Source organism: Aptenodytes patagonicus, chromosome W (genome assembly GCF_965638725.1).
Source record: "Aptenodytes patagonicus chromosome W, bAptPat1.pri.cur, whole genome shotgun sequence".
In the NCBI taxonomy this organism is placed as follows: domain Eukaryota; kingdom Metazoa; phylum Chordata; class Aves; order Sphenisciformes; family Spheniscidae; genus Aptenodytes; species Aptenodytes patagonicus.
Genome location: NC_134981.1, coordinates 11,217,035 through 11,289,123, shown reverse-complemented (window position 1 = coordinate 11,289,123; position 72,089 = coordinate 11,217,035). Strand labels below are relative to the sequence as shown.

Sequence of the window (72,089 nt, the reverse complement as noted above, 5' to 3'; positions counted from 1 at the left end):
GGGTCTGCCTGTTTCTTCCCTCATCATTCCCTGCAACTGGAAGGATAGAGGAGACCTCTACTTGTGCTCCTGATCCCTTAACCAGTCATCCCAAGGGCCTGAAGTCTCTCTTGATTGCCCTTGGACTTCTTATTGCAACTTCGTCGCTGCCTACATGAAAAAGCAATAATGGATGATAATCCAAGGGCCACACCAGGGTATGAAGTTTCCTCGTCACATCTTTAACCCGGGCCCCAGGGAGGCAGCAGTCTTCCCTAAGAAGTGGGTCCAGTCTGCATATTGGGCCTTCTGTTCCCCTCAGAAGAGAGTCTCCTATGGCAACGACCCGTCTTTTTTTCTTTATGGAAGTGGTTTTGATGCAGGGCGTAGGCTGACTTAACCTTGGCAACACCTCAAATCTAGATGAACCATCGTCCTCGTCATTGTTTGGTTCCACTTGCAGAGCCTCGTACCTATTATGCAAGGGCACGTGGGAAGGTGGGGTAATCATGTTGTTTCATGACTATGGCTGTTCTTGCCAGAATCTGCCATGGCTTAAATGGATAGTAGAAAAAATTGTTGGACATACAACCCAAACTCTCTGGATAAATGAATTCAGCCAAAAACCAAGAATGATTTAGTTCAAAAGCACTTGTTCTAGGACAACCTTAAGCTTAATTAGTTGGGTATATTAATATCTACATTATATGTCACATTTGTGTGATACTAAGACACTAAAAATAAAGGCCAACTAATCCCAGAATGGTTGAGGTTGGAAGGGACTTCTGGAGGTCATCTTGTCCACCTCCCCCTGCTCAAGCACAGCCACCTAGAGCTGGTTGCCCAGCACCATGTCCAAATGGCTTTTGAATATTTCCAAGGAGGGAGACTCCACAAGCTCTCTGAGCAACCTATGTGTGGTGGGTTGACATTGGCTAGCCATCAGGTGCCCACCAAGCTGCTCTATCACTCCCCCTCCTCAACAGGACACACTCTTGAGCTTGGAGGAGGTGATCCTCAAATATTAACCAGCTTTCTTGGGCCTCTCTTCCCTCCAGGGCCTTATCCCACAGGACGCTTCCAAGCAGATCCCTGAAGAGGCCAGAATCAGCTCTCCTGAAGTCCAGGGTTGTGAGCTTGCTTTTTGCCCTCCTCTTTCCCCTCAGGATCCTGAACTCCACCATCTCACGGACACTGCAGCCAAGGCTGCCTTTGACCTTCACATCCCCAGTGAGCCCCTCCTTGTTGGTCAGTAGGAGGTCCAGCAGAGCATCTCTCCTCATTGGCTCCTCTATCACTTGGAGGAGGAAGTTGTCATTGATGCACTCCAGGAACCTCCTGGATTGCTTATGCCCTGCTGTGTTGTCCCTCCAGTAGATATTGGGGTAGTTGAAGTCTCCCGTGAGGACCAGGGCCTGCGAACACAAGGCTGCTCCTACGTGTCTGTAGAGGTCCTGATCCACTTGTTCTTCCTGGTCAGGTGGCCTATAGCAGACACCCACTATAAGGTCAGTTACTAATGTGAAATATAGTGTATTTGCAATGCTAACTTTGCATAATGGAGCCTGATGCTGCAATTTTTTTAATGAAGAGTATATCCTACAGACATTTAGACACATTCCTAAGTAATGCTAGCCAGTTGATTTTATCTGCTTAAGTTTAAGTGCTTTCTATATTGAAGCCTTGAAATGACCCACTGCTCAATTACTGGTTGTCATGGATGGAGTGAGACTGCACTTCACTCATAAGAGAGAAGGAACAATACACTTTATTGATAGAAAACAGTGAGTTAGAGTTCAATGGTAAATGCGACAGTGGTTTAACAAGATTCAATGGCAAGGTACACTTGATTATTTACTGCATAGAGGACAGGGTCAGACAAAACTGTCAGGGAGACCCTCCCGTTGAGCCGTGAGGTTCAGAAAGGACCCCCTTGCTTTCTAAACTCCTTCTCAGAGAGGAGTCTAGGTGCGGCTGGATCTAACCCAGACTTGGTCAACGGTTTATGTCTAAAGGATTATATATGCACAATTAATCCTTAGCTAAGATTTCAAAGTTTAGCATGCTATTAGTCACTTACTGAGGATCTGTTGCGGCAAGGAATCTCTCAACCTCGAGGAGTAACCTTGAGAGGCGTCCCTACTCAAGGGGAGATCCTGTCGTGCAGCCCGCTGCCATGCAGGAGAGCTCAAAGGGCTCTTGGGCTGCTCACTACTTATGGGGTAAGATGATTGACTCATAGTGTCGTGGTTTAACCTCAGTCGGCAACTGAGCACCACGCAGCCGCTCGCTCACTCCCCCCACCCCCGGTGGGATGGGGGAGAGAATTGGAAGAGCACAAGTGAGAAAAACTCGTGGGTTGAGATAAAAAGTTTAATAATTGAAATAAAATGATAATAATAATATGATATTAATAATAATACACAAAGCAAGTGATGCACAGTACAATTGCTCACCACCCGCCGACCGATGCCCAGCCAGTCCCCGAGCAGCGGCCCCCCCCGGCCAGCTTTCCCCCGTTTATGTACTGAGCATGACGTCACATGGTATGGAATGTCCCTTTGGCCAGTTTGGCTGTGCCCCCTCCCAGCTTCTTGTGCACCTCCAGCCTTCTCAGTCAGTAGAGCATGGAAAACTAAAAAGTCCTTGGCTAGTGTAAGCATTACCTAGCAACAACTAAAACATCGGTGCGTTATCAACTTTGTTCTCATCCTAAATCCAAAACACTGTACCAGCTACTAGAAAGGAAATTAACTCTATCCCTGCCGAAACCAGGACATGTAGTCATATTTGCATACCGATAACTGTGGTTAGGTGGGCGCATTGCTCACAATAGCCTTTGGCTATTGTGTTGTTATCTGGCTCCCGAATCCACTTTGAGCTATCACGACCAGCATCCATTACGACCACCCCTGGTAGTTATCGCTTGAGCAGGGTTACGGGAGATAAAGATCAGGTTGGGCAGGGGAGCACACCATCACACTGGTGTGGCCATCAGTTAATATGACTAAATACTTTTATTTCTGAGATTACACGTGTCAAAATTTTGCAATTTTCATTTTTGACTAAAGCATGTGAATTTTATTTTTCTAATTGAATTCAAGTATGAATTTGGAGAATTATGATTATTTTGGTGCATATTTGGCAGAATGACAAATATAAACAATGCAGTGCCCAAATATACTTCACAACTTGGACTTCAGCCTTGGTATTAAATTGTGTAACATGAGCTGAGTTGGACTCAATAGCAGAGACAAGAAATTATCTCCCTCCTTTCCCCACTACCCCCAAACATTTTCATGACATGAGGGAACATTCATGCAATCAGTAGTGACAATATACAATGGAGACCCAGGTATACAGATGCTACCTGAGAAAATCAGACTGCTGCTGCTTGTCAGCATAGATTTGCATTTAATGCCAATGTGAAGGTTTTTTTCATGCTGAAAGAATACAATTAAACACTGATACAGTCCTGATTTGAGATACCATTGGCTAGTTTGTGTCACAGAACTCCTTAATGAAAATCATTTTCCTTCATAGTGAGCCCTAAATGTTATTAATCAAAACCCAGTTGACTATGGATGTGGACACCCTTTGAAATAATATGCTATCAGGATAAATAAGGACACTTCAGTTTCTCAGTGTCAATGGAAAAGTGCTCAAAGCTTTTAGCTGTCTGTTTATGAATTTTAATGAGACCTGGATTTGTCTCAGAAGGAGGCAGCCTTAGTTTTCAAAGTGATTCAGACAAGTCAGTACAATATTAGAAAGCAGTACAAAAGCATGAGCAACAACGTAATAAAACACTTTGACGAAACTATGTTGGGGAGGGGAAAACGGCTTATATAAAATCACCCCCACTATTTCTCCTCCTAAACTACAAATTTGCCAAATTTGGAACTCAGTTTCCAATGTCATTTTCACCTTTTGTGGCTAAATATTTTGTGTTATGGAATGAACTGTTAAACTAGAGGCTGACTGTTATATTTTAGTCTCATACAGAGAACAACTGACACTTCTCAGCCATCAGACAGTGCACCGCGAGAAGGGTGGTGCAGTCTGCCAGTTATCTTCAGGATCTCTGAAGGCAGATCCCTAGAATCCTAAATGGAACAGCAGATGGGAATCCCAGGCTTGTCAGGAGCCTGTGTGAGTTTTCATGTGTTCAAACAAAAATATCTCAGTTCCTCCTTTGCCCTCACTCTCAGGAACATCTAAAACCCCATACTGTTCTGAACAGATAAATTAGGATCAAGTAAACTCAGTGCTGCTGTTCTTCTCATTTTCTTTTAATGTCTTTATCCTCGTTTCCTTCCATCTCCTTGTTTTATTATTATTTTTACATACTGGATTGTTTTCTTCTCCAACCTCATTGTATTTTCTCATATTACTTTTTCATGTGTCTGTCTTAGGTCGCTTTTCCAAAACGACATATTTGTTCTCATTTTCTTTTACCTTTCGTGTTCATTCTGCCACCTCTTTCTTCAAACTGCTTACGTATATTGGGGTCCAACTTTCTTTCAAATTACTTTTAATTCTTCAGCACTTTTTCTTAGCAACATCCCCAAGCTATTCTTTTTTGTCCTTGTTGCATTTCCATCATTGCTCTGGGAGTTGCTACTTTTGCTTGTGATGAAAGAGAGAGGAAACAGTATTCTTAGCATGGCAAAGACATAACAGAGCTTCTGTGCATTTGAAAAAATCAGTTCATTATAGCCAGGGATGGCAGACTTTAAGACAAGTTAAACATTGTCATGGTATCCTTCAAAAATATGTGGTAAGTAGGTGGGGGGAAATTCAGTCCAATCCCAAACTCATCACCAGTTACTGTTATATGAGAGTACATGATATATTGTATTCATTAATCTCAGTTAATCAAATCAGTTCATCATCTGGATATAGAATCAAAGAATCATTAAGGTTGGAAAAGACCTCTAAGATCATCAAGTCCAACCGTCGACCCAACACCACCATGCCCACTAAACCATGTCCCTAAGCGCCTCATCTACTCGTCTTTTAAATACCTCCAGGGACGGCCACTCAACCACTTCCCTGGGCAGCCCGTTCCAATGTTTAACCACTCTTTCAGTAAAGAAATTTTTCCTCACGTCCAATCTAAACCTCCCCTGGCGCAACTTGAGGCCATTTCCTCTCGTCCTATCCCTAGTTACTTGGGAGAAGAGACCGACACCCACCTCGCTACAACCTCCTTTCAGGTAGTTGTAGAGAGCGATGAGGTCTCCCCTCAGCCTCCTCTTCTCCAGGCTAAACAGCCCCAGTTCCCTCAGCCGCTCCTCATAAGACTTGTTCTCCAGACCCCTCACCAGCCTCGTTGCCCTTCTCTGGACACGCTCCAGCACCTCAACGTCCTTCTTGTAGTGAGGGGCCCAAAACTGAACACAGTGTTCGAGGTGCGGCCTCACCAGTGCCGAGTACAGGGGCACGATCACTTCCCTACTCCTGCTGGCCACACTACTTCTGATACAGGCCAGGATGCCATTGGCCTTCTTGGCTGCCTGGGCACACTGCCGGCTCATGTTCAGTCGGCTGTCAACCAACACCCCCAGGTCCTTTTCCGACAGGCAGCTTTCCAGCTACTCTTCCCCAAGCCTGTAGCGCTGCATGGGGTTGTTGTGGCCGAAGTGCAGGACCCGGCACTTGGCCTTGTTGAACCTCATACAGTTGGCCTGGGCCCATCGATCCAGCCTGTCCAGGTCCCTCTGCAGAGCCTTCCTACCCTCGAGCAGATCAACACTCCCGCCCAACTTGGTGTCGTCCGCACACTTACTGAGGGTGTACTCGATCCCCTCATCCAGATCATTGATAAAGATATTGAACAAGACCGGCCCCAAAACTGAGCCCTGGGGAACACCGCTCGTGACCGGCCGCCAACTGGATGTAACTCCATTCACCACCACTCTCTGGGCCCGGCCGTCCAGACAGTTTTTTTTACCCAGCGCAGAGTACACCTGTCTAAGCCGTGAGCCGCCAGCTTCTCTAGGAGAATGCTGTGGGAGACAGTGTCAAAGGCCTTGCTGAAGTCCAGGTAGACCACATCCACAGCCTTTCCCTCATCCACTAGGCAGGTCACCTGGTCATAGAAGGAGATCAGGTTGGTCAAGCAGGACCTGCCTCTCATGAATCCGTGCTGGCTGGGCCTGATCCCCTGGTTGTCCCGCACATGCCTTGTGAGCGCCCTCAAGATGGACCGCTCCATAATCTTCCCCGGCACCGAGGTCAGGTTGACAGGCCTGTAGTTCCCTGGATCCTCCTTCTGGCCCTTCTTGTAGATGGGCATCACATTGGCAAGCCTCCAGTCATCTGGGACCTCCCCCGTTAACCAGGACTGCTGATAAATGATGGAGAGAGGCTTGGCGAGCTCCTCCACCAGCTCCCTCAGCACTCTCAGGTGGATCCCATCCGGCCCCATAGACTTGTGAGCATCCAGGTGGCGTAGCAGGTCATTGACTGCTTCCTCTTGGATTATGGGGGGTTCATCCTGCTCGCCGTCCCTGTCTTCCAGCTCAGGAGGCTGAGTACCCTGAGGATAACTGGTCTGCCTGTTAAAGACTGAGGCAAAGAAGGCATTAAGTACCTCAGCCTTTTCCTCATCCTCGGTGACAATGTTCCCCCTTGCATCCAATAAAGGATGGAGATTGTCCTTGGCTCTCTTCTTGTCATTAATATATTTGTAAAAGCTTTTTTTGTTGTCTCTAATGACAGCGGCCAGATTGCGTTCTAGCTGGGCTTTTGCCTTTCTCATTTCCTCTCTGCACGACCTAACGAGATCCCTGTACTCTTCTTGAGTCGCCTGCCCCTTCTTCCACAAGTGGTAAACTCTCCTTTTTTTCCTGAGTCCCAGCAAGAGCTCCCCGCTCAGCCAGGCCGGTCGTCTTCCCCACCTGTTCTTCTTACGGCACATGGGGACAGCCTGCTCCTGCGCCTTTAAGACTTCCTTCCTGAAGAACGTCCAGCCTTCCTGGACCCCTTTGCCCTTCAGGACTGTCTCCCAAGGGACTCTCTCAACCAGTGTCCTGAACAGGCCAAAGTCCGCCCTCCGGAAGTCCATGGCTGTGGTTTTGCTGCCCCCCCTCCTTACTTCACCGAGAATCGAGAATTCGACCATTTCATGGTCGCTAAGCCCAAGACGGCCTCCGACCACCACATCTCCCACCAGTCCTAAAGGGGAAGGAACATGAATATTTGTTACAGAGGATGCTAATTCACTAGGTACCCATAAATCCAGACTTATAGTATATTAGAAGAAAAAAATGTGTTTAGTCAAGTGATCTATATCTTAATAAAAATACAGTAATTCATATTTCCATCCATCACAAACAAATAATCTTAAAAGTATGCTCTTAGGTACTGGGGAATGGTACTCTTGTCATCATCCCATTTTACTGATGAGGAAAACAAGACTGCAACTTCTTGCAGGAGAAACTCATCATAATTTACATCTGATCTCTGGCTCTGAGAGGAAGGATTCCTGTATGAGCCCTTTTACAGCTACAAGTTGAATTCAGCTTTACTCCTACTTTTGGTATACATGATTCTTTCAGGATCTCACACTGGGAGCAGGACCATTTGAGCTATGGCTCAAATGATCAACTAGCATAAATAAGCATAGCTTCCTTTGTTTAACTAGAACAATGCAAATGCAGGCAATAATAGGATCCTCTTTTTTTTATTTTATGGGAAGCTGAAAATATTAAGCACTTCAGACCTCCATTTCTTAATAAATGTTGTTAGGAAAACTTGGTTAAATGGATAACAACATAAAAAAGGGACATCAGACAGTAAACTTAGCTATATTAGATCTTTACTGGCCTGTAAAGTCTGTCTTTACTGCTTACAGATTTCTTTTCTTTGTTACATCCATTGATGTTTTTTTTTAAGGATTATTTGTTCCTCAATTACATATAGTTAGTCTAGATAAAGTCCTGGTCTGAGTTCAAAAATTCTGTTCTTTGCCTCATCAGTTCTGACCCCATGGACTTTTTTCTCTTAAATTGGAGAGGCTTATGGCCTAAAATTGGAAACACAAAGACCAGACAAACATTGCACTTCACTCTAGATTAGACATTAAACTGTAAGTGTAGCCTCCCTGCAGATGCTTTAGTTTACTGTACATGACTGTGGCAGAACAAAGAAACCAGGAAAAATATTTCCTTTGTCAGAAGATTTGTATCCTGTACTTATGAAAGCCAAACTGTCTATCAAAGGACTCTTTGGTCACCTTTTCAGCATCATGACAAATCCCAAATTAAAAGGGCCCAGCATGAAAGAAAAATGGACAGATTGATATTCTCCATACCTGAATATTCAACATCACCTACGGAAAGGCTGTCACAGTGGTTAGAAAGAGAGGACACCATTAGGTCTTTTGGGGGTTTGTCTCTATCGAGGACAAAAGTGCTGGACAGAACTTTCTACAGCCTGTCTAATTTAAAATGTCACTGAAGCTGTAAACTGCCTTGGATATTCACACCAAAGTCCAGAAAACCCTCCTCTGGACATTTGAAAAGAGGTGCCTGGAGCTTGTGGGATTTATTTAGAGATGATAATCTCTGCCCAATCAAAATTATTTTTTTCAAGCTTTCAAAGGCTTTTTCTAGCTTCCCATATTTTTCCAGTCTTGTGATTCCAAACTACAGTCATCGGTTTTTTTCCCACCCCTTAAAAATTGGTGTGTCAGGCTGCTTCAGTCTCTTTATTCCACACTACAGAGAAATAAATACAATTGTTCCTGCACGAAACATTCATTTTCCCAGTAAGCCACTCCTCCCTCCTGTCCAACACTGCAATATTTAAATCTGGTAAACATGGTGAAGAATCTTAGATTATGTGGTATCCCAAGGCATTAGGGAATTAGCAAGTGCTCTTCTTGTATTTTATAGCAGTGCTAATAAAACACTTAATTGCCAGAAGAGATTTTTCTTCATTGTAATCAGAGGCAATTGAACATTATTTACTGTATGGTCAGCATGAGCCCAAATAATATGAATTATAATTATAAAAGAGCTTTTAGGTGAGTGGGAAATAACAGCCATTTTTTTCCCCCATAAAAAAAACAACAACCAAATCCAGGAACACAGTAAACACAATGCCATTTTAGTGCATTTCTGGGAATACTTAATTAGAGCTATGCAGCACAAGTCAATATTAAAGCTCCATAACAAATTTATCCCTTTTAAAAATTCTCTGTGGTTGAAATCCAAACAAAGGCTGCTAAGTGACAAAGACATAACAGAATTACTGCTGTATGTTAGACTAGTGGCTATAACAAATAATCATGCCATTGTCTATCATCAGTTCCACAGCATTCCCATTATAAACGATTCCTCTTGAACTCCAAAAGAGAAAAACAAAAATAAAAATCTCCCCAAATCTGTTCTTTCTATAGAGAGTTTACTTACTTCCTAAATGGAGTGACAATCAGACATTTAAAAGAGGAGAACATTCCCTATTGCAGAAGAAGAGTGTTTAGAATTAATTTCTCCACTTTTACAAATATGGGACTGACATACTGGATATGAATGGCAAATAAAATACTGAAGTGCACATTAAAACTGTTAGCAAGCAAATTTTCAGAGCTCCATGAGCTTTTCTACCATATAGCTTCCTCACCAGCAATACACTTTCTACAAACATCTTCTTTTTCCTAAACGTCATTCCATTTTGTTTCAGCACAGAAAGACGCTCCAATTCAGCCAGCTTCCCATTGTGCTGGTTTTGGCTGGGGTAGAGTTAATTTTCTTCACAGTAGCTAGTATGGGGCTATGTTTTGGATTTGTGCTGGAAACAGTGTTGATAATACAGGGATGTTTTCGTTATTGCTGAGCAGTGCTTACACAGAGTCAAGGCCTTTTCTGCTCTTCCTACTGCCCCACCAGTGAGTAGGCTGGGGGTGCACAAAAAGTTGGGAGGAGACACAGTTGGGACAGCTGACCCCAACTGACCAAAGGGATATTCCATACCATATGACATGATGCTCAGCAATAAAAGCTGGGGGAAGGTTGGCTGCTGCTCGGGGACTGGCTGGGCATTGGTCGGTTGGTGGTGAGCAATTGTTTTCATTTTCATCACTTGTCTTTCTTGGGTTTTATTTCTCTCTCTTTGTTATTTTCCTTTTCATTACAATTTATTATTATCATCATCATCATCATCATCATCATCATCATCATCATTATTTTAATTTATTTCAATTATTAAACTGTTCTTATCTCAACCCATGAGTTTTCTCACTTTTACCCTTCCAATTCTCTTCCCCCCATCCTGCTGGGGGGGAGGAGTGAGCGAGCGGCTGTGTGGTGCTCAGTTGCCGGCTGGGGTTAAACCACAACAGTCCTTTTTGATGCTCAACATGGGGCTCGAAGGGTTCGAGATAGTAACAGATTTACCAGAGCATATTAGAAGGGATTTATATCTGTTAACAGTTGCGGGTCACGATTTTGATTCATCTGTTCTCGATATTGGTTTATCTGATCTGTGCCATGCTCTTTTATTTGCTGTACACGTTAGAGATTGGTGTTGGCTTTTGCAGTTTGCTGTGCTCTGCAGTGATTAGTGATGTTTTGCCTGGGAGATTTATTATTAAAACACTGGCCTTAAGCTTAATCTTGTATTTGAGCTTTGTACTGAAGCCATTACTGTACTTCGGGTACCACCTCGTGGAGACAGTTAGCAATTATAGTTCTTCCTCTGAGAGGTTTTTTGTGGAGGAAATACAGAATGGCACCTTTGCTATCTTCTTCTGTGATGTTTTCTCCCTCATTACAATAACTTCTCAGTATCTTGAACACCCTTGGGTAGTTAAAATACTTCTATTGGTATTTCTTAGCCTACAGAGCGTGGAAGCAAGGACAGGTAGCCTGGGAGGAATACAGAGAAATTGTCCAAGCAGCCAGGGATCAGGTTAGGAAAGCTAAAGCCCTGATAGAATTAAATCTGGCCAGGGACATCAAGGACAACAAGAAAAGAGTCTATAGGTATGTCAGGGATAAAAGGAAGACGAGGGAAAATGTGGGCCCTCTCTGGAATGAAATGGGAGACCTGGTTACCCGGGACACGGAGAAGGCGGAGGTACTCAATGACTTTTTTGCCTCGGTCTTCACCGGCAAGTGCTCAAGCCTCACCGCCCAAGCCGCAGAAGGCAAAGGCGGGGACTGGGAGAATGAAGAGCCGCCCACTGTGGGAGAAGATCAGGTTCGAGACCATCTAAGGCACCTGAAGGTGCACGAGTCCATGGGACCCGATGAGATCCATCCGCGGGTCCTGAAGGAACTGGCGGAAAGGACCCATGCTGGAGCAGTTTGTGAAGAACTGCAGCCCATGGGAAGGACCCATGTTGGAGAAGGTCGTGAAGGACTGTCTCCCATGGGTGGGACCCCATGCTGGACCAGGGGAAAAGTGTGAGGAGGAAGGAGCAACAGAGCTGAAGAGTTATGAACTGACGGCAACCCCTATTCCCCATCCCCCCTGCACCACTGGGAGTGGGGGCGGGGGGAGGAGGTAGAACAGTCAAGAACGAAGGAGTGAAGTTGAGCCTGGGAAGAAGCAGGGAGGGGGGAAGGGGAAGGTGTTTTTAGTGTTGTCTTTGTTTCTCACTATCCTACTATATTTTTAATTGGCAATAAAATAAATTAATCTTCTCCAAGTCAAGTCTGTTTTGCCCATGATGGTAATTGGTAAGTGATGTCCCTGTCTTTATCTCAACCCACGAGCTTTTTCATCTTATTTTCTTCCTCTGTCCTGTTGTGGAGGGGGAGTGAGAGAGTGGCTGGGTGGGGGTCTGGCAGCCAGTGAAGGTCATCCCACCACACCTATAGATGGGTTTGGTTGTGCAGTAAGGTTAACTCATTAAACAGAAAATCACACTCTCTTTCAGAGTCTTCTAGTCTTCTTTAGCTTTAATTTAGTTCTCATGTCAACTTTTTTTCCTGTTTAGAATAAACTGAAAATTTCAGTCCCATTCCCTAACAGGACTTTTATACAACCAGGGCATCTGTAGGCTTCAAATGTAAGATGTCTTACAATTGTGAGCCCTTAGGAAAGATGTATTTTGAAGTGCTGCTGTTCAAATCTCTTTTTTTATACTATGATAATTGAAAGTCAAGGCAAAAAAGAGACCAAGGTCAGAGACTGAGAGCGAACCAGTTTTAAACTGACTTGTTAATTTGATTTTCACCACTAGTTGGAACTTGAATTTCAATAAAGTGAATCAGCCAAACGTCCCTCTACTATGTTCTGCTCTAAAGGAAAGACAACTTTCACAAGTGGAAGACTTTCAACTTAGAGCTAGATAGACCAGAAATGCCCAACCTTGTGACAGTCAAGATTCACTCCAAAGAACTAGTAATATGGCATCTTTCCCTGAGTTCAGCAAAACCAGCAATAGTACAGTAGAGCATATCAGTTCAGCTTACTGCTGCTTCTCACTTGCATTTCCCAATGGGGCTGTGATCTCCTTGCAGAGATGGTACCACGGCATAAGCAATACAAGAAAAATATTCTAGACAATGATTCTGAATTGAGCTGGATGAATTTCTACCTTCTAATCAACAGCAGCGCACCAAAAAAATTTACACTGGAAAGAGCGGGAACAGTGACTTTCCATTTGTTGACACTGAAATTGTAAGGGACAAGTTGTATCAGGTGAATGTTCATAAGTCCAAGGGGCCTGATGGGATTCATCCCAGAGTACTGAAGGAGCTAGTGGATGTTACAGCAGGACCCATCTTGATCATCTACCAAAGGTCTTGGGAGTCTGGGAAGGTCCCCACTGACTGGAAGCTCATCAGTGTTATTCCAATTTACAAGAAGGGTATGAGGGAAGACCCAGGAAACTACAGACCTGTTAGTCTCACCTCAGTACCTGGAAAATTATGGAGAAGATCATACTGGGTGCTACTGAAAGGCATTTAAAGGACAATGCAATCATCAGGCACAGTCAACATGGGTTCACAAAGGGAAAGGCCTGTTTAACTATTCTGATATCCTTCTATGATAAGGTCACACGCCTAGTGGATGAAGGGAAGGCGGTGGATGTAGTTTTTCCTGGATTTTAGGAAGGCTTTTGATACTGTCCCTCACAGCATCCTTCTGGACAAGTTGTCCAACTGTGAGATGAGCAGGTACACGATGCGCTGGATGATGAACTGGCTGAAGTGCAGGGCTCAAAGGGTTGTAGTGAATGGGGCTACATCTGGCTGGCAACTGGTCACCAGCGGTGTTCCTCAGGGCTCAATTCTAGGGCCAGTTCTGTTCAATATTTTTATCAATGAGCTGGATGCAGGAGTTGAATGCACCATTAGCAAGTTTGCTGATGATACTAAACTGGGAGGTGCTGGTGACTCTCTTGAGGGACAAGAGGCCTTGCAGAGGGATCGAGATAGACTGGAGCATTGGGCAATCATCAATGGCATGAAATTTAACAAGTCCAAATGCCAGGTTCTTCACCTGGGACGGAGTAACGCTGGACACAAGTATAAATTGGGAGAGGAGTGGCTAGAGAGTAGACCCGCAGAAAGGGATCTGGGGGTGCTGGTCAACAGCAGGCTCAATAGGTGTCAGCAGTGTGCCCTGGCAGCCAAGAGGGCAAACCGCATTCTGGGGTGCATTAAACAAAGTACAATCAGCCAGTCAAAAGAGGTGATTATCCCGCTGTATTTAGCGTTGGTGTGGCCTCACCTTGAGTGCAGTTCTGGGCCCCACAATTTCAAAAGGATATTAAGGTACTCGAATGCCTCCAGAGGAGGGCAACAAAGCTGGTGAAAGGGCTGGAAGGCATGTCCTATGAGGAGAGGCTGAGGACACTGCATTTGTCTAGTTTGGAGGGAATGAGAGTAAGGGGCGACCTTATTGCTCTCTACAGCTTCCTGAGGAGGGGAAGTGGAGGGGGAGGTGCTGATCTCTTCTCCCTGGTATCCAGTGACAGGACGCATGGGAATGGCTCAAAGCTGCGTCAGGGGAGGTTCAGACTGGACATTAGGAAACACTTCTTTACCGAGAGGGTGGTCAAACACTGGAACAGGCTTCCTAGAGAGGTGGTCGATGCCCCATGCCTGTCAGTGTTTAAGAGGCATTTGGGCAACGCCCTTAATAGCATGCTTTAACTTTTGGTCATCCCTGAAGTGGTCAGGCAGTTGGACTAGATGATCGTTGTAGGTCCCTTCCAACTGAACTATGCTATGCTATGCTATGCTATGCTATGCTATTTGACTAAGTTCTTCCTTTACAATTTTCTTCATTTGTAAGAAGTTATAATGCAATGTGAAGCATCACCCTACTTCCCAAATCACAAGAAATTCGTTGCCAGTAGCTTGCTGTATTCCATCCCTGAAACTGTGACGCTTAATGCTCAGTGACTTTCCTTGATCCTTTTTCATGGTCTAGGGCTTCATACGTGGCTTTATTTTTAAATAATTAAAAAAGCATTATTTAAAAACCGTTAAAAATATTGATAAGAATTTAACTGTCCTCTTTCATTTTTTAATTTGTTTTGCGGAAAGTGTACTCAGCATTATGTTTGACTGTGTTATACAAAAATGTGGTTCTGTATATTTAATAAAACTTCTAAGACACTGAAATATTGCCCAATTTTGCAAATATGTATTCATTCAATAATCCACTCAACCTCAGTGAGAGTATAAAGGTATGTACATACATGTTTGTACAACAGGAATCTAAAATAATTTAAAGTATGCACAGTTCACTTCAAGCCCAAGTTGAAAAATATTCTGGCTTCATTGGATTTTCTGTGAAAAACTCCTGAAGAATCAGGCCTAGCAGTTCCTCGGAGCAAGGAAAACTGGGGATTTTCTTAGGAAAACATCACACCTTAGTAATTTTGACACTGCATTGTAAAATATAATAGAAAGATGAAATCCTAGCATTAGAGAGAATTGGCATAATTTTAAACTTGCAATGCAAAACTCATCCAAGGAGAAATATTAGATGAAAGTTTATACACAAGAATTTATATTGATAACATCTTGAAAAACAGCAAATGAAAGCAAGACAACTAGATAAATGGGAAATTTACATTATTACCACAATGCTATATTAAGTGCTAGTATAACCCAGTATATTAAACCCACATGAAGAACATGTACTAGATTTGCACAAAATGCCTTCTGGGACTCCAAAAAGCTTCTTCTCACCTCATTATCATGCATCTACCTGCTTTTGGGGGCCAGCCAGAAGCAGAAGTGCTGAAGCAACATGAGATGGCCTGTTGCACTGCACTTCTGTCCTAAAGAGAAGCACTAACAACCCTGTCTGAAAGCCTGTTTTCTTTAACTTCCTCAGATACTCTTGCTGACAGAGCAGATTCCTGATGACAGGGATGAGCACCTTCTTATTGTACGTGCTTTTTCTGAAGGGGGCCAGGTGACATCTCACCAGTGTTTAAAATGACAGCCATACCCCATCTTTCACTGGGACCCTGGGCGGTTGTTAGAATCCACCACTGCCTTCCCTATAGCCAGGCAGAGACGCCATGGTGCCCTTGCTGCACTCAGCGCCCCAGGGCAACCCTGAGGTATCAAACTCATGGAAGAAGGGAGGAAAGACCCCAAAGACAGGGGGCCAGCAGGGAGAGGCTTGTCTGGGTCACAGCCCCGGCCTTGCCTGCAGCCCCCATGACCCTCAGGCTCCTGCTCCAAGGTTGACTGTTTTCAATAAATGCTACCAAATAAAGCAAAATCTTGCTCTTAGCCCTCTCTCTCTCGCTCAGGCACACCCCTGTAGATTTGAACCTCAGGCTGGAGGTGGACTCCTTCCAAAGCTGTCTGACATACCTGCAAGATCCCAATGGTAACAAAAGACACGCACCCCTGGCAAAAAACCCTACCCTCAATCAAAGGAAGCGTCTTCTTGTTCAATACAACATTTTATGTTAACGAGCTTAAAAAATGCATGATCATTGTAAGTATATTGAAGTATTGAAGTTCTAGCATGTCCGGCACAGCAGCACTCAGCGGTGGCATGACTTCATTCAGGCCACGATAGTCTACTGTTAGTCTCCACTCTCCATGTGACTTTCGCACTGGCCATATGGGACTGTTAAAGGGTGAGCGAGTCTTGCTGATCACACCTTGGCTCTCCAGTCGACGCATCGGCTTATGGATGGGAATCAGGGAGTCTCGGTTGGTGCGATATTGCCGCCGGTGCACCATGGTGGTAGCGATTGGCACCTGTTGTTCTTCCACCTTCAGCAACCCCACAATAGAAGGGTCCTCCGAGACACCGGGCAAGATGGACAGCTGTTTAATTTCTTCCGTCTCCAAGGCAGCTCTACCAAAAGCCCACCGGTACCCTTTTGGGTCCTTGAAATACCCTCTCCTGAGGTAGTCTATGCCAAGGATGCATGGAGCATCTGGGCCAGTCACAATGGGGTGCTTCTGCCACCCATTCCCAGTTAAACTCACTTCGGCTTCCAATACAGTTAGCTGTTGGGATCCCCCCATCACCCCAGAAATACAGATGGGTTCTGCCCCTATATAGCTTGATGGCATTAGGGTACACTGTGCACCGGTGTCTACTGGAGCCTTATACTCCTGTGGGTCTGATGGGCCAGGCCACCGAATCCACACAGTCCAGTAAACCCGGTTGTCCCTTTCCTCCCTCTGGCCGGAGGCAGGGCCCCTCTAGTCCTTGTCATAGTATTCATTACTCACTTCTTGTAAATGCAAATCAAAAGTCCCTTTATTAAGATTGGAAGTAAAATCATCCCTTCTACTCTGTCTGGGGAATTGCTCACAGGAAACTGGGCAGCAATTTTCCTGGAAGAACCCCCTTTTGTGATTGTTTTCCCTTGCAACTCACGTACCCGTGCCTCTAGGGCAGAGGTAGGTTTTCCATCCCACTTCCTCATGTCTTCTCCGTGGTCACGCAGATAAAACCACAGGGTGTCCTGTGGTGTGTATCCACTATACCCTCTTTCTTGAGCAGAGGGACGCTGACTCCTAATGGCTGAGATATTGGTCCATACAGGTGGGGAGTAGGACATGTCCTCTTTGAGTTGCTGGACCTCCCGGGACAGTTTCTCTGCAGCTGAGACACAGGCCCGTAGGGAGGAAGAGAGACTTTCTTCGTATTGCTGGAGTTGGCCAGCCAATTCATCCACCGTTGGTCCCTCTCCATCTTTCCAGGTCATCACTGCCAATGAATTGGCATATGACGATGGTGCACTCCCTACAAACTTCTGCCACATGGGTCGTGTGCATTTGACTTCATCTGGATCTTTGGATAACTGCTCATTGTTCAGGACACCATAAATCACCTCCAGCACAGCTAATTCCCTCAGGTACTGGATACCCCTCTCCATGGTGGTCCACTTGCCTGGGTGACATATAACATCTTCCTTGAAGGGATACCTTTCCTTTCACACTTGACAGGAGTCGCCTCCAAAGGCTGAGGACTCATGTCCCTTTTCCAATTGCTTTGTCAATGCCCCCTTCCCTGGAAAGGGATCCCAGCTGCTTGGCTTCCCTACCCTCTAATTCCAGGCTACTGGCTCCATTATCCCAGCATTGGAGCAGCCAGGTGACAACATGCTTGCCTGGACGCTGGCTGAAATCTTTTCGTATATCTCGCAGCTCACTCAGGGATAGGGATTGGGTGGTTACCATCTCATGGGTTCTGCCTCTTCCTGCTCCTGTTCTCGTGATGGCCCTGGTTCATCTTCATCCCTTACTAAATGAATTGATATTCTTGTGTATTTCTTCTTGTGTATAGGGGCAACTGATACTGGCACAGGTTGGTTCTCTGGTTCAGCCGCAGTGCATGTCGACCGGGTTTGAGTAGCTGCAGTGCCTGTCGTCAGGGTTGGAGTAGCCACAGTGCCTGTTGCCAGGGTTTGAGTAGCCACAGTGCCTGTTGCGGGGGTTTGAGTAACCACAGTGCGTGTCGCCGAGGCTGGAGTAGCCACAGTGCCTGTCGCAGGGGCTGGAGTAGCCGCAGTGCCTGTCACGGGGGTTGATCTCTGGATGGTATTCTTAAATAATTGTTTAACCTTAAACAAGACCTGAACCACGTTCAGGAGACAGAGCAATAGGACCATGGTGGTTTGAACATCCCAAGGATATCCAAAATTCTCAAGAGCTCTTGTAACTCACCTGAAGGAGAAAGGGAAGGTGAAGGAGCGGGGGAAAGTGTGTCCCCCCATCTCCCCCACAGATTGGTTCTCCAAGGAGAAAAGGTAAAAGGTGTAATTATTAATAGTTCCCGAAAAGTGGCTCCTGAGGTATGGAGATGATGGCAGTGCTGAGTACAAATACAGAAGTACAAATTCAAAAAATAGTCTCACGACCAAAAATTTTATCACATCATAAACCAGTAGTGTTACACAGTTCAGCAAAACGATATCCTTGATCCAGCTCCCAGAGGTGAAAGACAGCACAACAGGGAACATATACAGCAAGTAAGGTGTTACATAACACAACTTTGAGAGCAAGCACGACAGATTTGAGAGTAAATTAATCAACACTGTCACCAGTGACTATTAAACCAATATGATGAATGCTTATAACAAATTTGCCTTAACACACTCTGGTCAGATCTGTCATTATCTCAACCCTTCGTGCCCCACATTGGGCACCAAAAGGAGTGTTGTGGATTAACCCGGCAGGCAGCTAAACACCACACAGCCGTTTGCTCACTCCCCACACACACAGTGGGATGGGGGAGAGAATCGGAAAAGAAAAAGTAAAATTCATGGGTTGAGATAAAGACAGTTTACTAGGACAGAAAAGGAAGGGAAAATAATAATAATGATAATAATAATAATGATAAAAGAATATACAAAATAAGTGATGCACAATGCAATTGCTCACCACCCACCGACTGATGCCCAGCCAGTTCCCGAGCAGCGGTCACACCTCCCCCGGCTAAGCCCCACCAGTTTATATACTGAGCATGATGTCACATGGTATGGAATATCCCTTTGGCCAGTTTGGGTCAGCTGTCCTGGCTGTGCCCCCTCCCAGCTTCTCGCTGGCAGGGCATGGGAAGCTGAAAAGTCCTTGACTAGTGTAAGCACTACTTAGCAACAACTAAAACATCAGTGTGTTATCAACATTGTTCTCATCCTAAATCCAAAACACAGCCCTGTACCAGCTACTAGGAAGAAAATTAACTCTATCCCAGCCAAAACCAGGACACAGGGCTTCATCACACCTGACGGTTACTTGGGAAGTCAAATGCCGTAACTCTGAACATCCCCCTTTCCTCCTTCTTTCCCCCAGCTTTTATTGCTGAGCATGACGTCATGTTATGGAATATCCCTTTGGTCAGTTGGGGTCAGTTGTCCTGCCTGTGTCCCCTCCCAACTTCTTGTGCACCTCCAGCCTGCTCACTGTGGGGGCAACATGAGAAACAGAGAAGGCCTTGATGCTGTGTAAGCACTGCTCAGCAATAAGTAGAACATCCCCATGTTATCGACACTGTTTTCATCACAAATCCAAAACACAGGGCCTGGAGCAAAGAGTTTCCTGAGAAGGGACTGGAGCAAAGAGTGGCCTTAGCCAGGGTTGGAGCAAGGAGAGAAGCCCAAGAGGAGGCTAAAGGAAGGAGAGATGCCCAAAAAGGGGCTAGAGCAAAGGGTTGCCTGAGCAGGGGCTGGAGCAAAGAGGCACCGAAGTAGGGACAGGAGCAAAGACCAGCTCAAGTAGGTTCTTGAGCAAAGACCTTCCTGAGCACAGGCTGGAGGACAGTCACCTGAAGAGGAGCTAGAGTAAAGAGCCGCCTGAGGAGGGTCTGCAGCAAGGAGAGATGCTCAAGCAGGGCTAGAGGAAGGAGAGATGTCCAAGCAGGAGTTGCAGCAAAGGTTTATCAAAGAACTGGCTTGAGAAAGGAGAGATGCAAGAGCAGGGTATAGAACAAGGAGAGATGCCCTACAAGGGGCTGGAGCAAGGAGGGACGCCAGAGCAGAGGCTGGAGAATAGAGTCTCTCAAGAAGGGACTGGAGCAAAGAGTCACCTTAGCAGGAGCTGGAACGAGATGCCCAGGGAGGGGCCGGAGCTAAGAGCTGCCTGAGCAGGGCCTGGAGCAGAGTAGCCTGAGTAGGGATTGCAGCAGTCACCTGAGCTGGAGCTGGAGAAAGGAGAGATTACAGCAATGTGAGACACCCAAGCGGTGGTTAGAACAAGGAAAGACATCCGAGCAGGGGCTGGAACAAGGAGTTGCCTGAATGGTGGCCCATGAAAAGAGTGAGCCGAGAAGGAGCTGGAGCAAAGCATTACCCAATCAGGAGTTGGAGCTAAAAGCTGCCTGAGTGGGGTCTGGGGTAAAGAGTCATCCAAGCAGTGGCTGGAGCAAAAAGTTGTCCAAGAGGGGGCTGAAGCAAAGAGCCACCCATGCAGTAGCTAAAGCAGAGTAACCCAAGCAGGGTCTGGAGCAATAAGAGTCGCCTAAGACAGGACTGGAGCAAAGAGTAGCCTGAGTAGGGACTAGAGCAGAGATGCCCAAGAAGGGGCTAGAGGAAAGAGCCTCCCAAGCAGGGTCTGGAGCAAAGACTCACCCAAGCAGGAGTTTCAGCAAAAAGCTGCCTAAAGGGAAGCTTGAGCAAAGAGTTGCCTGAACAGGGTGACGGAGCTGCCACAAAGGTGACCTGGTAAACACACTGACAAAGAAGTTTATCTCAACCTGGAGCCCCAAGATATCCCTGATAAGCTCAGCTGAAACTTCCTTGATGGGGGAGTAGCTGGCAGGACAAAGAAACCTTGATGGCTGCAGGACAAAGAAACTGTGATAACAAACTGACCTTCCAGGAAAACAGAAGTCAGCAACAACTATTCCGGGAACTGATGTCCTATGCCCACTTATGCATCTACACCAAAAAGGTATAAAAAGTAACTCACTACGTACCCAAAATGAGCTCCGCTGCAAGAGCTTCCCTGCACAAGATCTCCCTGACAGATCGGACCCTCACCAGGGGTGCCTGGCTGACTCCGGACTCCATAACGCAGATAATCTTTGAAGTGAGACTTTTCCATCGTTGATTAGTCCCACTCCTGGGAGCAGTTTGGTGAGTGTTGTACTGGTAACACCTCACATAATATATTTATAGGTGTGCACACAGGTAAAGGTTCATAAGTATATACTTGCTTCACTAGTTGGAATTATGTAATAACTTGAAATATACATATATTTGCTTTACTTTTGTAATATATATACTTGCTTTCATAGTGGTAATTTTGTAGTGACTTGCAGTACACACACACACACACACACACATATTTGTTTTTACTAATAGTAGTTTTGTAGTAATTTATAATAAAGAAATTCTCAGAAACCCAGACCTCCACGTCCTTGTGTATTGCAGAATCCTGAGAAGCCCATGGTCATGATCTTTACACACCTGCGGGTCGGGTAACCCTCATAGGTCGTTGTTACGTTGTTACCGTAAGTCGGCAGATTAGAAACTCTCTAAGACTCAATTTGGAGTTTTAGAAAGCAGGCATTCTTTATTGCGGCACCGGGCGCACGGGGGATCACTCCACCTAGTGTGCGCACCGAGCTGCTCAACTATAGGAGTTATGTACAATCAGAATATACATATTCATTAGATTTCCGATAAATGATTAACATATTCATGTTATTTCCTGGAACTCATTAACATATGTAAAAGTCTTTAACGCATGTGCTCTTATGTTCATTGGTGGTCTTTCAGGGTCCTCTGGTGGTCGTCGATAGTCTTCCTCACCGTGTCCGCTAGTTGAACTCAGTCTTTTCACCTGCAGTTTGTCTTTTGGCCCAGTTGCACTAACTGGCTGATTTCAGCATAACTTCTTATCCATTCCACCCCTGTACACAGAGTTTCATGGCTTCCTTTTATCTATGGAATGTCCAGTCTATCTATCCAGGAACATTTAGCTACTTTGTTTCGACAGAGAACCATATGTCTCCTTAGTATTTCTTTATATTCGGTATCAATCCCTCCTTTTCTTTTGAGGATTTGTAGCTAGCAAGCTACAATCCTCACTTCATTAAGAGAGTTAACAAAGTTCAATGGTAAATGGGACAGTGCATAAAGGACAAAGTACATCAATAGTATATGCGAAGTTGGGTTATTTGTCTCATCAAGTACCAAACCTTTATATACAGTAACGTCATCTACAAATATAAAGTCACAAAGGGTTCTCATACAAACACATCCTTTTCCAATATATACAAGTACAGTTTCAGGTGTTTCATCAGGATGTATTTCAAAGTGACAAACGTTTTGCTCAGTGTCAAGACAAATGTTTTGGGCTTTGATGGTGTTACTCTCACAAATAAATCCTTGCTGTTCCCGTACAACGCATGTGCTAACATCGACAGTTTGCCATTTGTTTCAAATTTGTTGGGCCCGCACTCTATGTTCTAATGGATAGAGTATAGCTCTGTTGTGATTTAATTCTAATGCAATAATTAGGTATATGGTGTATACCAAAGCATTATGAATTGTTAAAACAAAAGCTGTGGCCTTATTGTTGATAGGGTCATAAGTGATATTAACCGAGTATCACCAGGACTGGAATTCTTTTTCAAATTTAGTTGCATTATCCCAAATTACCTTTCGAATTTCAGTGGGTAAGGTGTTCTCTTACACCTGTTTCTGGTGTCCAGGTCATATTGTTCCTTGTGGTAGGGGCCAACGTTGTTGTTTTAGGTATAATGTCAATTTTAAACTTAAATGATAGACCTATGTTATGACGAGCCCAGAGGCAGACTACAAAAACAGGTTGTACTAAGGTAAAATTCCACCACTGGAAACAAGTAATGCTGCCATACCGTGAACATAGGCTGTAGGTCACTGTTGTGGTTTAACCCGGCAGGCAGCTAAACACCACACAGCCGTTCACTCACTCTCCCCACACACAGTGGGATGGGGGAGAGAATCGGAAAAGAAAAAGTAAAATTCGTGGGTTGAGATAAAGACAGTTTAATAGGACAGAAAAGGAAGGGAAAATAATAATAATGATAATGATAAAAGAATACACAAAATAAGTGATGCACAATGCAATTGCATCAATCAGGTCGGCGACCCGCTGACCGATGCCCAGCCAGTTCCCGAGCAGCAGTCACACCTCCCCCGGCTAACTCCCCCCAGTTTATATACTGAGCATGATGTCACATGGTATGGAATATCCCTTTGGCCAGTTTGGGTCAGCTGTCCTGGCTGTGCCCCCTCCCAGCTTCTCACTGGCAGGGCATGAGAAGCTGAAAAGTCCTTGACTAGTGTAAGCACTACTTAGCAACAACTAAAACATTGGTGTGTTATCAACATTATTCTCATACTAAATCCAAAACACAGCACTGTGCCAGCTACTAGGAAGGAAATTAACTCTATCCCAGCTGAAACCAGGACAAAACTCTATCATGCATTCTGCTTGAAACAAGCAAACCAGACATGCTGTTACCACAAGGAAAAATGAGCTACAAACTGAAGATTGGATTAGAAATAACATTTCCAGTCACTGAGACAAGGCAAAATGGGAATTGACAGGTGCAATTGTCATAAAATATTTTGGACTGTAAGCTATTGCCTGGGGCCAGGATTTCTAGATACAGCTAGTGACAGCAAGACCTGTTTTTTACTGAAGTAGATGGCCAGCACATTATGAAAATTAGGTCCCTTAAAACATGACTCAGTTTGAACACTGAAAACTTTGGAAAACTGTGGCCTAAGCAAATTCTGCAAGAAATACCTGTTTATGCTGGATAATGAGTGACATTTCCATGTCCTGTCTCAGAGGTGCTATCAGCTGGCGATGCTGCGGTGTAGCAGCAGATGCCTTCTATTTGTTTCTGCACATACAGACCAAGAAGAAAAGGCAGGCGATAACCAAAGGGATAGCTATGCTGGGAACCAGGATGTAGAGGATATCCATTTTTCTGTTGTTATGTGGGCCTGTCAGGCACAGAAATATTCATTGTTTATAATAAGTGTTTTTAATGCATTCAACAGTAAAGAAAAATAAATAGCACTAGAGTGTGATTATTAACGCTAAATTTTAAATGAAAAGTAAACTCCTATAACTTCAAAACAGAAGCCATGCTTTTTTCCCCTCACACGTTAATTTTCCACTAAATGTTTCAAAGAAATTTGAATGGACATAGCAGCAAGCAGTATGAAGATAAACTAGGAGTCCCACATTTAACACTGTCTGTGTTGACTGTACGAGTACATGATTTATTTCACATTATTTTTTAGGTTTCCTGCTGTGGAAACTGCAGAATATAGACTTGAGTATCATTGCATTATCTTGTTCAGTGTATATAAAATAAGTGAGTAGTCTTGATCATAGTATATAATGTGCTGATCTCAATGTGTGTTGTGGTTTAACCTTAGCCGGCAACTGAGCACCACACAGCCGCTTGCTCACTCTCCCCACCCCCAGTGGGATGGGGGAGAGAATTGGAAGAGTAAAAGTGAGAAAACTCATGGGTTGAGATAAGAACGGTTTAATAATTGAAATAAAATAAAATAGTAATAATAATAACAACAATAATAGTGAAAGAATATACAAAGCAAGTGATGCAGAATGCAATTGCTCACTACCCGCTGACCGATGCCCAGCCAGTCCCCAAGCAGCGGCCCCCCTGGCCAGCTTTTCCCCAGTTTATATATGTCCTATAAAATGTCCGTTGAGTTCATTTAGTCCATGACTTTGGGCTCCATCTGTCATAATAATCTTTCAGGGCAGGAAAGATGGAGATGGTATGCGGTGTTGGATTGTTTCATGTTGAAGTCAGTTCTGGTACCATCATCACTGCACTTTGCTCGGTTTCATCAAAGTTCATTCTTCATTAATCTGGGTGATTCTTATTGTAATACCATTGATATGGCATATAATATTACGTAGCAATAAACTGCAGCACAACATGGCAATCTGGCCTCACTCAATTTCAGACATTTCATCAGCACTTTGCCCTGTAATTTACCTCCAGTGATACTACTTCTGCCCAGAATAAAAGAAACCTCACCTCTTGCTGGCAGAGATATTACTTATACTTAATAGAATTAAAATGCTTATGTTACAGTAAGACAAAGATGAAAAGGCCATCAATACATTTAATAAGACTGCTCTGGAACCTTTCTAAAATACTTTTTTCTTGGTGTTTAGAGACTCTAGGGCAGCATAAAGACATCCAAAAGGTTTATTGGAACTGCCTGGGATATCTTTTGCAATCAGGGGTTTTGCTATTTGTGACTACTGCTTTCACTGCAACCACATCCCAGTGTTACCTTTACATCATGTTTGATTCAATGCAGAAATTTATTATATATGTCAAATCATGTTACTGTAAAAAAGTGAAGTAACTCAGAAATTTCATATCAATTTTGAGTACGCTTAGATATCCAGGCAATCTATAATGAAACCACTTCTATGGCTTTCATGGTACATTTGCTGATGCAGGAAACATGCTTTTCTTCCTAATGAGGACAGTATTAAGTTGCTTTGTGGTGTCTAAAGACTATTACCACTGTAACAGCTCTAGAATGAAATCTGTACCAGTACAGGGAAGTAAATGGGACTGTATTAAGCTGTGAGAGGCTGCTTTTTATTTTTGCTAACAGTAGTGCAGTACTGATCCACAAGCAGATAATGTAGGACATTTCTGAAACAATAATCTATTTTATATCTCTGCTTCTGTGTGTTTTGTAGTTTCCTTACAACCAAGCATAGTGCATAGATCCCTCTACAGGATCTGAAAATCCTTGTTGCCTGCAAGATGCCATACAGAGTGAAAGCAATATACTGTTGAATAATGCTAGCAAACCAAACATGATGATAAATACATCAAGGCATGACATTTAACAAGTTAGAAAACAAACCACAACAGTACCATTAATTATTATCTCTGCTTGAGCCTTCAATAAGTAATTTAAAAAGTAGCACAATATTTCAGTTACAAGCTCTGGTCTCAAGAAAATATTCAATGAGTGCCACACTACAGCAAGTGAAACATTTGAAAGTATAACCTAAGTGAATCATACTTGTAACGATATGAAATATTTAAAACTACACAGCATTTAGGGCAGTAGTAGGGGAAAAAAGAGAGTACATACTACAAGAAGGTATGGCACACAGTTCCATGTGTATGATTTTATTCTTTGTAAAACACTAGGGCCCATCCATCTGGCCTCCAGGATTTCGGCAATATGCGTGTCCTCCGCCCAGCTCTGGAAACTGTGTGCTTGTCAGATCATGGTTGTGGGGATTCTGAGAGTCCCACCCAGAGTTAACAAGTGTGGCCAGATTTGGTAACACTGACCGTCCCTCTTGTCCTGGTTTCGGCAGGGATAATTTCCTTTCTAGCAGCTGGTACAATGCTGTGTTTTGGATTTAGGATGGGAACAAAGTTGATAATGCACTGATGTTTTAGTTGTTGCTAGGTAATGCTTACACTAGCCAAGGACTTTTTAGTTTCCCATGCTCTACCGACTGAGAAGGCTGGAGGTGCACAAGAAGCTGGGAGGGGGCACAGCCAAACTGGCCAAAGGGACATTCCATACCATGTGACGTCATGCTCAGTACATAAACTGGGGAAAGCTGGCCGGGGGGGCCACTGCTCAGGGACTGGCTGGGCATCGGTCGGCGGGTGGTGAGCAATTGCATTGTGCATCACTTGCTTTGTGTATTATTATTATTATCATTTTATTTCAATTATTAAACTGTTTTTATCTCAACCCACGAGTTTTTCTCACTTGTGCTCTTCCAATTCTCTCCCCCATCCCACCGGGGGTGGGGGGAGTGAGCGAACGGCTGCGTGGTGCTCAGTTGCCGACTGAGGTTAAACCACGACAGTCCTTTTTGGCCCCCAACGTGGGGCTCGAAGTGCTTGAGATAATAACAGATTAACCGGAGTGTATTAAGGAACTTATATCTGTTAATAGTTGTGGGTCACAATGTTGGTTTCTCTGTTCTCGATATTGATTTGTATAATCTGCATGGTGCTCTTTTTTTTGCTGTACATGTTAAAGATTGGTGTTGGGTTTTGCAGTTTGCTGTGGTCTGCAGTGATTAGTGATGTCTCGCTTGTGAGGTTTGTTTTTAGAACATTGACCTTGACCTTAGTGTGGTATGTAAGTTTCGCAATGAAGCCGTTACTGTACCACGGATACCATTTCGTGGAGACAACTAGCAATTACAGTGACTTTTCTGAGAGTTTTTTTACGGAGGAAATACAGAATGGCAGCATCGCTACCTTCTTCTATGATGTTTCCTCCTTCATTACAGTAACTTTTCAGTATCTTGAACAGCCTTGGGTAGTTAAGATACTTCTATTGGTACTTCCTGGGAATATTGTTTCGGTTTTGTCTAAAGTTGGTAAGCAATTTAAGAATATCATCCAGAGATCTGCCCCAAGGCTGAATAGTTATGAGTGGCAGGGTGTGTGGGATAGTATGGGCAAGTACCTAGGCCAATGGGCACCCCCAGTGTTTTGGAACTTCACCCCTGAGCAAGTGCAGAATCCTGAAAAGTTAGTAGAATATTTGGACAAAGTATGCTGTCACCCTGGCAACTCCAGAGAGATGCAGCTCATTGCAACGTGCTGGGGCCTGGCCCATGCCTACCGAGCCCTGTTCAACACCATTCAGTACCCGCAAGGGGAAGAGAAGGTCTCTGGCTCTGACAGTAAAACGACACGCCCTGCGGCCACTCAGACCCGGGCAACACGCACTACGGCCACTCCAACCCCGGCGACAGGCCCTGCAGCCACTCCGACCCCTGCAACATGCTCTGCAGCTACTCAGACGCCGGCAACAGGCCCTGCGGCCACTCAGACCCCGGCGACAGGCCCTGCGGCCACTCAGACCCCAGCGACATGCACTGCAGCTACTCAGACTCCGGCAATAGGCCCTGCGGCCACTCAGACTCCGGCAACAGGCCCTGCGGCCACTCCGACCCCAGCGACAGGCCCTGTGGCTGAACCAAAGAACCAGCCTGTGCCAGTATCAGTCGCCCCTGTACACAAGAAGAAATTTTGGAAGCGGAAGTCGGCTCGTTTAGCAAGGGAGGAAGAAGCTTCTTCTAAAAGGGAAGCGGAGGAAGAACTGTATGAATACCCTGGAGAAGGGCCATCACGAGAACAGGAGGAGGAGAGCCGGCCGCTGATCGGGGAGGAGGAAGAGGAAGAACTCATAAATGAGGCAGTGACCACCCGATCTCTATCCCTGAGTGAGCTGCGAGATATACGAAAAGATTTCAGCCAGCGTCCAGGCGAGCATATTGTCACCTGGCTGCTCCGATGCTGGGATAATGGAGCCAGTAGCCTGGAATTAGAGGGTAGGGAAGCCAAGCAGCTGGGATCCCTTTCCAGGGAAGGGGGCATTGACAAAGCAATTGGAAAAGGGACACGAGTCCTCAGCCTTTGGAGGCGACTCTTGTCAAGCGTGAAGGAAAGGTGTCCCTTTAAGGAAGATGTCATATGTCGCCCAAGCAAGTGGACCACCATGGAGAAGGGGTATCCAGTACCTGAGGGAATTAGCTGTGCTGGAGGTGATTTATGGTGTCCTGAACAATGAGCAGTTATCCAAAGATCCAGATGAAGTCAAGTGCACACGACCCATGTGGCGGAAGTTTATAAGGAGCGCACCATCGTCATATGCCAACTCATTCGCAGTGATGACCTGGAAAGATGGAGAGGAACAAACAGTGGATGAATTGGCTGGCCAACTCCGGCAATACGAGGAAAGTCTCTCTTCCTCCCTCGTCTCGGCTGTGGAGAAACTGTCCCGGGAGATCCAGCAACTCAGAGAGGATAGGTCCTACTCCCCACCTGTACGGACCAGTATCTCGGCTATTACGAGTCAGCGTTCTTTTGCTCAGGAGAGAGAATATAAAGGGTACACACCACGGGGCACCCTATGGTTTTACCTGCGTGACCACGGAGAGGACATGAGGAAGTGGGATGGGAAACCTACTGCAGCCCTAGGGGCACGGGTACGTGAGCTGAAACGGGTTCTTCCAGGAAAATTGCTGCTCCAGTTTCCAGTGGGCAGTTCCCCAGAGAGAGTACAAGGGCTGATCTTACTTCTGATCTTAATGAAGAAACTTCTGACTCCTACGTACAAGAAGTGAGAAATGAGTACTGTGATGAGGACTAGAGGGGCCCTGCCTCCAGCCAGGGGGAGGAAAGGGACAACCGGGTTTACTGGACTGTGTGGATTCGGTGGCCTGGCACATCAGACCCACAGGAGTATAAGGCTCTAGTGGACACCCGTGCACAGTGTACACTAATGCCATCAATCTATATAGGGACAGAACCCATCTGTATTTCTGGGGTGACGGGGGGATCCCAACAGCTAACCGTATTGGAAGCCGAAGTGAGTCTAACTGGGAATGAGTGGCAGAAGCACCCCATTGTGACTGGCCCAGAGGCTCCGTGCATCCTTGGCATAGACTACCTCAGGAGAGGGTATTTCAAGGACCCAAAAGGGTACCGGTGGGCTTTTGGTAGAGCTGCCTTGGAGACGGAGGAAATTAAACAGCTGTCCACCTTGCCTGGTCTCTCGGAGGACCCCTCTGTTGTGGGGTTGCTGAAGGTCGAAGACCAACAGGTGCCAATCGCTACCACCATGGTGCACCAGCAGCAATATCACACCAACCGAGATTCCTTGATTCCCATCCATAAGCTGATTCATTGACTGGAGAGCCAAAGAGTAATCAGCAAGACTCGTTCACCCTTTAACAGTCCCATATGGCCAGTGCGGAAGTCTAATGGAGAGTGGAGACTAACAGTAGACTATCGTGGCCTGAACAAAGTCACGCCACCGCTGAGTGCTGCTGTGCCAGACATGCTAGAACTTCAATACGAATTGGAGTCAAAGGCAGCCAAGTGGTACGCCACAATTGATATTGCTAATGCGTTTTTCTCAATCCCTTTGGCAGCGGAGTGCAGGCCACAGTTTGCTTTCACTTGGAGGGGCGTTCAGTGCACCTGGAACCGACTGCCCCAGGGGTGGAAACACAGCCCCACCATTTGCCATGGACTGATCCAGACTGCACTGGAACAGGGTGGAGCTCCAGAACACCTGCAATACATTGATGACATCATCGTGTGGGGCAACACAGCAGGAGAAGTTTTTGAAAAAGGGAAGGAAATAGTCCAAATCCTGCTGAAGGCCGGTTTTGCCATAAAACAAAGTAAGGTCAAGGGACCTGCACAGGAGATCCAGTTTTTAGGAATAAAATGGCAAGATGGACGTCGTCAGATCCCAATGGATGTGATGCAACAAAATAACAGCCATGTCTCCACCAACTAGCAAAAAGGAAACACAAGCTTTCTTAGGCGTCGTGGGTTTTTGGAGAATGCACATTCCAAAGTACAGTCTGATTGTAAACCCTCTCTATCAAGTGACCCGAAAGAAGAACCATTTCAAATGGGGCCCTGAGCAATGACAAGCTTTTGAACAAATTAAAGAGGAGATAGTTCATGCAGTAGCCCTTGGGCCAGTCCGCGCAGGACAAGATGTAAAAAATGTGCTCTACACTGCAGCCGGGGAGAATGGCCCTACCTGGAGCCTCTGGCAGAAAGCACCAGGGGAGACTCGAGGTCAACCCCTAGGGTTTTGGAGTCGGGGATACAGAGGATCCGAGGCCCGCTATACTCCAGCTGAAAAAGAGATACTGGCAGCATATGAAGGGGTTCGACCTGCTTCAGAAGTGATCGGCACCGAAGCACAGCTCCTCCTGGCACCTCGACTGCCGGTGCTAGGCTGGATGTTCAGAGGGAGGGTCCCCTGTACACATCATGCAACTGATGCTACGTGGAGTAAGTGGGTCGCACTGATCACACAACTGGCTCGAATAGGAAACCCCAGTCACCCAGGAATCCTGGAAGTGATCATGGATTGGCCAGAGGGCAAAGATTTCGGAATATCGCCAGAGGAGGAGGTAACGCATGCTGAGGAGGCCCCAATGTATAATGAACTACCGGAAAATGAGAAGCAATATGCCCTGTTCACTGATGGGTCTTGTCATAATGTGGGAAAGCATCGGAGGTGGAAAGCTGCTGTATGGAGTCCTATGCGACAAGTTGTAGAAACTGCTGAAGGAGAAGGTAAATCGAGCCAATTTGCAGAAGTAAAGGCCATCCAGCTGGCTTTAGACATTGCTGACCGAGAAAAGTGGCCAGTGCTCTCTCTCTAGACTGACTCATGGATGGTGGCAAATGCCCTGTGGGGGTGGTTGCAGCAATGGAAGCAGAGCAACTGGCAGCGCAGAGGCAAACCCATCTGGGCTGCCGCATTGTGGCAAGATATTGCTGCCCAGGTGGAGAACCTGGTTGTAAAAGTCCATCACGTAGATGCTCACGTACCCAAGAGTCGGGCTACTGAAGAACATCAAAACAACCAGCAGGTGGATCAGGCTGCTAAGGTTGAAGGGGCTCAGGTGGATCTGGACTGGCAACAGAAGGGTGAATTATTTCTAGCTCAGTGGGCCCATGACACCTCAGGTCACCAAGGAAGAGATGCAACATACAGATGGGCTCATGATCGAGGGGTGGACTTGACCATGGACCCTATTGTGCAGGTTATTCATGAATGCGAAACATGTGCTGCAATCAAACAAGCCAAGCGGTTAAAGCCTTTTTGGTATGGAGGACGATGGTTGAAATATAAATATGGGGAGGCCTGGCAGATCGATTATATCACACTCCCACAAACCCGCCAAGGCAAGCGCCACGTGCTTACAATGGTGGAGGCAACCACCGGATGGCTGGAAACATATCCCGTGCCCCATGCCACTGCCCGGAACACTATCCTGGGCCTTGAAAAGCAAGTCCTATGGCGACATGGCACCCCAGAAAGAATTGAGTCAGACAATGGGACTCATTTCCGAAACAACCTCATAGACACCTGGGCCAAAGAGCACGGCATTGAGTGGGTGTATCACATCCCCTGTCATGCACCAGCCTCTGGGAAAATTGAACGATACAATGGACTGTTAAAGACTATGCTGAGAGCAATGGGTGGCGGGACGTTCAAACATTGGGATACACAATGTTTTAGCAAAGGCCACCTGGTTAGTCAACACTCGGGGATCTGCCAATCGAGCAGGCCCTGCCCAGTCAGAACTTTTACGTACTGTAGATGGGAATAAAGTCCCTGTAGTGCACGCAAAAAATATGCTGGGGAAGACAGTCTGGGTTATTCCTGCCTCGGGCAAAGGCAAACCCATCCGTGGGATTGCTTTTGCTCAAGGACCTGGGTGCACTTGGTGGATAATGCGGAAGGATGGGGAAGTCCGCTGTGTACCTCAAGGGGATTTGATTTTGGGTGAGAATAGCCAATGATCTGAATTATGTGATGTTAAGTACTAATTATAGTTATAATAGTTATACTAATAATACACAGATATACTAATAATATTATATGCCATACTAATGTTATTACAATAAGAATCACCCAGACTAATGAAGAACAACTTCAGTGAAACCAAGCAAAGCACAGTGATGATGGTACCAGAACTGACTTCAACATGAAACAATCCAACACCACATACCATCTCCATCTTTCCTGCCCTGGAAGATTATTATGACAGATGGAGCCCAAAGTCATGGACTAAATGAACTCACCGAACATTTTAGAGGGATGGCCCACAGACGAAGGGAATGATATCTGTGTGAGTGTGTATATATATATAAAAAAAAAAGGGGGGTGGTGATTAATGGAAATGTACTGGAAAATATGAGACTTGAGCATGACGCAGATGGTATAGAATAAGGGGTGGATATTGTCCTGGTTTCGGCAGGGATAGAGTTAATTTCCTTCCTAGTAGCTGGTACAATGCTGTGTTTTGGATTTAGGATGAGAACAAAGTTGATAAGGCATCGATGTTTTAGTTGTTGCTAGGTAATGCTTACACTAGCCAAGGACTTTTTAGTTTTCCATGCTCTACCGACTGAGAAAGCTGGAGGTACACAAGAAGCTGGGATGGGGGGCACAGCCAAACTGGCCAAAGGGACATTCCATACCATGTGACGTCATGCTCAGTACATAAACTGGGGAAAGCTGGCCGGGGGGGCCGCTGCTCGGGGACTGGCTGGGCATCGGTCGGCGGGTGGTGAGCAATTGTACTGTGCATCACTTGCTTTGTGTGTTATTATCATTATTATCATATTATTAGTATTAGTATTATTTTATTTCAATTATTAAACTGTTTTTATCTCAACCCACGAGTTTTTCTCACTTGTGCTCTTCCAATTCTCTCCCCCATCCCACCGGGGGTGGGGGCGGGAGTGAGCGAGTGGCTGCGTGGTGCTTAGTTGCCGACTGAGGTTAAACCACGACACCTCTATAATCTGCTCCAGAACCATTGTAGCATTGATGATCTATAACAAAAGATTTGACAAGAAGTTACAAATAAAGCAATCAGGAGCAAACAAAACCAAAACAGTTGATGTGCATATGCCACATATGCATAAAATAAAGTGTGTTAGGATTTACGTACTTAAATTTAGGTACTTCAGGATTTAAATAAAAGTTGTGTTTTTTGAAACTTCAGCTCTGTGGCTCTCTGTACTCTTTGATACTTGGATATTTCTGAATTTTGCCCTTGAGTGTATCAGCCCTATGGCTATACATAAAATTATTCGGTACTTCTGAATGTGAATTGGTGCTAAGTAGCATGTATGTGGTGGGCTAACCTTGGCTAAGGGCCAAACTCCCACCCAGCCGCTTGCTCACTCCCCCTCCTCAGCAGGACAGGGGAAGAAAACAATGAGAAAGCTCAAGGGTCAAGATACAGACAGGGAAATTCCTTGCCAATTACTGTTGCAGGCAAAACAGACTTGACTTAGGGAAAATTAATTTAATTTATTGCCAATTAAAATAGATTCAGGTATGAGAAACAAAGATGAACATTAAAACAACACCTTTCCTTCCCTCTTTCCCATGCTCAACTTTACTCCATTACTCCTGACTCCTCTACCCCTCCCCAAGCGGTGCAGGGGGGGAGTGGGGGGCAATGGTCCGTACATAGCAGTTTCTCTCTGCCGCTCCTTCCCTCTCCCACTTTTCCCCTGCTCCAGCATGGGCTTTCCCCACGGGCTGCAGTCTTCCGTGAAAAACTCTGCTCCAGCATGGGTTCTCCATGGGCTGCAGTTCCTGACAGGAAAACCTGCTCCAGCATGGGCACTGCACAGGCCACAATTCCTTCATGAAATATCCATCTGCTCCAGTGCAGGGTCTTCCATGGGCTGCAGTGGATATCTGCTCCAGCATGATCTCTTCCACAGGGGGCAGGGAGTATCTGCTCCGGCACCATGGAAAACCTCCTCCTCTTCCTTCTCTGACCTTGGTGTTCCTTCTGCTGTTTCTCATTCTTTTTCCCTCCTCCTCTGCCTGCCCAGCATTTTCTGCCCTTTCTTAAATATTTTTTCATAGCGGCACCACCAGCTTTGCTGATTGGTTCAGTTTTGTAGTTGACACCAAACTGGGAGGAGCGGCTGATATGCCAGAGGGTCGTGCTGCCATCCAGAGAGACCTGGACAAGCTGGAGAAATGGGCTGACAGGAAACTCATGCAGTTCAACAAGGGGAAGTGGTGAAAAGTCCTGCACCTGGGGAGGAATAACACCAGGCACCAGTATATGCTGGGGGCCAACCGGCTGGAAAGCAGCTTGGCAGAAAAGGCCCTGGGGGTCCTGGTGGACACCAGGTTGAACATGAGCCAGAAATGTGCCCTTGCCGCAAAGAAGGCTAATGATATCCTGGGCTGCATTAGGAGGAATGTTGCAAGCAGGTTGAGGGAGGTGATCCTTCCCCTCTACTCAGCATCCTGGTGAGGCCACACCTGGAGTCCTGTGTCCAGTTTTGAACTCTCCAGTACGAGAGACATGGACATACTGGAGAGAGTCCAGTGAAGGGTCACGAAGATGATTAAGGGACTGGAGCATCTCCCCTATGAGGAAAGGCTGAGAGAGCTGGGACTGTTTAGCCTAGAGAAGAGAAGGCTAAGGGCAGGGATATCATCAATGTATATAAATACCTGAAGGGAGGGTGCAAAGAAGATGAAGCCAGGCTCTTGTCAGCAGTGCCCAGTGACAGGACCAGAGGCAATGGGAACAAACTGAAACACAGGAGGTTCCATCTGAACATCAGGAACACTTTTTTTACTGAGGGTGACCGAGTGCTGGAACAGGTTGCCCAGGGAGGTTGTGGAGTCTCCCTCCTTAGAGATATTGAAAAACTGTCTAGATACAGTCCCGAGCAACTGGCTCTAGGTGTCCGTGCTTGAGCAGGGGAGGTTGGACCAGATGATCTCCAGAGGTCTCTTCCAACCTCAACCATTCTGTGATTTGGCCAGTGGTGGGGCTGTTGCAGAGCCGTCTGGAACTGGCTGTGTCTGGCACTGGGCAGCCCCTGACCTCTTCTCACAGCAGCCACCCCTGCAGCCCCCTGCCACTACCAAAACCTTGCCACATACACCCAATACAGACCTTTAGATAGAAGACAACATAAGTTTAACTAAATTAGAGACAAGTATTTCACTTCAGGAGAAATTTTCTGATGTCAGCAGTGTAAACTATCACTTTTTATTTCTCACAGTCTTCCTATTTTCTTACACTGCTCACTTCTTACAGAAATTAGTGTTGCATTTTCTAATGCCTTTTGCCATTTTTTTTCTTATTTTTTCTTTTAGAAAATAAGGGATTCAGGCTTTTATTCTCTTTATATACACTACTCTACTATCTGCTGAACTCTGTCTTTATTCTGCCTTAGTTTTGCTGCTATCCTCTCTTCATATCCTTTTGAATGCTTGCCTCCCATATGCATCACCTGAACTGAATCATGCAGGAAAATGCCTGTTTGCAACATTACCTTTTTCAGTTTTCTGAGTCTCTCTTGTCAACCCTCAGGAATCCAACTTTCTCAAAACCATTTTCCATTTCCTAAAAAAATCAAGGGTACTTAAATTGCAGCTGTTCCACTAGAGGGAGTACCACTGGCTCTGAGAATCAGACAACTATGCTTTCAAATCTTTTTGCCAGATTTTTCATTACTGTTTTTATTCTCCTTCCTTTTGGTTGATAATTCTTCCCTGGTTGATTTGGCTCTGTCATCACTTTCTTGCTTAATTCTGCTTCTCAGCTACAATGGATTATTGCCTTACTAGCACAGAACTAGTCTTCCATGCCCTCTGTTATGCCATGACCCCCTACTCCTAACTGTGGGTTCAGATAATAGATATTCAGAATAATCTTAACACACTTTGAATCTTAAACATCTTTAGTCTCTTGCAGCTTCCACATCGAACAGTGTATGGGGGTGATGATGAATTGCTAGGAAATGGAGTAGGCAGAAAAGTGTCAGCACATAACAACTGACAGCTGAATAACCCTTCTACTCCTGGATGCAAATATAAATCCACAGAAGGAAGATTAATGTTTAACCCATTCCGTGTGTCAAAGGACAATTACATTCCAAGCCTGATTTTCAGCATTGGTATTCTTGTGGGTTTCCATACAGAAAGAATTAACATAAAATATCCTAAAATGTGTAATTTCTTAAAAGCCAATTCTTGTGAAGTTTCGGCAGCCTATTTGAGGTTTATTGACATAAATGCATAAATATGACTCACAAATAGTTGCATGGGAGGACTCATCCAGACAGGTAAGGAATACAGAAGATAGGTCAGTGAACCGTGTTCTCACTGGTCAAGGAACTTGAGTCAGAGCTCAAGGACAGGTGTGTGGAAAGGGAAGCCCACAAAACACTGCTGCCGCTAGCAAATCAGAGTCAAACCTGTTGTGTGAACACAGAATTTTATAGCCCAGGGTGGTTGATATAACACTTTTCAGTGCTAAACAGCATTCTTTAAGTTTCTTCACCACCCTATCTATACCTTACAACAGTGAAGGATTATGGTCAGTATTAACATCAAAAAAAGTAGTAATGTTCAGTGCAGCGGTACTTTCTACACAAAAAGAATCAGTGATAAAATATTATCTCTCGGTCCCAACCTGATCAGGCACATGGCCACTGCTGTTATCAAAATGTTCCCAGGCACAGCAGAGTGTGATGATAAGCAGTACAGCAAGCAGCAAAAGCCGAAAGAAGCCGCTAGCAAACTCTAGACTCTAATATACGGCAAAGCAAGCAAGCCCCATGGCAAGCTCAGGAGCCTGCCAATTAACAGCTAAACAGCTATAATAGCTATAAATTCAGTCTAGCACAGTCCAATCAAATCTATCTTTATCTTGAACCCCTCAAGGCCCTTGAGCCCCACTTTGAGCACCAAAAAGGACTGTCGTGGGTTGACCCTGGCCAACAACTGAGCACCCACACGGCCACTCACTCATTTCCCCCACAGTGAGATGGAGAAGAGAATCGGAAGGGCAAAAGCAAGAAAACTTGTGGATTGAGATAAAAGACAGCTTAATAGGTGAAGCAAAGCTGTGCACGCAAGCAAAGCAAAAAGAGGAATTCATTCACTACTTCCCATCGCCAGGCAGATGGTTAGCCATTTCCAGGAAAGCAGGGCCTCAGCATGCATAACAGTTACTTGAGAAGACAAACACCATAACCATGAACATCCCCCCTTCCTCCTCCTTTCCTCAAGCTTTTATCGCTGAGCATGATATCACATGATATGGAATATCCCTTTGGTCATCTTTGGTCAACTGTCCCAGCTGGGTCCCCTCCCAACTTCCTGCCCACCCCCAGCCTACTAGCTGTGGGGACAGAGTGGGAAAAAAAATAAAACCTTGACACTGTGCAAGTACTGCTCAGCAATAATCAAAACACTGGTGTGTTATTAACACTGGTTTTGTCACAAATCCAAAAACACAGCACCATATGGGCTGCTATGAAGAAAATTAACTCCATTCCAGCCAGACCCAGTATATCAGCACTAAAGGAACAAACCCCACTTTATCCCAGTGACGAAACACCAAGACTTACATCGGTTGAGTCTCTCCACAGGGATCCCTATCCTTACGCAGTTGGCAGCCTCCAAGGTGTCAGGTTGTGGGAGATCCTCACACTTAGGCAACTGTAGCTGCATCAAAATGAGGGGGTTTGACCTAGCAATGTTGTATTCTTGCCTACAGAGATCGTTCTCCAGAACTTCACATTCATCCTGGCACAGTTCCCACGGCTTAGGGCTCTGAGAATGCTCATCACACAGAGGAAACACAAAGTGGCAGAATGATGGTATAGAAAACTGTGAGCACTGATTCAACAAATGCATGGAAGTGCCAATCATGGTAAATGCAGCTGGAAAGAAAACAAAATGCTGTTTAAGTACTAATTCACAATAACCACGAGAAAAAAAAATAATTTTTACATCATTTGCCTTTTACATATTTTGCCTTTTTTGAGGGTCTGAAAGCCTACTGAGCAGCAGGGAAATGAGGTCATTTCTGCTCTAGAGGACAGATGACAAATGCAGAAAGCAAAGCCAGCATCCTAGTATCTCTCTAACATCTGCACATAGTTTGCAGGACCTCAGTTCTTAGGAAGTTACTCAAGTGACTGGTACTGAGCAAACTGTTGATACTTGACTAATTTTAAATTGAAAGAATAAAGATCCAAGTTGAGATGCACCTGCCAGGAAGTTAACCTGTGCTTCCAAAGTTTCTAATTAAGTAAAATCTGAATGAAGATCACTTACCTCCTTCCTCCTATAGATGCTTTGATCAATAAACAAGATACGTGTTTTTCAAGCCTTGACAGGCAAAAGGAAGTATGCTGTTGGTATTTGGGGAGATATTGCTATTAATAGATCTGAGAAGCCTAACAGACAGCAGTTTTTGGAAAAATCAATGCCACTAATCTCAGCATACCGATCACATTAAGATGAATGTCATAATTAAGCACTTGGTCTTTAAGCTCTCAGCGCCTACACACTAATGTTTATCTGGGAGTTTTCTTGTACACTTTAAAGAAAAGACAAATGTGCATGTGCATCATGTATTTGAAGATGAATCACGCTTTAAATGTAAGAACATTCCCACACTGGAAAACACTAATTGTGAGTGAAGCTTGCTAGACTGTACATCCGGCCAATGCACACTGTAAGAAGAAAAGAAATGGACAGTTCAAGAGATTCAGCAGTCCGTTTACAATCGACAAATCAGTTCTTTTCCTCATGTTCAGCTATCTCCTTTTTACCATCTACTTCTTGCTGCCACCTGCTCTATGAGAAACTCCTGTCTCTTCCTAAACATCACATGTGCAGCAGCCCCAGCTCCAGCCTTGTATGTGGTTTATACCTTTGCTTATATTAATACAGGAATATAACTGTTCATCAATGTTGTAGTGAATGCTGCATCAGTGTTCACAAGTAAGCATGATATCAAGCCTCAAATGACAGCTGTGGTGTGTGCTTGTCCCTAAGACTAACAGGTGAAAAATAAACCTGACGAGTAAAGCAGTCACTGTTGCTTATCTGAAATACCGTATTAACTTTTGTGAAGGTGTTACAGAATTTAGATGTGTGAAGGGTGCATTATTTACACTCATGTCTTCATTTTGATGGGAGGCACAAAAGCAAGCAGGGCTGTGTGGTAATAGTGTAGCACTGAAATAAGGCATGCAGATGGGCAGAAATGTAGGGAGCCTGTGATTACTAGGGTTCCAGAGGGCAGGCAGGAATGCGGACAGCAAAGTATCAGCAGATACCTTGTGAAACTGGGGCAACCACCAAAATCTAAACACCTGGGTGCAGAAATACAAAGCTCTTCTTCATATAAAGTCTCTTCCCACACAAACCTTGCATATTCTTTCTAAGATCCTTGGTCTCCAAAGAATGCCAGAAATGGCTCAGAAAACCAATTAACCACTCATGCTTTGTAAGTTCCTTTCTCAAAGCTTGCCTGCTCCTACAACCCTGGAATTTACTCCTGTATTTTCAAGCCTCTTTCCAGATTTTCTCAGTTATGAGGGCCATGAGCCATGTATCAGTGGGAAAGCATAGAGCTGCTGAAAACTTTTAACTAGGGGGGAAATGTTGAAGGTTTTAAGATCTTATATAATTTTATCAAAGTGAGAAAGCAAATGCACAAGCACAAATATGTGGACAAATGGCACTTAGGAGTCTTGAAGACTGGCATCTTTTAAGTAGAGCATCTGAATGAAATATGTGGGAAATGGCACTTTCAAGAAGGGAAAAATTAAAGAGTCTAAGGGGTTTACTTTTTCAGTCAAACAGATATTAAACAGCACAGCAAAGACACTGATAATCACACATATCCACAAGAATCACATATATACACAGGTCAGGGGTCAGGTCCATTCAGTCTTTATTGTTGGCCTTCCTGTTTTTTAAGTCAGATTTCAAGTTGTTCTCCAGAAATGCCCTTCTTTTTCAATAAAAAGACTGAGATTCCCACATAACGACATGACTAGGACTAAATAGCACCACAGGTGGCAGAGATTAAGGGAATGTATATCACACATCAGCACAGCAGGGAAATGAAAATCCAGAATGAAAATTCCCCGTAGATGTTGTCTGTAACCTTTTAGTATATGTTCTTAGTGTTGGAAGGTAGCTGTCACTTTTACCCATTCACAGCCTCCCCTGAATATGGTATGCCTTTGAGTACAAAGAGATGCTAACATCAGTGATCATTCTGATGAGGTCCAGTGAAAAAAATCCATGCTGATGTACAGCCCATTAAAAGTCATTAAGGTTCTGGATGTATATTTGCAAGTGTGTACAGAAATGATGAACAGAGAAAGAATCAGCAGGGGTAAAGTGCAGGAAGGTCAACTCTTGTTTTATATAAATCAATGTGAAATCCAAACTCTGCTGGGGATTATGCAGTAGGGGAGGAAACTCAAGGGAAAAAAACCCACTCTATATATTTCAAGAGAACTAAAACACAATCGTTTTTCATTATACCAGAATGCACTTCTATTTGAATCAATCTTCTATTTGAATCAATCATGCAAAAAGCTCCAGTATAAATTACAAGTTGTAAATGTAATTTTAAATTGCAGTCATTTGAGGAGGTGGAAAGTGCTTTTATACATTATATTTACCCTCTTTGCTGCAAATTTTTCTAACTGCAGAAGAAGGAACCTGGATCACCTATTCTAAACCTTAATATAAGGATATCTTAGACATTAACTGATTGTGCTGGCATAGAGTTAATTTACTTCATAGTAGCTAGTATGGGGCTATGTTTTGGATTTGTGCTGGAAACAGTGTTGATAATACAGAGATGTTTTCGTTATTGCTGAGAAGTGCTTACACAGAGTCAAGGCCTTTTCTGCTTCTCACACCACCCCACCAGCGAGTAGGCTGGGGGGGCACAAGAAGCTGGGAGGGGACACAGCCAGGACAGCTGACCCCAACTGACCAAAGGGATATTCCTTACCATATGATGTCATGCTCAGCATATAAAGCTGGGGGAAGAAGAAGGAAGGGGGGGATGTTTGGAGTTATGGCGTTTGTCTTCCCAAGTAACCGTCAGGCGTGATGGAGCCCTGCTTTCCTAGAGATGGCTGAACACCTGCCTGCCAATGGGAAGTTGTGAATGAATGCCTTGTTTTGCTTTGCTTGTGTGCGCGGCTTTTGCTTTTCCTATTAAACTGTCTTTATCTCAACCCACGAGTTTTCTCACTTTTACCCTTCCGATTCTCTCCCCCATCCCACCAGGGGGGAGTGAGCGAGTGGCTGTGTGGTGCTTAGTTGCCGGCTGGGGTTAAACCATGACAGTCCTTTATGAAAGTGGAAAGGATAATGGTAGCACTGTTTGTACTTGAATTGGATATTTCTACAAATGCTAATTTTCCTACTACAGAGGTATATAATCTTACCAGTAATTTGGTTTTCAATTTCCCCTTGCATCTGGAGGGAGTCCACATAAATAGACCTGTTTCCAATGATTCGAGCACATACAATTCCCGACAGATGGGCTGACAGAACCCATCTTCATGGTAAACTTCTCTGCAAAAGACAGATTGGGTTTGTATAAGATGTCTAGCTGTCCTCAATGAATTTTTAGGAAATATATTCTTATAAAAGGAGAAAAGCTCAAAAGACTGTAAATCTGAAATTGTTCAGTTCCCCAGGTACAGCTTTCTCCTCCAATTCTCTTTACACTACCTTAGAAGTATTAATGAGGTACCCTGTAAATAGCTAATTTGAGAAAGAAATAAACCAAAAACTGAAATTAATTTAAAAATCATATGCTAATAGTAATGGGATTTGACAGATGAATCTATTAAAAAGCTTTTAGATTGAGACAGCAACATTCATCATGTTACATGCCCCCATGCATTTTTGGCATCTAGATGCATCCAGCATAATTAGGCAAACAGTTGGTTCTCTTCTCCCACCTCTTTCTCCCATTCTTCATTTCCTGTACTGAACAGCAGAAGAGAACTTACCAAGATTCAACTAAAATATGGAATAATTTTGAACTATGAGATAGATAAACAGAATGAAAAGTAATCAAGGGTTTACCCTCTTTTCTTCCTCTACTTGGTCAAAGTCAATGCCAAATGCCTTTTCCAACATATATTTTAATTCATTTTTCAATTCAATGAGCTATTGGAACAAATTCTGCTCTCCTTACATCAGCATAAATATTTTGGCATAAAAGGACTAGCCTAAAGGCTCAGTGGTTCAACACATCATCCCCAAAGCATTGGTAAATAATACAGAGATGGTCTGTAGGTCACAACTATCTGAGCACTGAAAACTGCCTTCTTAGTGAGAGCACTCTCAGATTTAATATCCAGCATGCCATGTTTTTCCTCTGGCAAAGCACAGCCTCTGCACTAGGATTCGCTACTGCATGATGGACTGAAAAAATCAAAATATAATCTGGAAAACTACCACAGAATTGGGAATGAAGGACTGAATTTGAGCCGAAGAAGAAGGGGGTGGGGGGGGAAGGTGTTTTCAGTTTTTGTCTTTGTTTCTTGCCTTCCTACTCTATTTTTAATTGGCAATGAATTAAATTAATCTTCCCCAGTTTGAGTCTGTTTTGCCTGTGATGGTAATTGGTAAGTGATCTCCTTGTCTTTATCTAGACCCACGAGCTTTACCATCTTATTTTCTCCCCCTGTCCTGTTGAGGAGTGGCTGGGTGGGCATCTGGCAGCTGGCCAAGGTCTACCCACCACACAAGCAAAGGTGGGAGGAGACCTACATGGATGAGCAAGGAGCTCCTGACTGAACTCTGGCATAAAAAGGAAGTGTACAAGAAGTGGAAGCAGGAGCAGGTGACCCAGGAGGGGTATAGAGTTCCTGTCTGATCTTGCTGGGATGGGGTTAGGAAGGCCAAGGCCCACCTGGAGTTGGGAAGGGCAACAAGGAAGGATTCCACAAGTACATAAACACAAAAGGAAGACTGGAAAAACATGGGCTTGCTGCTGAATGGAGCAGGGGACCTGGTAACAAAGGACGTGGAAAAGGCAGAGATTCTCAATGCCTTCTTTGCTTCAGTCTTTACCGGTAGGACTAGTCTTCAGGAATCGCAGGCCCCTGAGACCAGAGGGAAAGTCTAGAGCAAGGAAGACTTACTCTTGGTGGAGGAGGACCAGATTAGGGAGCACTTAAACAAACTGAACATATATAAGTCCATGGGGCCTGACAGGTTGCACCCACAAGTGCTGAGAGAGCTGGCTGATGCCATTGCAAGGCCACTCTCTATCTTTCAAAGGTCATAGTAATTGGGAGAGATTCCTGAAAACTGGAAGAGAGAAAATGTCACTCCTATCTTCAAGAAGGGCAAGAAGGAAGATCTGGGGAACTATAGGCCAGTCAGTTTCCCCTCAGTCCCTGGGAAGGCGATGGAGAAAATACTCCATTTCCAAACACCTGAAGGACAAGAAGGTGATCAGGAGCAGTCAGCGTGTATTTTAGAAGGGAAAATCATGCTTAACCAACCTGACAGCCTTCTACAATGAGATATGAGTAGCTTGGTGGATGAGGAGAGAGCAGTGGATGCCATTTACCTCAACTTTAGTAAGGCTTTTGACACTGTCTCCCATAACATCCTCATAGACAAGCTGATGAAGTATGGATTAGATAAGTGGACAGTGAGGTGGATTGAAAACTGGCTGAATGGCCAGGCCCAGAGGGAGGTGATCAGTGGTGCAAAGTCCAGTTGGAGGCAAGTCACTAGTGGTGTATCCCAGGGGTCAATACTGGGGCCAATACTGTTTAACATCTTCATTAATGAACGCTGGGACAGAGTGTACCCTTGGCAAGTTCGCAGATGATACAAAACTGGGAGGAGCGGTTGATACACCAGATGGTTGTGCTGCCACTCAGAGGGACCTGGACAAGCTGGAGAAATGGGCCGAGAGGAATCTCATGAAGTTCAACAAGGGGAAATGCAAAGTCCTGCATGTAGGACCAACCCCAGACACCAGTACATGCTGAGAGCTGACCGTCTGGAAAGCAGCTCTGCAGAGAAGGACCTTGGTGTCCTGGTGGACACCAAGTTGAACATGAGCCAGTAATGTGCCCTTGCTGCAAAGAAAGCCAACAGTATCCTGGGCTACATTAGGAAGAGCATTGCCAGCAGATTGAGGGAAGTGATCCTTCCCTTTATTCAGCACTGGTGAGGCCACATCTGGAGTACTGTGTCCAGTTCTGAGCTTTTCAGAGACATGTGGGTCTATGTATGAAGCACTGGAAGAACCAGGTACCTCTGAATGGGAATAAAGCACAGTATGTTTGACTAGGAATCAGCAATGATTTGAATCCAGGTCTCCTATATTCCTAGTCATAGGGAGATGAGATACCCTATGGTGGGCTTCTTCCCACCCTCTGGCTAAAGTTGTTCCATGTTTTCAATAAATAATAGCATATTACTTCGGCAACTGGAGGAGTTTCACCAGAAGGTCCAGAGGGGCTCACCTGAGAATGCCTCACCCTATGTATTTGCTTGGGAGGTGGCAGAACCTGCTCAAATTAGGTGGAAAAGTGATTTCTAACAGCCATGAGTTCTCCAGTCACCCATTAGAAGGAAAAAAGAGTGAACCTCCCCCTCCTCTTCTTCTCTCTGCCAGTTTAGAGATGCTGGGTGCTCACACTGGATTGGGGCCTACAGGTAAAAATGCAGTGGGTGGCACTGGGATTTAAGCACGAGACAGACACTCAGTGCTATGAAGTTGGGCCTGTGCATACCTCAGGACAGAAATACAGCACGGTCCTAGCAGGTACCTACAGAAGTCAGGCATCACCAGTATTTGACATGATCACATTTGGTTTTAGGAACCTCAAGTGGCATTTAGATGCCTAAATTCCCCTTATGACTCAAGAGCTTCCTCCCTACAGTGCAGGACACACAATGCCCTCTGCTCAGATGCCTCCCAGGCCCTGCGGATGGTCTGCAAAAACTAGAAGCTTTGGGTTAGAGAGATTGAAATAGATGTTATTCAGAATTAATGATTTTGTTTACATATAAGCATTGCCACATAACATCAATTGCATCTGAGGTATTGTAACAGTACCATAAGGTAAATATCTCATTTAAAAGTATATAGAGAGAATTCTAGGAGTACTGCATGCAATGCAAAAATATACTAAGCACAGCTACCCCCCCCCCCATTAAGCTATTAATTCATTTTCACATGTGACTGAAAGAACACTAAACAAAAGACTACAAAAGAAAATACCTAGAAAACAAAGAGGTTTTCTTAATGGAAAATCTGAAATGCTGAAAGAATACATCTGGGCATAATATATCTATGTAACACATTCTATTGTATGCAACTGTCACAACTGTACGGTCTGGAGGGCATATGAAATAAAAAAAAAGTCCCAGTAAATACAAGGTAACTGTGGAAACTCTATTCTATACTAAAATCATCTTGCGAAGCACATAAGAATAAGTCTAATGAGAGCTTTCAGGATACATTTGGTGTCCCTGAAAATGCAGTGAGAGCAGACCTAGTGGCTTTACTTGAAAATGGAAAATATTTATACTTTATGTTCAGAAAGGGAATACAATAACATATGATAGAACAAAGTTCAATACAGAAAGTGCACAGAAGCATGTGAAGGCTTAAAAATCTTTAGCTCTTAGACATGAGGACTCATGAAATGAATTTTGAAAGTAAAGTTGAGAGGTAGCAAATATGTATTTGCTACTAAGATACCTCATTTCTGATTGCATCCCACAAACTTAAGTTGAAAAGAGAAGAGAAAACTGTCATAAAACTATTTTCCTGATGATAGAAGAGATGCAAGACTGTGCATCAGCTATAAAAAAGGAACTCTGTCACTTTGAGAATTCAGAAATTGAGTAACAATTCATTAAATAAAACAAAATTTGAATTTTTTTGGCACGTGGTACACATTAGAGTCTATGTTACAATGTAGTAAGTAACTCATGCTCTTCATTCTCTAATTAATTCAGTGTTGGTATTTAAAACAAGGGAGGCCAACACAAATATGATAAAGATTCAGATTCAAATATAAGTTCCAGAGCTTCCTTGTAATAATTATGATTAACTTCTGAATGACCAACAATGAAGATTAGGTAAATAGAAATCCGCCTTGGTACAGGAGCAATCTGGAGTTGGGAGAAATAAACAACTTGCAGTAAATAAAGCAGTAGTTAGGAAAAGCAATTAAGAGTGAGAGTTTTGCACCTATTCAAGAAAGCATTGAAAGCTATACTCAGGTACTTTCATGAGAGGAAGATTAGAGATTCAGTAGAAAAGAATATGACAAAACTTCTGGTGTTTCATTAGTACATATGCAAAATGAAAATTTAACTGTTCAAAAGAGATTTTTTACATTTAGGCAAAACCAGAAATCTGACCTATTTTCTGAATACCAGCTACTATAGTCCACTTTCTGGTTTTGAACACAAATATCAAGATGAAATTCCCTAAGGATCGAGTTAGATGGTTGGATTGAATACATAAGGCAAATCACACTAATATGGGGGAGAGTGTTATAAAAGGCTGCAGCAAAAATTCAGGAATTTCTGTCTATAATACACATATATATTCCTGGTGTGTTTATAATCCATTTCAAACTGGAAACTGTTATAATCTGGCAGTAGTATAGGTATAACTTTTATCCAAGTCACAGCTGTCATGCCACCAGTATCCGGCAGAACTACCGCCCCATTGCAGGCAGCCACATATACCATTTGCCCCAGAAGTCACTTTCCTCTTCCAGTGGTCTGCTGTGATTGGCTGGCAGGATCAGCCACCCCTTCCAGTTTACCCAGAAGTACATCAGAGCAGGAAGTCCCTTCCTCTACATATACAGGGGGCCACCATTTTGTTTCAGCTGCCATTTTCTGGCAGGGAGACGCCATTTTGTGGTACAGAGCTGCCATTTTGTTAAATGTTGTGGTGGGTTGTCATAGGCTGACTGCCAGGTACCCAGCAAGCTGCTCTATCACTCCCCCTCCTCAACAGGACAGGGGGAGAAAAATACAACAAAAAATGCATGGGTCGAGATAAGGACAGGGAGATTACTTACCAATTCAGTTACCAAAACAGACTCAACTTAGGGAAATTAATTTAATTTATTGCCAATTAATCAGAGTAGGATAGTGAGAAATAAGAACAGAACTAAAAACACCTTCGCCATCACCCCTCCCTTCTTCCCAGGCTCAACTTCACTCCCAGCTCTTATATCTCTTCCCCTCCCCAAGCGGTGCAGGGGGATGGGGAATGGGGGTTGTGGTCAGTTCATAACGCTTTGTCTCTGCCGCTCCTTCCTTCTTACACTCCTCCCCTGCTCCAGCGTTTTTGCCCTTTCTTAAATATGTTATCACAGAGGCACTACCAACATCGCTGATTGGCTCAGCTTTGGCCAGAGGTGGGTCCGTCTTGGAGCTGGCTGGAACTGGCTTTGTCCGACATGGGGGCAGCTTCTGGCATCTTCTCACAGAAACCACCCCTGCAGCCCCCTCCCCCAAAACCTAGCCATGTAAACCTAATACAAACGTCTAACTCACATGTGCTCATACTGCTCTGTGATTGGCTGACAGCCATTTCTTGACACGGATGGGATCATAGACCAGGTTCACTTCTGGAGAGTTGAAGCTTTGTTGTGGGGGTTAATAAGATGGTTCATACACTCTATCAAAATGGAGAGGGACAGATAACAGCCTTTCCACAAAGTATACTGCCATTTCTTACCCTGCAACACTATTTCAAAGAGAGAGAGAGAGAGATTTCAAAGGCATCTTCATTGATGTTATTCCAGCTGTGCGGGTACTGTATTTCTGAAAGCCCCACCTCCCACTTGCCTGAAAGCTCCAGGTGCCTCACCAGCTGTACAGTAAAGTTCGAGCTGGTGTTTTGTGGGAAGATTCTGGCACTGGCATTGCTGGGTAGCGTGATGTAGAAACCTCTGTCACTCATTCTTTCCCCCCCACTCCTCTGCCAATCCCTAGATGTCTGAGACTTGGGATGCTTCTATCTGTTAGAGGAAAATATATCATGCCAGATCCAACAGCCCAAGAGAGGTGAGGCTGCTGCCACTCCGTGTCCCCATGTCCATCCAGTAGTGAGGCTGAAGATGCATTCCCAGCAGGCACACACACACAAAGCACACTACACATATATATACACACACACACACATGCATACAGCTATACATGGCCAGTCACATAGATCACAGACACTCAGAGCTCTCACACGAACATAAGACAGCACAAATGGCCTCATCCTGCTCCCTTCTCTGACTGAGCAGGATGGAAGTCCACTAGTGAGACTATATATACGTAAGCGCAAAGTGATTCCCGCCAGCAACTGGCCTAACTCAGTCTGCCCAGTAGCTGGCCCCTGGATCCCAGTCTTCCCAGTTGCTGACAGCTGTACATACGAACGCCCATGGCAGCAGTTTCACTCCAGTTGCTGGTACAGACTGTTGCACACACACATGCGTGCACACACACTGGTGGGTTGACCTTGGCTGGATGCCAGGTGCCCACCAAGCCGCTCTATCACTCCCCCTCCTCACCTGGACAGGGGAGAGAAAATACGATGAAAGGCTCGTGGGTCGAGATAAGGACAGGGAGAGATCACTCAGCAATTACCGTCACGGGCAAAACAGGCTCCACTTGGGGAAATTAATTTAATTTATTGCCAATTAATAACAGAGCAGGATAATGAGAAATAAAAACAAATCTTAAAACATCTTCTCCCCACCCCTCCCTTCTTCCCGGGCTCAACTTCACTCCCAATTTTCTCTACAGCCTCCCCCCGAGCGGCACAGGGGAACAGGGAATGGGAGTTGTGGTCAGTTCATCACACATTGTCTCTGCCGCTCCTTCCTCCTCACGCTCTTCCCCTGCTCCAGCGTGGTGTCCCTCCCATGGAAGACAGTTCTCCAGGAACTTCTCCAACGTGAGTCCTTCCCACAGACTGCAGTTCTTCACGAACTGCTCCAGCATGGGGCCTTTCCGTGGGGCGCAGTCCTTTAAGAACGGACTGCTCCAGCATGGGTCCCCCACGGGGTCACAAGTCCTGCCAGAAAACCTGCTCCAGCGTGGGTTCCTCTCTCCACGGGTCCACAGGTCCTGCCAGGAGCCTGCTCCAGCGCGGGCTCTCCACAGGGTCACAGCCTCCTTTGGGCATCCACCTGCTCCGGCGTGGGGTCCTCCACAGGTTGCAGGTGGATATCTGCTCCACCGTGGACCTCCATGGGCTGCAGAGGGTCAACCTGCTTCACTATGGTCTTCACCATGGGCTGCAGGGGAATGGCCAGACCAGCATACTGAACACCCAACTATTTATATGCAACCAGTCCTTTTGATCCCCTTACCCCTCTCTATTTACCACTCTTGTTCCTTCCCAAATCCTTTAAACCCTTCCATTTTCCTACCTTTGTTTCCTCCCCTAAATGTCCCATAGTAAGTCCTGTGTGATCCCAAAATGCTCTTCCCCTGCATCATTCCATAATGTGTCCAACCCCTAGGCAGAACCCCCCCACACCCACTTAGTCCAAAAGGTGATCTGGCGAGCTGCTCCCGATGTATATACGCTGTCCTTAATTTGGGTTCCTGCCTGCACCCCTGTGCTCCTCTGGGCTTGTGGAGATGGGCCTGTGATAGGCTGATGTCTCCTGTGATGGTCCTGGGAGTATCTCAGCAGGATATTATTTGGGCTCCCCCTCCTGCCATTGGCTTTCTGAGCTCCTTTGTGGCTGTGCAGATGAGCTTTTATCACATAACCTAATGTTATCCAGCTGTTAAATTTCTGGGACCAGCCATGCCACTTCATGTGGAGCTGTTCCTTCCTTCCTTTCCCTTTTGCAGTGATCTTCCCAATTTTGTAGATTCTGCCCTCATCAGGATTCACTTTTGGAAGTTCTTCAGGGTAAAATGTCCCCTCAATTGTTTCATAACCATAGTTTATGTGGTGGGTTAGCCTTGGCCAGCTGTCAGACTCCCACCCAGATGCTCTCTCACTCACCTCCTCAACAGGACAAGGGGAGAAAAATATGATGAAAAGCTTGTGAGTCAAGATAAGGACAGCGAGATCACTCACCAATTACTGTCATGGGCAAAACAGACTTGACTTGGGTAAAATTAATTTAATTTATTGCCAATTAAAATAGATTTTGGTTATGAGAAACAAAAACAAAAATTAAAACACCACCTTCTCCCCACCTCTTTTTCCCAGGCTCAATTTCACTCCTTCAGTCCTGACTCCAATGCTGTGCAGGGAGAATGGGGGATGAAGGTGTTACTGTCAGTACGTAACAGTTCCATCCATAGGCTGCAGTCATGTCAGGAAAAATCTGTTCCAGCATGGGTTCTCCATGGGCTGCACTTCCTTCAAGAAATGTCCACCTGCTCTGGCATGGTCTCTTCCATGTTATAGGGGAATATCTGCTCTGGTGCCTGGAGCATCTCCTCCCCCTCTGTCTTCTCTGACTTTTGTGTTTACACTGCTGTTTTTCACTCTTTTTTTTTCACTCTTCCTCTGCTTGTCCAGCATTTTTGCCCTTTCTTAAATATGTTTTCACAGACGCACCACCAACTTTGCTGATTAGCTCAGCTTTGGTCTTTCGTGGGGTTATTGCAGAGCCGGCTGGAACCAGCTGTGTCCAGAATAAGGCAGCCCCTGACCTATTCTCAGAGAGGCCACCCCCGCAGCCCCTCACAGCTACTAAAACCTTGCCACGTACACCCAATACAGTCTAATAAGCAGTACACAGGTATCTGTCCCTTTCTCACAATTTCTGCTATTATGAAAATTTCATCTGTGAATGTCTGCTCATAAGCTTTCTCAAATCTCTCTTTTATTCTAGACACCCTGACATGGTCTCCCTTTTTGAGCAGAGGTGAAGATTCTTTAATTTTAAACACATCTCCATTTACAGTTTTCCAAACCCTCGCAGAGTTTAAAGGGTTCACATCCACAGGCCTGGCTCTGATAGTTCTGTGGAAGCTATGGTTATAGCTCTTTATAAACTCCAACAACACATCACTGAAGCAAAAAGTGTTGTTTGCTGTAAAATATCTCATCTTGGTTTTGAGTGTCCTGTTTAAACACTCTGTGACGGAGGCTTTTACTTCATCATTAGTAACAAAATGGTGAACATTACGGGTTTAAAAATTCTTTTCCCCAGTCAGTCTGTAATTTCTGAGGCTTGCACCCCCTGCTAAAAATTGTTTTAAAAGCCCCAGCTATTTCAGAACCTGTTTTGCCTTTTAGACCAATGGTCCAGGTATGCTTGGATAATATGTCTATTACTTTTAAAATGTACTTAATGCCATCGTTTTGTTTGGAAATTTGTTGCATATCCACCAAGTCTGCCAGAACATTGTGCATCCACCTCTGCCACAATCACCTTGTTTCTTTTAAAGTGCTTTCTTGAAGCCTTGTGTAAGCTGTAAGCATAGAATCATAGAATCATAGAATCATTGAGGTTGGAAAAGACCTCTAAGATCATCGAGTCCAACCGTCGACCCAACACCACCACCCACTAAACCATGTCCCTAAGTGCCTCATCTACTCGCCTTTTAAATACCTCCAGGGATGGGGACTCAACCACTTCCCTGGGCAGCCTGTTCCAATGTTTAACCACTCTTTCAGTAAAGAAATTTTTCCTCACGTCCAATCTAAACCTCTCCTGGCGCAACTTGAGGCCATTTCCTCTCGTCCTATCGCTAGTTACTTGGGAGAAGAGACTGACACCCACCTTGCTACAACCTCCTTTCAGGTAGTTGTAGAGAGCGATGAGGTCTCCCCTCAGCCTCCTTTTCTCCAGGCTAAACAACCCCAGTTCCCTCAGCCGCTCCTCATAAGACTTGTTCTCCAGACCCCTCACCAGCCTCGTTGCCCTTCTCTGGACACGCTCCAGCACCTCAACGTCCTTCTTGTAGTGAGGGGCCCAAAACTGAACACAGTATTCGAGGTGCGGCCTCACCAGGGCCGAGTACAGGGGCACAATCGCTTCCCTACTCCTGCTGGCCACGCTATTTCTGATACAGGCCAGGATGCCATTGGCCTTCTTGGCTGCCCGGGCACACCGCCGGCTCATGTTCAGTCGGCTGTCCACCAACACCCCCAGGTCCTTTTCCGACAGGCAGCTTTCCAGCCACTCTTCCCCAAGCCTGTAGCGCTGCATGGGGTTGTTGTGGCCGAAGTGCAGGACCCGGCACTTGGCCTTGTTGAATCTCATACAGTTGGCCTCGGCCCATCGATCCAGCCTGTCCAGGTCCCTCTGCAGACCCTTCCTACCCTCGAGCAGATCAACACTCCTGCCCAACTTGGTGTCGTCTGCACACTTACTGAGGGTGCACTCAATCCCCTCGTCCAGATCATCGATAAAGATATTGAACAAGACCGGCCCCAAAACTGAGCCCTGGGGAACACCGCTCGTGACCGGCCGCCAACTGGATGTAACTCCATTCACCACAACTCTCTGGGCCCGGCCGTCCAGCCAGTTTTTTTACCCAGCAAAGACTACACCTGTCTAAGCCGTGAGCCGCCAGCTTCTCTAGGAGAATGCTGTGGGAGACAGTGTCAAAGGCCTTACTGAAGTCCAGGTAGACCACATCCACAGCCTTTCCCTCATCCACTAGGCGGGTCACCTGGTCATAGAAGGAGATCAGGTTGGTCAAGCAGGACCTGCCTCTCATGAATCCGTGCTGGCTAGGCCGGATCCCCTGGTTGTCCCGCTCATGCCTTGTGAGCGCCCTCAAGATGAACCGCTCCATAATCTTCCCCGGCACCGAGGTCAGGCTGACAGGCCTGTAGTTCCCCGGATCCTCCTTCCGGCCCTTCTTGTAGATGGGCATCACATTGGCAAGCCTCCAGTCGCCTGGGACCTCCCCTGTTAACCAGGACTGCTGATAAATGATGGAGAGTGGCTTGGCGAGCACCTCTGCCAGCTCCCTCAGCACTCTGCATCTTGGTTTGCAAGCCAGGTTGCTACTTTGCTTCTGTTCAGATGAGCAATTTGCCTTTTAGCAGCTTCAAAAATGAGATTTCTACCCCCAAAACTTCCCACCTCCCCAAGAGCATAGTAAATGTCTTTTAACAGAAGCGGCAGCATATATACGTTGACTGACACACCACTACTACACACATGTACAAAATGCAACACTGGACATTCAATTCAACTCAAATAGGGAGAAACTTTATTAACAGTGTATGAGGGGAGTTCATTGCCAGTCAGGCTTCTCCAGCCTTTCTCCTTTTTACCTTGAACACTGTTGTTACTTCTATGCTTGTTCTCTTTTCTTCGACTGCTGCAGGCCCGGACAGGAATGCAAACAGGTCACGACACACTTCTGACTTCTCCCTCCTCAGTCAGTCAGCTGGAGCTTTTTGAAACGTTCTATAAGGTCATCGACCTAAGGATAAGGAAACATATATAGCACCAATCTGTACCCCATAATGGTCAGATAGCTGTAAAACCTTCCACAACCATGGGCAAAGGGGGCTCCCCAACACCACCTGCCCTCTCTGTGTGACACACCTTGAAATCCAATTTGCGATTCACAGGCTTACTGGCCAGTTCTTCTGCTTTACGTGGTCTGGTCTTTTTAGGGAACCCCTTCAGGTTTTTTTCTTATTGTCCCCACACACATGTTCTATTGAAGTTGGCATTTTGTTTTGGTTTTCCATTTTCACAGGCAGAGTTGTCTGTGTCTTGCAGCACCTTGCAAAGTCTAGAGTCTGCCCCAGTAATACTGCATGGTCATCCTGTTGGGCTGGGCCCAGATGCGGGGGCCTTTCAAGTCCAGCTCACAGGATTGGGCTTGTCTTTGCACATGACAGGGTTTGCACCGGGGGACCCTTGGTGGACATCCTAGGATAGGTCTGTAGCTCTCAGGCATGTTTCAACTTGTCCCTGCCACCCCACCACCCTTTTGGTACCCCTCCACTCTCTTGAAGTTCCCCCCCACCCCATACATGTCAGGGCTTGTTTTGCAGCCTGATAAAGTGGGGGACCCTGACCCAGCCTTTTACTTTTTTTTAATTACTTTCTATTCACATTTAAACTTTAATTATTCATTCTATTAGCTCTTATTAAAGAATGCTTTATCCATTTTATACCTATGTTTTTATGGCTATATATATTTAATTTCGATAGCTTTATAAATATATATATAAAAATAGTGCATCTATGTAGAAATAAATAAAAATTTATATATATATTTGTACACTTTTATATATATATTTCTATATATGTATGTATTGTATATATTGTACATATTGTATATAAATGTATATATTTTTATATCTGATTGCTTCCTGGTCCAAAGGAAGCAGGCAGCCAATCAGAGGAAGATCTGAGAACACATGGGTATGATGGTGTCAAAAATGGCCATCAGCCAATCAGAAAGCAGTATGAAAACACATGGGGAATTATATTGTCAGAAGTGGCAGTCTCCCTTTACGTAGTGAGAAGGGACTTCCTTTTCTGACATGCTTCTCATACATTGGTAGGGGCAGCTAGTCCTGCCAGCCAGTCACAGACCAGTATGAAAACACATGGGTTATAACATTTAACAAAATGGCAACTCCGTGCCACAAAATGGCAGCTGAAAGAAAATGGTGGCCCCCTGTGTATGTAGGGGAAGGGACTTCCTGGTCTGATGTACTTCTGGGTAAACTGGAAGGGGTGGCTGCTCCTGCCAGCCAATCACAACAGACCATGTGACCGGAGGAGGGGAAGTGACTTCCAGGGGAAATGGTACACGTGGCTGCCTGCAGAGGCACAGTCCTTGAAAATCTGGAGCAAAACCTAATATTTTTGTGTCTCACTGTTCCTTTCTGTCAGCAAAGAACTAAGTATGTGTCTCCTCTTCTGAGCTGGTCTATACTGAAGACAGCAGTCTATTATTATTGTTATCTGCTTGTTGAAGAGTATCTTAAGTTTTACTGAATCTTTAGGTTGTGAAATAATCGACTATAAGAACATTTTGATTCCAATAAGTTAGCCCCTATGGTAGCGTTATGTACAGGTTGCTGTGTTATTATTTGAGGCTGTGTAGCTTGAAGTCCCTATTCCCTATTCTCTGGACTCTCTAGACCACAAACAGAGCCCCTAGGTTCTGTTGTATATGGGATGAGTTATTTGACAACCTGGCAAGGTAGATATCTAGCTGGCCAACTTGGCAACAAAACCTACTTTTAAGGTGTCCTGAAGTGAACTGCCTTCATTATAATACTAAAAAACACACCCACAGGTCAAGAAGACCCTTGCCCAGGTGAAGACCCTTCCCCCGCGCAAGCATAGTAACAGAAGAGAATGACATAACCGATATTATAATTATATGTAAATCACTAACCAATCATTGTAACTGGGAGTGTACTACCTTATAATTTTTGTGTATAAATGTAACGGTGATCTAGCCATAGGTGTGCTTGATTTGTGGAAATTCCACCTTGCACCTGGTGCCGTAATAAAGAATGCCTGCTTTCTAAAACTCCAAATTGAGTCTTAGAGAGTTCATCATCTGCCGACTTACGGTAACAGATTTTGGCGACCCAGATGGGACACTGCTCTTGAGCCTCGATGGATCCTGGGATCGTGGAACCTCAGCCGGCACCGAGGGATTCTCGGAGAGGATTTTCTGATCCCCGGACCAAAGAGCCCCTGAGCGAAGAACATTGTGAGTATTAAGGCATTCTTTTGGAAACTTTAAGTTGGAACCTGGGAAGGGGGTGGAGTCCCCATTTGGCGGGGTCAGAGACCCCGCAAGCCTGCCTGTAAGGCGCAGCGAAAGCTACGCAGGGTTGGGGCTAAGAGGGTACCCGTTTGGCAGTCGGAAGCCTAGGCGTCTGCCCGTAAGTCATAAGCGAAAGCTATTGCTGGGTTGGACATTTGGAGGGGTTGGAATCCCCGTTTGGAATTTGGAGTTTGAGGAGTTAGAATCCCCGTTTGGACACTTTATCTGTTATCTTTGAACTCTATTTGTTACCTTTGAACTCTATCTGTTACTTTTGAACTCTATCTTGTTACCTTTGAATATTTTGTTGGGATGGCAACAGGATTTGTAAAACTGTTTAAAAGTGTTGGGAATTTGGCAACGGATGAAAAGATACCAAAAACCTCGCCGTTAGGGTGTTTGTTAGCGCATTGGGGTGATTTACATGATGATTTGCGCAAAAGCCAGATGATTGAATATTGTAACCATTGGTGGCCTTTGTATGTTTTGGAGGATCAGGAAAAATGGCCAAAGAACGGAACTTTGAGTTATAATACTGTTTTGCAGTTAATGTTGTTCTGTAGAAGAGAAGGCAAATGGAATGCTTTTATTTGAGGCAGCGAGTGGATTGGCAGAATGAATGTAAGTTAATTAGTCGAGATACTTTGGTAATGGCGTTAACTTCGGAGAATAAGAAAACAAAAGAGTTGTTGTTCGGCTTGTGATATGGCTTGTGATGTTGGAAAGAGGTGCATTAGGTGTACAGTACCAAAAGAGGATGAAATGGAGTTGGAATTAGAAGTAGCACCCCCGCAGGAGGGACGGAATTTCCCTCCCTCACGTGTAAGGGAAAGAAGTGTTAAAAGAGAACCGATAAATATAGAACACAGAAGGAGGCTAAATTGATATAAAAAATGGGTGCTGTATGGAGTAAAGCATGCAATCCCAAGAGCCCTAAATTGGTCTAAATTATATGAGGTAAAACAAGATAAAAATGAATCTCCCTCTGTGTTCCTAGAGAAATTAAAGGACACTGCTAGAAAATATACTGATTTAAAAATGGAAACAGAGGCAGAACAACAACAATTGGCTTTGATTTTTATGGGACAATCAGCATCCGATATAAAAAGGAAACTCCAAAAGTTAGAGGGAGAGGATTCCAGAAATTTAAATAAAATGCTTGAAGTAGCATGGAAAATTATAATGGTTATAATTAAGCTGGGAGATGATAAGGTTGAATTCTTAGTAGATACGGGTGCAACATATTCTGTTTTGAACACTTGCAAAGGGAAATTGGGAAAATAAAATGGCTAATATAATTGGAGCGACTGGGAAACAGGAAAACAGGCCATTCCTTCAACCCCTAGATTTGAAATTTGGAAATAAGATAATTACACATGAATTTTTATATATGCCAGATTGTCCGATACCCTTGTTAGGGCGAGATTTATTGTCCAAATTAAATGCGCAAATAGTGTTTGAAGAAGGAGAAATTCTTTTAAGAATACCAGAATCAAAGACAGGTGAAATATTGATGATACAGGAGAAGGTTAAGGAACAAATACCACAAGAAGTAGACCAGGCTGTTGTACCTATAGTCTGGGATACAGACGTACCCGCTAATTCAAAAACAGCACAACCTGTAAGAATAGAATTAAAAGAACAGGCAAAACCAGTGAGAATTAAGCAATATCCAATTAACCCAGAGGTTAGACAAAGAATCAAGAAATTGATTGATAAATTTTTAAAGTTTGGAATTCTTGAAGAATGTAAATCAGAATATAATACCCCAATTTTACCAGTAAGAAAACCTTCAGGTGAATACAGATTAGTACAGGATTTAAGGGCTATAAATCAAATAGTTAAAGATATACACCCTGTAGTTGCAAATCCATATACACTTTTAACAGCATTGAGAGAGGTTGATCAGTGGTTTACAGTGCTTGATTTAAAGGATGCTTTCTTTTGTATACCTCTGGAGAAGGAAAGCCGAAAGTTATTTGCTTTTGAGTGGGGAAAATCCACAAACAGGACGAAAGACACAATTAACATGGACAAGACTGCCGCAAGGATTCAAGAATAGTCCAACGATCTTCGGTAATCAGCTGGCGAAAGACCTGGAACGGTGGAAACAAAGTGATACAGAACCTAAACCTGCACATTTGCTTCTACAATACATAGATGACATCTTGATTGCTACAGAAGACAGACTGACCTGCATCAAGGTAACAATAGATCTTCTAAATTTTCTTGGACTGAATGGGTACAAAGTTTCCAGGAATAAGGCTCAAATAGCAAGCCAAACTGTAATATATCTGGGCTTTGAGATTTCGAAAGGGCAACGACAGTTGGGAACAGACCGTAAGGAAGCAATTTGTAGTATTCCTGAACCAAGAAATGTTCATGAATTAAGAGCATTTCTGGGAATGGCTGGATGGTGTCACCTTTGGATAATGAATTACGGTCTGATAGCAAAGCCGCTTTATGAAGCCCAAAAGGTTGTACCGTTTGTGTGGGGCCCAGAACAGCGAAAAGCCTTCCTGAACCTAAAACAGGCTTTAATGACTGCACCAGCATTGGGACTTCCAGATCTAACTAAAGATTTTCAGTTATTTGTTCATGAAAGGCAACATCTTGCCCTCGGGGTGCTGACTTAGAAAATGGGAAGCTGGAAGAGACCGGTTGGGTATTTCTCCAAACAACTGGACACTGTAAGTAAAGGTTGGCCTACATGTCTCCGAGCAGTTGCCGCTACAGTGATGTTAATACAAGAAGCCCAGAAATTAACTTTGGGAAGGACAATAACAGTATATGTACCACACATGGTAATCACTGTTCTAGAACAAAAGGGGGGGTCACTGGTTATCCCCTAGCAGAATGATGAAATATCAAATGATTTTGACAGAACAGGATGATGTCATTTTGAAAACTAACAACTTACTTAACCCCGCAGTCTTTTTGAACTCCGTGCAGGAAGAAAGACAAATAGAACATGACTGTTTGGTGACCATTGAACATGTCTATTCCAGTCGAGAAGACTTAAAGGATAGCCCGTTGGAGGATCCTGATTGGGAATTATACATGGACATTAATTATGGCTCCTGTGACTGAGGTGTGGGTGGTACAGGTAAGGAATCCAGACCTCCTGAAATAATTCTGTTGTGTCATCGTAATTCCACATAATAGGATTGTTGATTTTTTTCCAAATTAGTAAAATTAGGTTTTTCTACACAGGAAATTCTATGCCAGTTTCAATCAAAGCTTTTGGAGTTCTCAAGAGGAAAAAATAAAAACATGCTCCTCTACTACAGGCACTGGAAGAGGGTAGAAAATGAACAACCTGTGGTTCTGCAGCTGCCCTTTGCTGGGGATGGTGACAGCGCCCTGAAGCACCCAAAACTGCTGGGGGTCCTGTATACCCATCCAGCACTCGTGTAATTCCAAATGATGATTTCCCCTTACTTTTCCTCCTTTTTACTTAAAATAATTTATTGAATGTTTATCACACCTTATTTCTAAAGACTCTTTAATTTATTTTCAGATGCCACACATACAATGCTATGTAAACATTATTAGCTTGATAGTAGGTTAAGTAGCAATTGTACCAGCATGGCAGCTCCATAAATTAATCTAATCATGTTTAAAGTTAATAATCTCTTCATTAATAAAAATAAAATCAAAAACTCAATTAGGAAATCAAATGGTTCTCCTAAGTTTAGCATGTCAGCATTTAGTTCTTAATGCTTGAAATCTACTGTGCATACTGATATATCTGTCAGTCTGAGTAATGGAGAATTAAAAAGTACAGTGATCACTGATTGCATGTTCTTGCTGGAGTGCCTGAGCCTTGAAACTATTGAGTTTATAATACGTTTTTGCTTTTCTCTCTCTCAAACTAATGGTGAAAGAAAAAATATGCCATAAAACTTCATTTCCCACTGAGATTGTCTTTTCGACATTAATTACTAAACACGATATGAACATGCTACCTTGCAGCTACCAGTAATAAATGGGGAATATCACAACCATTCTAAACCACTGCAGCTTGGAGTCAGAATGCAACTACATTACTATAACTTTGTTAACAGGGGACACTCCCAAGCATGCTTCTGTTCTCAGTTTCAGATTCCTGTGTAATTTAGCAGATATGATAGTTAAGAATATGTATTTATGTAACATATAATAAACTAATCTATTACAGAAGAAAATAGAAAGACAGTCTGTGCTCCTCTTGTTGAAAGAATAGAAAATTCATTCCCATGTTAAACAATATTTTCTTATACTGTTTGCTGCTGAGGCAGGCTTATTTTTTGGGATACCTGTTGAAGTAACACTGCATGTGTTTCTTCTACCTCTCTGGTCATTGTTTTGTAATATGAAACTACTTTATTGGCATTAGGTGGGTCAAAAATTGGAGTTTTACAAGCTAATTTTGCAAAATTGAGTCAGATGAAAATATCAGGATTTCTATGATTTTCTGCAGGCCAGCCTGTTGAGACTTCTGTGTCCCACTGAACTAGAGAGAGTGATTTTCTAACTTGAAAGAAAGGAGGGGGGAGAGGAAGTGTGCTTTCAGGCTTGCAAATTGAACTTTTGGAAAAACTTTTGAAAAAAGTGTGTATATGTGCATGTGCATGCACATGTGCACATATATATAAAAGTTTCTGTGATATATCAAGTATTGTTTATAATAAAACTATGGCTCATGTTACGTAATTATTTGTCTCTCGTTATTATCAGATTTAACAAAATGACAAATGGGACACTTGTGAATGATCATTTTGAGGAGCATGCTTCTTGCTGTTTTATTTTTAGAGTAATATTACTTCAAAGACTTCAGATTTTAGACTTAAAGGAGCAGTATCAATTTAAAAGAGAAGATTTCCTTACTACTTTTTTCTTTTTTTCTTTCTCTTTTTTTTAATCAATGTCTTCTTTTGCTCTTAATGTTATTTAGTGTTGAAGGGAAATATTTAAATTTCATCAGTTTGTACAGTCTGTTTCACCTTTTCTCAAGTGCAATTAATTAGTTGCATCTATAGTTTGTGTGATTCTTTCAAACTGAAACAGAGAAGAAAATAATACAAAAGAAAGAAAAAAACCTATAAAGCCATAAAAATTGAAAGAATGATTTATGGCATGGTGTTACAACATTAGTTCATTTTTTAAACTACCTGGTTTTCACTAAAATAGTGTTCCTTTACCTCTGTGTCTAACTGAAATACTCACCCTTTTCTTGTATGTACTTAAAGGCTATTCAGTACTCTAAGTAAACTCCATGTGGCATCAAATGCTGACAGGAAGTCTCAGGAACATAATTGTACTTTTTTAGGACATACAATAAATACTTTGAAAGCCATTTAAGCTACTGAACAAAGGAGAGAAGGGGAGGCAGGGAAGATGGAAGTAAAATCAAAACAAACTAAAGATTACTGGTTACATCAGGGATGTCCAACAGCTGCAGTAGTTCCTTAACAAAAGCCCAAGGCCCATTACTACTTTGAATATCAATTTACATATATCCTTAAAAGGAATAACAAATGTTTTATTTTGCTTGCAATTTCTTTGGTAAATTAATACACATTGTTTCTCTGAGCTGCTGAAACCCAAACACCTGCTGCTGATCAGCTATCTTGTATCCACTGGAAGAGGGCATGTTGGGGGTCACATTTTTACAGTCAGAGCTGTATTTGGCTCTTGGACACGCATTGCACATCTCAGGGTTACACCTTACAACTTGACAGGTATGAAAGCCTGCTGGCTATGAAAAACCAAACTACTGCTCTGCAAAGTAGGAAAGAGGGGTTCGCTCAGCAAACAGACTGTGGGTAAATTTTTGCCTACAGAAACCATCAACTTCCTTTACTATGCACCAACAAGTTAAATTTCTAAATTTTGGAAAGCAGAACTCTTACGAAAGAAAATACCCTTTCTTTTCCTTTGATGTACTGCATGCTGTAGCCCCATATATAAAGGCAAATTTGCAAGCATTACACTCATTACATTACTCTGCCCAACCCATTTAATAGTATCTCAATGGTACTTGCTCAAATTTAACCTTAAGTTAGCTTAACTGTAAAATTACACAGAAGTGTAATTGCTATTTGGAAGCTTTACTGCAACAGTAGTGAAGTCCTATAAGGTTGGTTTCTTGGCTTTGTAATGAGGCTCTGTCAGTAATGCAGTGCAAAGCAGCTGTAGTACACCTTGAGGATCAGGGCATCTCATTTATATAGTAGCACAGAGAAGGTAAAGCTTTCCTGGAGGTCTATTTTTAATCACCTTTGCGTATGCTTGGCATCCCTTTGTTTTTTTGGATTTCTGAACGCTCTGAGTCTGACTGGAATGGAGTTAATTTCATAGGAGCCTGTATGGTACTGTGTTTTTGGATTTGTAACTAAAACAGTGTTGCTAACTGTACTGGTTTTGGCTGGGATAGTTAAATTTCTTCATAGTAGCTTGTATGGGACTATGTTTTGGATTTGTGCTGAAAACTGTTGATAATACAGAGATGTTTTCGTTATTGCTGAGCAGTGCTTACACAACGTCAAGGCCTTTTCTGCTTCTCACACCACCCCACCAGCGAGTAGGCTGGGGGTGCACAAGAAGTTGGGGCGGTGAGCTGTCCCAACTGTGTCCCCTAACTGACCAAAGGAATATTCCATACTATATGATGTCATGCTCAGCAATAAAAAGCTGGGGGAAGAAGGAAGGGGGGGACGTTCAGAGTGATGGCGTTTGTCTTCCCAAGTTACCATTACGTGTGATGGAGCCCTGCTTTCCTGGAGATGGCTAACCATCTGCCTGCCGATGGGAAGTAGTGAATGAATTCCTTGTTTTGCTTTGCTTGCACGTGCGGCTTTTGCTTTACCTATTAAACTGTCTTTATCTCAACCCACGAGTTTTCACACCCTTCCAATTCTCTCCGCTATCCCACTGTGGGGGGAGTGAGCAAGTGGCTGTGTGGTGCTTAGCTGCTTACTGGGGTTAAACCACGACAATAACACACCGATATTTTAGCTATTGCTGAACAGTGCTTGCACAGTGTCAAGGCTTTCTCTCTTTCCCACTCTTCCCTCCCCAACAAGCAGACTGAGGGCAGGCAAGAAGTTGGAAGGGGACACAGCTGACCTGAGATAACCAAAGGGATATTCCATACCATATGACATCATGCTCAGCAATAAAATCCTGGGGAAAGAAGGAGGAAGGGTGGCCGCTCGGAGTTATGGTGTTTGTCTTCCCAAGTAACTGTTACGTGTACCAATGCCTTCCTTTCCAGGAATTGACTAAATGTTAATAGGAAGTAGTGAATGAATTCCTTCTTTTGCTTTGCTTGTGCACACAGCTTTGCTTTACCTATTAAACTGTCTTTATCTCAACTCACAATTTTTTTTCACCTTTGCCCTTCCAGTTCTCTCCCTCATCCCGCTGTGGGGGGGAGTGAGCAAGCGGCTGGTGGGTGCTTAGTTGCCAGCTGGGGTCAACCTATCACACTGAACAATATGGATTAGTGAGCATGACAGGTTGCAACAAACTGTTAGCCTTTTTCCAGTCTCCCTTCCTTTGTTCTTTCCTTCCTTTAAGAGAAATGAAAAGGCTAACACTATTGCCAGATAACAAGTTGCAGAAATACAGACACTTGTATCTACTCCAAGTTTCTCTTGTATCTACTCCAAGATGCTAAGCATATTAGTTTAAATACACACCTGGTATTTAAATTAGGCAATTTTGTAAGCCCATATTGAATTTCTACTTCTAATATTACATAACATAAAATGCAATAGATCATTCATCATTTAATTAATAAAGACTAGAAAAGATTCAAGTGGAAGATTAAAGCTGAAGAAACAGTGTAGTGTGGGAAGAAGCTGGAATCTGGTGCAGTACAAAGCAGCCCAAAACAGTACTTCCACTGCTCTTTAGTTCTGCCTTGAACTACACATTCTAGGTTTTTCATGAGAAAAATGAAGTTATTCCAAACCACAAAAGTAAGATTAGGAGAAAAATGTCTTTCTTTCCATAATAAGACACAGCTCAGCTTCTTCTGAGTGTACTCTATAGTTTTAGACAGATCTGGACAGATTACACTCTAAGATAGGTAAGACAGAAAAAAATGCATGAAAAATTAAGTACTATGGCTGGTTTAGTGCAGCCTTGGTTTCAATTCCCTCCTTCCTCTATAAGTTTCCTGTTTCAGCCTGAGTGACTTGTCAAAGGACATTTAACTGATGGATCTAGAAGCAGATCTGAGATTCTGGATCTCAGTGCTCTGATAGGAGCCCCAACCCTACACCAGGGTGAAATCTAGTCTCCCCTCCAAACTTATGCCTTGTTACAAACAAAACAAAACAAAGAAACCAAGACAAATAGGCTAGAAAGGAAATGCAGCATGTTCCAGACAGATCCCCAAATTGGATTGCCAGGGAGCCAGGAAATCTGCCAAGGCAAACATATGGTGTTTAATGTAAACCAGCCTCAGATAGTCTGTGCCTCATTTCCTCAACTGTAAAATAGGAATAACATTCCCTGCTTTATGGGGAGAGAATGTACATTAAACATTTTGAAGTGATCTGATCCTATAATAGTGGAAGGCAAAGAAATTCCCAAGATTGACAGTCTCCATTTGATGTACAAGAAACGGAGAGGCAAGGTTAAACAGCTTGCTACAATCACACATGGAGGCAGGAGCACAGCCAGAAATTGATTCTGATCTCTAAAAATCACAGTCCAATGTTTTAATCACAAAATCCTTCTTCCTTGATTATAGCAGGAAACCAGAACGCAAAGTATGCACTTATTCTATAACTTCAAAATGTTACCACACATATCTTAGAAAAATATATATACACTTCAAATATGGTCATCTCAGCCAAGTGTATATTTTGATGAAACAAAAGGCATGCATGTCATTCTGGAGGAGCACCATCTTTGAACACCTGGTCTTATGGGCCTGAATAAAAACAGTAGCTTCTTAGTTGAGATAACCTTGTATTTGGTATAAAAACCTTTATGCAAATGTTAAGAAAATCTTGTATGATTTACAAGATTAAAAGTGTTATTATCGGTGGCTGAACTGGACTGAAACTAGAAAAGAGTATTTACTACACTACCCAAGGAAAGGGAGAAGATGAGAGTGGTGCTGCTGTTTGAAGGTAAGGAAAGTATTCTTCTTTTCTAATGCGGTGTTGGGTACCTTCAGCTTGCCAGCCAGATCCAGCTACAAAACCATTTTTACGTTCCCCCACAGCTACTGCCTTTTTCCTGGAAGTCCCCCAGACATGGGCAGGGAGGTGGCCTCGGCATGAAGTGCTCTGATGACCCGCTCCCTTCCACCCTCTTTCCCAAGGCCCCACCTTATAATTGCACGGATATTTGTCACATGATGAAAACATACTTGTCTCCATCATAAGGCTGTACGAGCACCTGTCACATCATGTAGAAGGTCCCCTTTGGGGTCACAGGAGAGGTGTGCTTTGGCTATGTGATAGGAGTCACAGGCTAAGCAGACTCATAGAGAATAAATTGCCCACCCCAGCCTCGGGGTTCCCCACCCCACCAGAGTTTTAACTTAGAGGTGTTACTAGTTTTTAAAGATATTCTATTTTACATTGTTTGAAAGAACTGGTTTTTTTCTTAACTACAGTTCCTTCATCACTTTTATCAAACTTTTAAAATTTTTAGTGTTGCCCCAAACTACCTGAATAAACCAAAGTATGAGAGCATGTGAATTCGTTCTGAACGGTTGGTACAGCAAAAATTCCTACCCAAAGTAATGATGACTTTATTATGACTAGGGTGTTTCTTCCCATCTATTTCTCCTTCTAAGGGTTCAGCATATAGGCATTAGTGACAATATGCTCATAACTGATTTTAGTCAGGGTTTGATAAAACAGGGATTTCTCATAGTTTCTTGGAAAGCCTAGTTCCCCTGCACAGGGCTCTGGTAGGAGACATTCACCTCCTGGCATCCTGAGCAGACTGCAGAAAGGTCCATCAGGGAAAACCACAGCACTGGTAACAGAGCCAGTTCTCTTCAGCTACAGTTTGCAAGGGCTTAATTTATAACTAATTTCTGATTTTACTCTCTGTTGTGCCCTCCTCATCTCTGCTAAAGCCTCATCAGGTTTCCCAGAAGCCCTTAGAGCCAGCAAACATTTAGATATCTTCCACCCCAAGTCCCCTTCAAGGTGGCTCCACTACAGTGACAGAGTCTTAATGAGAAATCCAGTCATGGCTTCAAATCAGGAACTTGCACAATGGGTAAAATTCTGTTCAATTGAATTGTTCAATTCAAGAGAAAAATAAGACTAAAGAACACGTAGTCTTTTTAGAATAAAAATATCTTATAAGAACAGTACCTCTAGAAGGGAAGGCAGCTGTTTATGCCCTCCTACTCAGACTCCAAGAGATTAACATCCATCACTTAATTTTAAATTACACTAAAATATTGTTCTTTGATATTTGCTTCCCATTCATTTTATTTCCACACACTTGTATCTTTCTGAATAGACAGGATGTCACTTTCTTTAAACACAATGACACAAAAAGTACAGTTTGTGTTAATGGCACAAACTATGATAGCATTATGCAGTGAGAGAAAGAACTTAACCTGCTGGCTAGTCCACCTGTATAATAGTCCTCTAATAGCACATTCCTTTGGACAGCAAAGGCTGGTCAGAGACTAGTTCTATGACTGTGTTTTCATTTTATTTCCTTTGTAAATCAATTTGTACTAGCTTTTAATACTTTCAATAATTTTAACACTTTTGATAAACAAAGTAGTTTAGATAGATTTGTATTTTTCAATTTTTATTAAAAAATCCCTGGAAATTTCTACAGATACAGACCTTCACCAAAAAAAACCTTCCTCCCCCTCCCCCAACCACCCCAGTTTAGAACTATGCATTTGGTTTAAAATTTTTACTTTTGGATTTTATGGAAATGTTTCAACTCTGTTATCTGAAAGTCAGGGCCCTTTTGTGCGTTGGCAAATCTGACTGCATAATGCACATTTGATCTATGGCAATCCTTAATTGTTAGATGATTTCTAGAAATCCACAGCAGAACCCATGGAGTACATAAAAATGCCTTGCTAGATGATATCTACACAGGCAAAGGTTTTTATCCTTTAATAATTCATTAGCTACAGTTTTAAATTAAGATACAGTGGTTTTAGGTTTCAGCACTTCCACTGAAGCATATCTTTTTGAAAGCTTTAATGCCAGGAGAAATGGCACTTGGGTGGTTCAACACGAGACTGTGTTGTACAGCCAGCAAACAGAAAGAGCCCTTTGTTCCACACCAGCTCCTTACTAGCAGTTAGGTATTTCATTCCTCTTTTCCCCCTTTCCTCTTTTCTGGCTTACAAGTTGACCTGCATGATTTTATACAAAATATTCAGTAAAAAACTAGTTTCTGAAAAAATAACAAAACAAACCACCAGTGCCAAATCATGATATTTTAGTTGCAGAACTAGGCAGGAGGCATGGAGCAGAAGAACATGGGAACAACTGTGAGGCATAAAAGGAAAAATAAAGATGGAAAGGTAATATCAGAAGGGAGGATAGGAATTTGGGAAACATGAACAAAACCTGGTTAAGTAGGAAGGAGCAAGAAGGAGTCAAAACAGGAGCAGGAATATAACAAGGCAGAAGGACCTGTAATCCCTGAAAGCTCCTGGACTTCATATGCTAAATCCCTGGAGACTCTTCACTAGACCTTAGACCTGAACCTATTTTTCTCAAGTTTCAGCTTTCCTTGCAATCTAATGCATATCCAAAAAATCTATTAGCAGGGTACTCCTCACTTCACCTTTTAATGGCAGGTCCAAAAAGATGATGGCACAGCCTTCCAGTCCTTCCAGTTACACCACTGATACTATTGGTACAAGACAGTTTTAGATGTGTAATGGTCCCAAACCAGCTTTGGGCCCAAATGACATCCATCATCTTCCCCACATTACAGGATTTTTTTTTTTTTTTAGTTATTTCTTTATTTATTTTAACCTATATTTCAAAAAGAGCAAAGGTTGCATAGTCAAGCATTCAAAAGTTAGGAAAAGCCAGAATTAAAGATGGCTCTGAAACCTTAATTCACTTCCCCCTTTTAGGTGCATATAATAAAGAAATCTGTAATTATGTCACATACCTTTTTTATTTTTTTTATTTTATTGATTTGAATTTTTTTATTTAAGTTGATATTTTAAAAATATTAATAAGCTAATCCTCAGGGCAGCAAAAAAGGTTAGGAAGCACTGTATGAAGGAAACCAAGAGAAATAAGATGAATTGTTTGCTGAATAACACAAAGTGAATTAATGTAAAAATGGACTAGAGTTTCTAGCTTTTCACCTTGTACTCAGAGCTCACTACTCTTCAACTGCATTCAAGGAATGTGTGGTTTGAACTTCAGTTCAGTGCTTCCCTGTGCATATTTTAGTTTCCCTTGTACCAGTCCCCACTTTCTGATCTTGTAAAAGATCAGACATCTTCCTGATACCTTACTATTTCTCTCTTTATAGAGCAGGTGCATAGCAGTTTTCTAAAGTAAACTGTTGTAAGACCTTAAATAGGATTTCAGTGGTTACAAAAATGATTACTTTTTTTGTACAGTCATATGAACAGCTGTTTTTTAATCCTCAATAGTTAGCAACTGATTTTAAGAAAAAAATGAAAATGTGTGAAATTCTTACAATGTTGAAATCCTTTAAATTCATGTACATGTTCTGTGCATATAAAAATACAAGAACACGTACCATGCAGTATTATTTTTATATATGTAAGACTATTGTGTGAAGTACATATAAAATAGATGGATTAGCAGTCAGCACACTGTGGTTATTTGAATTGTTCAAGGTTTCAAAGTGAGTGAAATTTCTGAGTAGAATTTTTAAAAATATTCGTCACTGGCCTAATTCTGTTCCCACTCAAACCATTGGGAGTTCAGTGGTCACAAACACTGATCAATAGGGCACTTCTGAAAAACATCTGTGTGCCTTTACAAATTTGCTTTTTCTCTTATTTTTAAATTCTACATTGACAACACTGATTTTAAGCAATTAACACATACAAAGCTCCCAGATAGATTCTGCAGTTGATCAATTAATGGAATGAGAAATGTTATCTCAAGAAATTTTACAATACACAGTATTTAAATTAATACTAATGCATAAAGCAATGATGATGAACCAGACCTGATTTATTTTCATCTTTATAACCAGATCAGCAAGTGAGCCCAGGCAGCTAACAAAACTCACCAAGTCACCACTAAAGCAGTCGAAATTACACTAACAAATAGAGGTTACCTAATTGCTCAAAGACAGGATATCATTTTATCTGACCTTTCAAGTAATAATATGACATTGGTATATTTACAACCGCAGCAACCTAAGCATTTTACCCATCCATTTTTAACAACTCATCCAGCTCATACTTGCCCTGTAAACAATTACTGTTCAAAGATCATGACTTTGTGGTATTTTGCTTCTCTAAAATATGAAATAAACAAACAGAAGTTGCTCAAGAAAATTTGATAAAACCAAAACCCATTGTAACACAGTGCTATCCTTGTCTGAAAAGCCTTCAGCCATTCTGAGAATTTTCAATCAAATTAAATATTTTTAGCAAACACGTGTTTGCAGACAGTGTTCACTGTGTTTATGAACCAAATTCTTACAAAACAAAATTGGTCAGAGTGCATTAAGTAATATCCAAAAGGTACTTACTGCAGATTGTGATTTGGGCTGTTTGTTGGACCTGTAAAAATAAACAAACATTGCTGACAAGTTTGGCTCAAGGACACCACCACCATAAAAAATCAATAGCAGTCTAGGGAAAACTGTGTCTCTTTAAGGAAGGCTTGTCCCGAGACAAAAAGCTTCTGGGTTCCTGCACATAATTACATATTGCTATTTTCAAATCCACAAATAAAAATCACATGAATCTTTTGTCTGTTCAGGCAGCAACTTGAATGGACTTAATTTTTGTTAGAAAATATCTCCTGCTATAAAAAACATAGGCTATTAAAAAGACAATGTGTTATCTTGACACATCACTTGCCTCTTACTAAGCCCAATTAAATCCACCTGAGCCTTGCTATCAGAGTTTATGATATGAAAAGGGCATGCCCTTAACCTTTGTCACAATAGGAACAAGATACATGGTACCCAGCATTTAATGAATCACTACAAAATAAACTGTGGAGTTAATCATCATTACAAAATTAGAAATTTTAGGAAAATGTCTCTATAATTTTTTACACCACTTCAGAAACACAAACAAAATAAATAAAAGCCTTCCTTCCAGACTAAATGATTAAGTCTCCAAAATTCAAGTACTTCTTGAAAGGTGTGGTGTATCTTCAGTTATCGAAGTACAGAATTTGAAGGCAGGCTTCACATAGTAGTATAGATGTGGTATTTCACAAGGATGGGCCCAGCACTATGAACATGACAGAAAATTACTTCTCATTCTTCTCCTCTTCTTTTTTTTTTTAACAGACTGAGTTCAGCAGTAGAGTGAAAACTCCAAGCAATGAAATGTTAGTTACCTTTTTGTACATTATACTTGGACTTTATAATTTTTTCTGTACTTTGTATTTACAGACATTTCCATCTGTATTTACTTTCTTTTATTACCAGTAAACTAGTATTGAGTTCAACCAATAAGTTCTGTGCTCTGGGAGAGGCCCCTGGCAACGGTTTTATTCATTTCCTTTCATGTTGGCAAGGTTTTTTTAAAACATCAAATTCATTTCTCATTATGCTGTTGTGAAAAGTAATATCTAGTCTATAAAGCAGTCTGAGTAATTATAAAAGCCAGGAACTCACCGAGCCTTACAAACAAAACTCCTGTTGCAGTTATTGTCTTCATCCCATTAGAAGCCACACACTGGTAGTATCCTGTGTCAGTTCTTTTCCGGCTGGAAAGCAGCTTGGCAGAAAAGGCCCTGGGGGTCCTGGTGGACACCAAGTTGAACATGAGCCAGCAATGTGCCCTTGCAGCAAAGAAGGCTAATGGTATCCTGGGCTGCATTAAGACGAGTGTTGCCAGCAGGTCAAGGGAGGTGATCCTTCCCTTTATTCAGCACTGGTGAGGCCACACCTGGAGTCCTGTGTCCAGTTCTGGGCTCCCCGGTACAAGAGAGACATGGACATTCCTGAGAGAGTCCAGCGAAGGGTCACAAGGGTGATTAAGGGACTGGAGCATCTCCCCTATGAGGAAAGGCTGAGAGAGCTGGGACTGTTTATCCTAGAGAAGAGAAGGCTCAGGGGGAATCTCATCCATGTGTACAAAAACCTGAAGGGAGGGTGCAAAGAAGATGGAGCCAGGCTCTTGTCAGCAGTGCCCAGTGACAGGAGAAGAGGTAATGGGCACATAGCGAAATGCAGGAGGTTCCATCTGAACATAAGGAACACTTTTTTTACTGAGGGTGACTGAGCACTGGAACAGGTTGCCCAGCGAGGTTGTGGAGTCTCCCACCTTGGAGATAGTCAAAAGCCATCTGGACATGGTCCTGGGCAACTGGTTCTAGGTGTCCCTGGCTGAGCAGGGGGGTTGGATAAGATGACCCCCCCAGAGGTCCCTTCCAGCCTCAACCATTCTTTGATTCTGTTATTCTGTGACAGAGTAGGCAGCCATTTGTTGTGCCGTCTTGTTATTTGGCATCCACTTCAGATAACCCATAATCGCAAATCTCTCAAAGTGGAAAATTTAACTAACTATATACTTAAGAATGTTTTCCTTATTTAATTGCTGTGGTGATAATGAGCGGTTACTTTTTATGATGCATGGCAAACCCCAAACATTGTGTGGATGCCAGTTTGATGCAATGATTTCAGGAAAGAACAAACTGTTTCCTAGGCTGAACTGGGCACCTCAAGAATACACAACATAGTGTACAACCGATACTAATAGTTTGTTTTGCTTGAACAGAGTAAAAACTGTTCTGTCAAGAGGTTACAAGAGGTTAATACAAGTTAATGTACATATTATGTTATACTATAATACCCTGTGTACCCTATGAATAAAGTAGCTTATAAAAATGACAGACAC

The 72,089-nt window shown here is 43.5% G+C and overlaps 1 pseudogene; it reads right to left on the bottom strand.

Annotated features, from left to right (window-relative positions):
• Positions 1 to 23,654: 23,654 nt before the first annotated feature.
• On the bottom strand, positions 23,655 to 71,015 carry LOC143172165 (tyrosine-protein kinase transmembrane receptor ROR2-like; annotated as a pseudogene).
• Positions 71,016 to 72,089: the final 1,074 nt, after the last annotated feature.